At 35.6% G+C, this 72,089-nt stretch overlaps 3 protein-coding genes across 4 annotated transcripts; all 3 read right to left on the reverse strand.

Annotated features, from left to right (window-relative positions):
• Positions 1-2,182: 2,182 nt before the first annotated feature.
• LOC143565438 (putative 2-oxoglutarate-dependent dioxygenase SLC1) lies at positions 2,183-4,594 on the reverse strand. The gene is made up of 4 exons (XM_077052406.1): positions 4,006-4,594; positions 3,552-3,799; positions 2,638-2,953; positions 2,183-2,428 (listed from the first exon to the last, which is right to left on the reverse strand). The coding sequence occupies exons 1-4, from the start codon at positions 4,255-4,257 to the stop codon at positions 2,183-2,185; spliced, it is 1,062 nt and encodes a 353-aa protein (XP_076908521.1). The 5' UTR covers positions 4,258-4,594.
• A 12,516-nt stretch (positions 4,595-17,110) lies between these two features.
• LOC143565450 (uncharacterized) lies at positions 17,111-35,139 on the reverse strand. The gene is made up of 4 exons (XM_077052416.1): positions 34,543-35,139; positions 34,015-34,437; positions 33,810-33,918; positions 17,111-17,763 (listed from the first exon to the last, which is right to left on the reverse strand). The coding sequence occupies exons 1-4, from the start codon at positions 35,137-35,139 to the stop codon at positions 17,111-17,113; spliced, it is 1,782 nt and encodes a 593-aa protein (XP_076908531.1).
• Positions 35,140-48,489: 13,350 nt separating this feature from the next.
• LOC143565439 (protein BTR1-like) lies at positions 48,490-53,810 on the reverse strand. 2 transcript variants are annotated; one of them, XM_077052408.1, is made up of 8 exons: positions 53,721-53,810; positions 50,850-51,085; positions 50,663-50,769; positions 50,371-50,564; positions 49,968-50,032; positions 49,072-49,167; positions 48,938-48,999; positions 48,490-48,854 (listed from the first exon to the last, which is right to left on the reverse strand). In XM_077052408.1, the coding sequence occupies exons 1-8, from the start codon at positions 53,806-53,808 to the stop codon at positions 48,716-48,718; spliced, it is 987 nt and encodes a 328-aa protein (XP_076908523.1). In that variant the 5' UTR covers positions 53,809-53,810; the 3' UTR covers positions 48,490-48,715. The 2 variants fall into 2 exon arrangements, with proteins under 2 accessions (XP_076908523.1, XP_076908522.1); XM_077052407.1 differs by having other exon boundaries at positions 50,850-51,088.
• Between the last annotated feature and the right edge of the window lie 18,279 nt (positions 53,811-72,089).

The following is a 72,089-nucleotide window of genomic DNA, read 5'->3' on the forward strand; positions in this document are numbered from 1 at the left end:
ACCCGCATCATACCCAAAGATCAAGCAGGAAACTCGGGGATTTCTGCAAGTGACAAGGACTTCCGCGGGAAGAATCCCCATGGAAAACCTTAAAAAACCCTTTTCAAAACCCTTTGCTTAAGTCCAAAAGTTCACCTCACTTTATTAAACACTCATGAGAAGAACATTGGACTGGGGGGACTTGAAGAGGTAGGTCCCAGCAGAGCCCAGTTGGACCCGCAAGACTCACCTTGAAGAGGGACGTCTGCGCAGAAACCAACTGGATCCGCAGGACCCACCATGCTCAGAGACGTGACGTCCTTACGCGCAGTACGCAAGCTGTTCCCGCAGGAAATGCCTCCCAATGGTGAAGGACTCCGCCTGTTCCCGCAGCTTCGGATACAAGCCATCAGGGAAGGCCACCCGCACAGCAAGGCTACACGCACAAGGCACTTAGCTCTCAATCACTCAGTGTCACCTGAAGGAATGAGCAAAGCCGGGGACAATCCCGCACAAAGGCGGGAGGGGGAATACTCCCGCCCATAAGCCAGTCCGTACGATACGGGAAGATCTTCTGTACTGTACCTGACGAGGTATGGGCAAAAGATCTGACTAAAGATACGACAGCTTATTGACAACAGTATGGCGAGCAGCATGCTCCTGTACTGTATGTCACTATTAGCCGCTGCCTACTCACCAACTCCTGTCATACCACGTGCATAGCCGGCAGTTGGTGGAAAAGGAATAGTGCACAGTAGGCCTGGTCACTATCAGCCGCTGCCTACCCACCAACTACCAGCAGGGCACGTGCGTAGGCCACAGTTGGTGGAACAGGAATACTATTCAGCAGGCCACACCTCCTTGGAAACCTACCTTCGGCTATAAATACCACAAATGGTATGACCATCTCATCTCATCATATCTTATCATATTATCATCATATTATCATCTGATATCTCATCATATCTAGCAATCTCTTAATATACACTTATATTCAGAGCAATCTAGTCTGATTCTCACGCCGGAGGGTGGTCACAAGGAGGAACCCCCCCTTCTCAGTGACGAGCTTACGGTGTCTGTTTTGCAGGTCATCTGAAGAACAATCTTCTCTGCTGAACCTCATCCTCGTGGGAAACATTACTTAACCCCCAGATTATCTATAATCTGCCCAGGGTTCACTTAGTGTTTCTTCAAATATTGATTTGGTTTTATTGTCTAAATTGGACTGAACAATTTAAACGAAGTCAGGTAATTGTGATTTCCTAATTGTGTAATTACATCAATTGGTTTTCTATTGAATTTGAAATCCAGAGTGATTACTTCGTTCTTAATTATTTTTGCAAACAAAATCTATTTTGCTTGTTTCTAAAATTAGTTTTTATAATCAATTAGAGCAACAACCTCAAATCTTCTTTTCGATCACAACTAGTAGTAATGGCAACTGTTTACTAATTAGCATTTTCAATTAATTTTAGTGGATACGATAACATACCCTACTTCTTATACTACACTCAAAAGTAGCTAAGAACAAGGATTTTATTATATGATTGACCTTAAAACACCTCGATCAAATGTTGATATCCGAATAAATCGGATGGATAATCTTTACTTAGGTCATCACTGATAATGTTAGTCGTTGGCCATTGTTGATGGTTGAGACGAAGAATAGGATAGACTGGGATGGTAACAGCGTCTGTGATTAACCACGTTTGATATTTATGGCTCTGATGCAATGACTATTTTAAGGTTGTTATTGATGAATAAACATTATAAAGAAATGAAGAATCCCTCTATATACAGGAGAAAAACCCACAAACAAACCTAGAATTATGGTCAATATCAAATGCTGAAAAACTAAAAATAACACAATTATACTCCAATTATAATTCTTCAAATATACTCTAAATACAATCTCTAATAATATGTAAATACAAATAAAAAGCCGGTGATCGAAGGCATTTTCTCACATACCATGGATTTGCGTTGACATTTTGTAGTTTTGGATTGTTGCAAAGACGGGTTCTTGTATAATACTTCTATGCAAACAATTGTCAAATGATAACGTACGTCTGACTTTAGCTGTAAACAGTTTTCTTTTCCAAAGTCAACTCTAACAACATAAGACTCGCTTAACAAGTTACCAATAAATGTTTGACTTATAGAGTTATACATCCAAAAGAATGTTAATGTCTCTAAACTTGATTTATTGCAGTTTTCTTGACTCCAGGAATCTCTTACACTTAAAATCCGAAGAAGAAAGATAATCTACAAAATCGGCATAGTTTGTGTCTCGATAAAGTCTTGGGTTTGACTCATCAATGAGTATCGGTGATGGTGTAACATTAAAGTTTGCATTTAGACTATGCAATGACGCCACTGATAGTCGAGATCTCATGGAGTTAACCACCGCCCTGTGCACCACACTCTTGTACCTTCCGTTGCTAAATATCTGTCACAAAATACAAAATTTAAGATTATGTAAATCGTAGTTTATGCTAGATGAGTAGTCTTCAATAAGTTATTATAGAAAACAACAAAAGTAAGATTCAAACATGAGACTTCCGCTAGAGGAGACTCTGGTTGTGGAACAAATGTAAAGTGTATTGAGTATATATGTATTTTATGTTAAAAATTAGGGTTTAACAAGAAGAGACTGACCTCAAATTGGTCGCCAATATTGACAACAAATGAATTAGGGATGGGTTTAACAGTAACCCATTTGCCTTTGTGTTGTATTTGAAGACCTTCAACTTGATCTTGAAGGAGAAGAGTGAGCAAGCCATAATCCGAATGAGGTGGGAGACCTAGTGTGAGTTGAGGTTGTGGACATGCTGGGTAACAATTCACGACCATAAGTTGGTTTCCTTGTTCGTAAAGTGTTGTCTCGTGTGTCACTCCAAGGCTTTCGAGTACCGCCTCCATCACCCTCTCGTATAAATGTTGGATATTTGTTGAGTACGCACCCATGGATTCCCTGTTAAAAAGATAACAAACATAAGATATCGTTACAAACTTACATTACAACAAAATAAGTGATTTCTTCACGATTCGCTCAAACACTAAAAATAATTAACAAAATGATGTCACACATAAAAGTACTTAGAAGAAGATTTACAAACTTATAAATAAGTAGAGAAAACAAAACTATTTGTACAGAACCAAATTAAGTATAAAACCGTAAGAGATGCGTAACATGCGTGTTGGTAAGGCATCGTAGCAAGTTTACGGGATAACGTGTCAGGACGATTTTAGGTGTCAACAACGCATCATGGGTGTATCTATTGTTTTTACTTTATTGTTACTTTGATACATATGGAGGTTGATTAATCACGTAACCATTGATCTCTTTCTTTCTCTACTATATTTCGTTGACAATATGTACAAATGCTTATATGGTTCTCTACTTAAATCTGGTTATGTATTACACAAATCCTTATATATGTGTGTTTTTTTTTGGGTGGGGGGTTGGTGGTTGGGGTTGAAAGATCAAATTAAGGAGACGTTTATTATAGATAATGCATATTGACATGAGCATACAATAAAACTGTGACTAATTATTGATTAGGGTTTACCTCAAATCAAGAGGAGAAGAAGGCCAGAAGGAAGCATAATCTTGCATGGGATGACAACTTAGCTTCAAGAAGTCTCTCCAGCAAAAAACCTTATCATTGTTCTGGTTAAAACTGGTGCCGTATCGAACCGGTGCATGCAAATCTGATGACATGTACCGTTGCCTCTCCTCAAACGGTAGCTCGAAAAATCGTTTACTCACATCTATCATCTTCCCGATTGTCTCATCACCAATCCCGTGGTTTATCAACTGCATCAACACCAATTACTCTTAACAATATTACTTCATGTGTGAACTTTTAATCATAAAACTACTAATAATTGATAAAACGTGAATAACTATCTTAATATTCGAACTACAAAACAATAAAAATTAATCAATAAGCAAACTTAAGGATAAGCGATGAATAAAACAATACTAGTTATAACAGATAATAAACTCGCTGCCATAATTACCTGAAAAAACCCGAACTCCTGACAAGCTTTTGAGAGTGATGCAAGCACACGAGGTCGGTCTGAACCTTGAAGCTGCGCAAAATTAATTATTGGCAAACTGATGCAGCCATCAGCAACTAGATTATGTGGCCTTTCGGGTTCGGGTAAAATGTATTTGTTCGGAACTTGTGTGAGCCCTTTGTCACACATATGTTTTACACCTTTTTGGTACATGTGTTGTTGATGGACGTTGGGTTGAGCTTGCAAAGGCATTATTCGAACTTGCAAATCGATGAGAATATTGTGTGGAACTAAAGGAAGATTGTGTGATTTATATAATATTGATAATTAGGGGACGTAGACTGATTCTTTTAAATTATAATAGGGGTTCATGAAGACTTGGGTTGACTTGGTTTTCGGTCAATGTAGGGGATATGTAGCGCGGTTTTGGGAGTTAACTCGTTTGGACCTTGTATGCATGCATGAATAGTTTACTTGCCAAATCATCAAGACTTTTGAACCAAATCTAGAACTTAATCAAGCGCGCAGATCGTTTTTGAAAAGTGGGATCTAATAAATATGCATAGGAAGTAAAATGTAGGATGTAAATGGCATTATTGTTTCTTAGTCTTTTAATAGTCATTAAGAGGTTGGCTTTTAACGATTCATAACCTCTTAACCAGTGGTGGATCCAGAAAATTTTGTCAGTGGGTGCCAAAAGCGGTCAAGCTAGAACGGGTCAAGTCAAACTAAAACGAATCAAACCAAAATGGGTCAGGTCCAACGAAATTACATTAGATAAACCACGTATAGAAATGTAAGCAATAAATTTTCCCAAAACGCAATAAACAAAATGTATATTACAATTGATAAAAACCTTTGCATAATTGTCACGACACAAAACTCTTATGTACATATAAAAAAAATTAAAGTTAAATAGTGTAGAATTATAAAAAAGAAATGATACTCTGAATACTATTATATTTTGGTCTAATTTTTTTAATAGTCCGATTAAACTAACAAACTATATCACTATATTAATAACTAATTGATGAAGTTGTCAGACAATTAAACAATCTAAGCTTAATTGTTATTTTGTGAAAGAAAAAACTAAACTTGTGTTTGAAAAGTTGGCTCGGAAAGATGAGCTTGGGGCACTAAAAGAAACACTGATTGGGCAGTTGGGGTCTTTGAACCTAATATATTAGAAGTTTATAAAAGAAAATACGAATTTGATGAGATGCCTACGCTCCCCCTGGCTCAATACTGAATCCGCCCCTGCTCTTAACCATTAAGAGAGGTCATGCACCATTAAGAGGTAACATCTTAATGACAATTAAACGGCTACCAAACACCCCCTAAATAAAGTCGATGATTTAGAGAGAGATCGACCTGACTTATTTCGAATTCTATGTATAATTCTATATTTAAAGCTGGAGTATAACTTGTGAATTTAAGCTTGACTGGGAATCATGTGGTTTATGATTTATTCGTTAGTTAATTTATTGAATGTATTTAAAATCATTTTTCACTATTTAAAGTTGTAGCTTTTGTACATTACATGATGATGTATATATTATTTAATTACTTTTATCATTCTTTTATAATATTATATATTACAGGGTTATTTTACATTTTTTGTTTCTCATATTTATATATTTTTTTTGGATTTTAATTTTATTTATTGCAGGGAAGTTTATAATATACTTAAGATTTGATTATGAAAGAGTTTCATAAATAAATGAGATGTTATAACCCGTTTTAAAAAGCAACCTGAGTTTGGTGAGACCCATGACATGCTTATTTTTTATACTATAAAATTATTTTTTAATTATAAATAATATCTTTTTTTTAAAAAGTCAGATATTGACTTTTAGTATATCGCTATTTCATAAGATTTTCATATCAAATATTTGCTGAGATTAATTTTTAATTTAATGAGATGTTATAACCCGTTTAAGGGCTATCCGGGTTTGGTGAGACCTATACCCATGAATTCGGGTCAAATGCATGAGAAGCCTACATTTACAAATAAAGTTATCTAGTGACTTGAGAGAATGTAGGAAGCAAACATAGAGCTTTTAAAGGTTTTGTTTATATATATATATATATATATATATATATATATATATATATGGGAGGATAATTTGATAACCTTGTTGAGTTTTAAGAACTTAAAAACTTTATTCCTGAACACACATTTAATTAAATAAATTAGATTATGTGACTGAGATTAATTGTGATTAATAATTAAGTATGTGAGAGAATAAAGATTTACAGTGATTACACTAATTTAAACGTCCATTACACATATGTAAAATGTCGACTCGGTGAGTAAAAAATCTGTAATTTTTACGTATATACAACCTACATATATTACGTATGGATAAAAAAATTGAAAAAAATTTTGTTATGTTGAGTTCTTTCAAGTTCTTAAAACTCAAAATGGTTCTCATTTGAAATCTTCCTTATATATATATATATATATATATATATATATATATGAGTATCATTACAGAACTTCTAAATTATTTAAGAACTTGAAGGAACTTTTAATAACTAACATTTTTTATAAAATTTTTTGTATGTTAATGTTATTTTAGTATAGTCTTATCATTCTTTATATCTATATTTACGATTACAATTATGAAAATGAGTTTTTACATATATCTATTTTTTTAAATATATGTAAATTTGCTATTACATAAATTTTACACATATGTAAACTTGTGATTTATATATGTGATTAAATATTTATATATAAAATATGGTAAAACTAGTCTTAAACAATGTTAGTATATGAAAAAGAATTAAAAAAAATGTTTGGTTATTATGAGTTTCTAGAAGTTCTGAAAGGATACCAAACTTAAATATAGTATATTAAATAAAAATTATATAAGGAATAGGTTCGTTTAGACTTACAATCCTACTCGAGCTAAAAAAAAGTTTGATCCGAGTTAGTTTACTTAATGAGTTACAATAAAGAGTTGAGCTCATTTATAATCAGTTCGGTTCTTTCTTATTATAGAGTCGATCTTGAATTAACTTACGAGTGACGAATCCTTTACATTCAAATGAAAACATGGAGTTACATAATATATGCGAAGGTTAAAGGGTTGCAAACCCTAATAATATCTGCGAAGGTTATAGGGTGAAAGTCTCTTTAAAATGTAGAGATAATTATGTATTTATTAGTAACTTAAAGCAATAAATAATGAAAGTATGAAATTATGAAAGTGATAAAGTATGAATGCATGTAAGTATGTATGAATGAAAGGTAAACAGGTTAAGCATGTAATATGTATCTTCGGATGCGTATATGTAAGTATGTGAATGTAATGTATGTTGCCTGATTAACTAGAACTCACTCAGCGTAGTTGACTTTTAGTATGCACGCAGGCAAATTGAATAAAGCAGTTGGCTTGAGGGAGACAAGGCATTGGACTGAAGATGTTGGCATCTTGAGAAAAAATGTTATGATGTTTTATGTTATGTTTAAAATGAGTTTGAATTATGTTAAGGCAATATTTAACATTTATGTAATATATGATTGAATGTTAAGTCTTCCGCGCAAAGTTTTAATTCACTCTGATATTTAGAACTATGTAATGAGTAAATCCAATACCTAATGTAGGGCGCTAGGATTGGGGCCTTACACAAAAGGGAATACTAAGTTGCAAATGAGAATTCTATTTGCAAATGGAAATACTAAGTTGCAAATGAGAATACAAATTTGCAAATGGGAATATTGTTTGTAAATGGGAATTGTGTTTGCAAATGAGACTGGTTTTTGTAAATAAGACTACTAACTTGCAAATTGGAATACTGCAAATGGAAATTATGTTTGCAAATGGGAATGGTCTTTGCAAACGGGAATGCTCTTTGTAAATGAACCTTGGAAATACTCATTGCTAGATATTTAACCATTTTAGAGAGCTCAGTTATGCTAATAATGATAGTATGATTAGTTAAGTTAATGGAATTTTAACCCGTTAGCTTCGCTAACTTAATTAAGTATAATTAAGTTTTAGAATCATTAAGTAACGACTAATATTTAGCAGTTAAGCATGCTGATTTAAGGAAGGGAATTACTATTAGTTCAGAACGTAAAAGGATCCACGTGAGTTCTAGCCCCCTTTTACCTTTAAATGTTTTTGGGTTGTATGTATACTCAAGAAAGAATTTAAAAAGATGAATGTGACATGTTTATATAAGAAAGTAAATGAGTAAATTAGTAGCAAATGTACATACGTAACTCTTTTATGTTAAAGATGTATGAAGAATGTGGGTAAGTCATGACGTGGACATCAGGCGGGTCTTAGTACCTTAAACATGTCCACATCATAACTGATTATGGGCAGAATGCCAATGTTTATATGATAGACAGACCTTCTTTTTGTGGATATGAATGGATGTTTCTTTATGGAAGTTATAGTGTGTTGTTATGGAAAGGAAAGCATGGGCATGAACAGAATAAAGGACTAAAAGCTTATACTGTGTTCAGGGCACGTGTTGCTACGATAATGTGGTCTAGTTATAAATACAAGGTACTAAATGTGGATACAATATACATATATGTGGTCTAGTTATAGATACAGGGTATTGACTAATAGAATAATATGTGTGTAGCATGGTCCAATTATAAATACTATTGTAAGGTGGTCCAGTTATGGATACAAAGGATGATGTGGTCTAGTTATGGATGCAAAGGATAATGTGGTTCAGTTATGGATACAATGAATAGGTGGTTCAATTAGGGATACTAAGGTAGTGTTTGGTATGCCGGAATGGATGACAGAATGGAATGACCTATTATGAAAGAATGGAGAAAAGTGTGTTTGGTTGATCAAAGGAATGGAATAACCTATTACCTAGTCCATTTCATTTCTCCACAACACCTCAATTTCATTCTATCCATACCCCATGTTTTTTTTTTCATTCCATCTCCCCTTTCACCCAACATCACCTCCACCACCCTCCCACCATCCACACCACCACCAGCCACCGCCACCAACCATCGCTATCAATGCAAGCCACCCACCATCGCCAACCGCCGCCGCCATCAACCGTCGCCACCGCCCATCACCAACCGTCTCCGCTGCCCACCACCACCACCTGCCACCTCCACCGTTACCCCATCACCCACCTCCAATCACCATTATCTCTCGTCGCCCACCACACTCGCCACCATTAACCACCATTACCGTCCATCACTGTCATTACCATGACCGCTACTACCTCCCACCACCGTCAACGCCAATCACCACCATTTTAATTTATTTTTGTTTTTTTCCTGCTTACCAACAACGCAAAGTAATGATTCATTTCATTCCCATGTGGTACCAAACATCCCATTAGAATGCCCATTCCATTCCTTTGTACATTCTATTACCACGTTCATTTCATTCATTCGCGTATTTCATTACCTCATACCAAACAGACTCTAAGTGTGGTAGTTAACAAATATGTGTATATATATGGTACGATTGGATGGTATGATAGTTAATGAATACATAGATATACGTTGTGTAATTGTATGGTCCAGCTATGTATACTAATATTAGGGAGAGTGTGTATGAGGCATGCTCCGATATGGATGAAGAAGACAAGGGTAAGAGTGTAATGAATGTGCAAGAGTTATAGGTTATGCTCAATGTATCTTCGGATATGAAAGAGTTATGTGTTAGTTGTTTTAAATTGATCATTTGTAAAAAGAAAGAAATGTTAGAACTCACTCAACGCGTAGTTACTTTTAGTATGCATGCAGGTATTGTTAACGACGTGGCAAGCTTGAGGTGCGTCCAAAGCAATCCATATTGAAGATTAGTTAGAGAAAGAAGTGTTTATGTAGAAGTTTTTATTTCCGCTGCAAATTGTATGTGCTTTCGCCGTATTAAATTGAGTTAATGTATAAATCCAACGCTAAATTAGTAGGGCACCGGGTTCGGGGCCTTACAAACATTGTTGATTCTCCTTTGGGTATCTCTTTTAAAGTTTCCCCCCCCGTATATGAACATATCAATCGTCAACCGTTAAAGTTAAACCCGTCTTGATTTCCATGTGCACAACACAAAATTATCTGTGTATGGTCCTTATCTTTGGAATCTGTATTAACAACATGCATGTATCCACGCGTCAATATGATTAAATAGAAATTATCCATAGGTAGTTAATATTTAATAATCTTTGTCAACTAATAATCAGATTTATTTACTTGCTTATTTTTAATTATCAATTTTGTTAATTTTTCTTAAAACAATTGGTATAATAATAATCGCAATCAAAAGTATTCACAAAAATAAAAACAAAAAAAAAATCTTTATTTGCATAATAATGCTATGGAGGGTCTCTAACATACATAAGCATTAGAATATATTCCAAATTAGAGTCCGTTCAGAAAATATAGTAAACCATGTCTTACGTCCAATACAATATTATTGAAAAATAGTTACGTGTATACAAAGTTAAGTGATACAATATTGAACTTCTTAGGATTAGAATGACAACTACTAGGATATGAGCCATCGGTGCCTAACAAATATCACCCTAGTCAGATATTTGTTCTCGTACATTGCATCTCTTTTTGGCATCATCTATGCTATTAATGCTAGTGTATGTGTTAATGGAAGCATGTTATAATTATATTTATACTATACTTTCATAAACCAAGTTAACATCAAAAGGTGACCAGTACGTAACTACAAAAGGAAAAGAAGAAAACTATGTCCGGAGAACACTCACGCTCATTTTTGAATACCGACCATGCTCTTTATAAGAGTGTTTACATGCTTCAGATTGTACAAGTAACAAGTCATATGTATATAGTCACTCACATGCATTAACAATCAAGGGTAAAACGATTATAGAATTGATGATAAGAGTGTGCAAATTTCTTAAAATTATTTTTATATAACCTGTTTTAATAAAACCGATCAAGTTTTTAATAATATCTTCTATAATTGTCTGATTAAACAAGGAGTTTGCCATTTAATTAGGAGTAAGCCGAATGCATATATCCTCTATATCCTCTCTGTGTTAAAAAAAAAAAAGGACTTTGAACAAAGTGAAAAAAACATATTTTAAATTGGAAAAAACATTAAGCACGTTTTCTTCCATTGTCAAAAACCTACTTTCTATTGCTTTCAAATTCAAACAAATCTGCTTCTTTTATAATAAAAAAGTAACTCTTTCCCAAGTGTATTAAATTCACGTTCTAACATGGAGTGTTTGAATGCTATTTTCTTAGGAACAAATAGGTCATTTTTATTTACAAAATAAAAAAAGTTAGTTACAGGTATAGTTCATATTCGTAGGACGCTATTCATATTTGAGAAAAAAGGCATGTTTGGTGAAGTGATTATCATTTTATAACAAGTTTGAGTTTTGACACTAATTTTCGTAACAAGTTCGTATAATATGAAAACAAAATGACCACATATAGAAAAAAACAAAAAGAGTTATTATACTTTTAATATTAGAAACCAACTGGTTCATTCCGGCACGACAACTTAATACGTACCAAATCAAATTAAACATCAAAATCCTAACATGATTACCGAACATCATAAATAAATCAATCTACGATTATTATTAAAAGACTAAAACCAAGCAGCATCCATCACCACTGAATAGAGATTTGCAAAAATACAATCATTGAAACATGGGTTTACAATATGATGGGTGGTTGTTCCAATGATGTGGTTGATGTGGGGTTGATGATTTCAGTACACAATTTGAAATTCTCTGAGCGAGAAAGAAGAGTAGAAGACAGGTGAAAGGCTTACAATTTTAACAACGTTAACTTGTATATTTAACAAATATTACATTTAAACTCAAAAAGGCATTAACTGTTTGACAATTCAACAAGTACGATGAACTACTCCCACTTTCACATCTAAAGTGTCATAAACCATGTGACTTCGTTGCGTGCATTTAACGGGTCACAAACCATGTAATTACTCCATTAAATACAACAAATGATTCACAAAGTGGCTCCATTATACACCAATATTTGAATCGTTTTTTCTGTGACTCAATACGCAACAAGTGTCAATCATCATGCCATAAAGAGCTCAAATGGAACTCAATCGATTACAATGCAACAAACATACATACGTTTTAAGCTACAAATCACTCATCTATTTGTGTAGAATTTTTTTGTTGACTTCCAAATCTTCTACTTTACTAGGAATTGGTTGTATGATCCCTTGATTTCTAGTCTTAATTTGCTAGAGTACTTTGATGTCTTTGATCTCTTCCTTTGTCATTTTCTTCTGGAGGTCTTCACACACACACCATTTTTTTTACCGGGAAAAATGACCAAATGTTGATATATTTAATCCCGATTCGTTAAAGATAAAACCGAGGGGTGGCTAGGTCGATCTCAAGGGGAGGATAAGGAGGAGATCAAATTCAAATATATTAAGTTTTATTTATGTTTATCTTTTATTAGTTTCTTAGTTGTAGTCAAATTGTTTTTCTAGTTTCCTATTTCTAGTCAAGTTATGATTGTTAGACTATAAATAGTTCGAAGTTTTTATTAATGAGAAGAGAAGTTGAACTTTAGTTTTTGGAGTTAAAAAGCCTTCTCTGCTTTCGATCTCATTATTAAAGGCCATCACCACAAAATACTTTATTTAATATTCTTCACATATACCCACTGATCGATCTAATAATTGGTGACGTCAACTTCGATTATGTATTTCCGTTTGTGTACAGAACTCAATTTAGAGTTCTAAATCCAAATTGATTTTCCAACAATTGGTATCAGAGCGTAGGCGATCTACGATCTTTGGGAATTCAAGAACGGTGTGGGCGACTAACCACATCAAATCGGAAACTCGAAGACCGGGTATTATGGCGGATGAAAGACCGGTTGTGCAAGCAAGGGAACCAAGTTCAACTTCGTTGCAGTGTCTAAAGTTAACAAAAACAAACTACAACACGTGGGTTGTAATTATGGAATCAATTCTTGATGCTCAAGGATTATGGGAGGTGGTGAACGGAGAAGCCGTAGATGACAGAAAGAACAAGATGGCTAGGGCTATTATTTTACAAGCCTTACCGGAAAATGTGTTGATACAAGTTGCAAGAACCCGTGATGCTCAGGAGATTTGGGAATCACTACGGGTAAGATTCCTTGGGGATGATCGTGTGCAACAAGCTCGCTTACGATCATTAAAGCGAGATTTTAATCAATTAAAGATGGGTGAAAAAGAATCGTTGAAGACTTTGCCGGGAAGATAACGGAATACGCCTCGCAATTTGATAGTTTGGGTAGTCCGATGGAAGATCATGAACTTGTAAAAAAACTGCTCGATAACGTTCCAGACCATTTTATTGCTATTGTAGCAACTATCGAACAGTGGCCGATCATAACACTATGGTGTTTGAAGATTGTATAGCAAGGTTAAAGGCTTTTGAAGAGAGAATCAAAGGCAAGGAAGCAATGGCCGAGATGGGAAAGTTATTGTATGCCAAAAACGATAATCAAGGTAAAAAGGACACCGATCATGATCGGAAAAATTATGCTCGGGGTCGGGGCTCCTCGGGTTATGACCAACGGGGCCATGGAAGAGGCCATGGTAGAGGTTCAAGTAGAGGACGGGGTTGGTTCAATCAGAACTATGATAACCGAAGAGACGGTCATCAACCGAACACTAACAACCAAGGCAGAGACGGCAATCAAGGTAATAATCAAAATAATCAAAATCAAGGTAGAGATAAAAGCGGTGTTCGGTGTTATAATTGCAATGTTTTGGGGCACTTTGCGTGGGAATGTCCGAGACCACCGACTCAAGAAGCGAATCTTAACCAAGCCGAGGCTAAGCCGCCGACTCTTATGATGGCCTCAGTTGAAGTTGATAAAGAACAAGTTATGTTGAACGAGGAGAAGGTTCATCCAATCCGTTATGCAAACGAATCGGTAAGCGATTCAATTTGGTATTTAGATAATGGCGCGTCTAATCACATGACCGGGTGTGAAGCCCACTTTGCCCAGATTGATTATCGAGTGAGCGGTTTGGTGAAATTTGGAGACGAGTCCAAAGTGAATATTAAAGGGAGAGGTTTCATTATTTTCGATTGTAAGAATGGTGAGCAGCGGGTTATGAATGACGTCTATTACATACTCGACTTCTGTAGCAACATATTGAGCATCGGTCAGTTAACTGAAGAAGGGTGTAAGGTTTGGATAGAAAACGACCACTTGTGGCTATACGAGGAAGGATATTGCTTGCTAATGAGAGTCCCGAGAAGTCCAAACCGTCTTTACAAGATCGAGCTCAGAATTGGAACCCCGGTATGTCTTTTAGCTTCCATTAAAGACCAAGGATGGCTATGGCACGCTAGACTTGGTCATGTTAATTTTGATACATTAACTAATATGAAGTCTAAAAATATGGTGCATGGCGATATTAAAACTTTGCATGGTGAGAATGTTTGCAATGCATGTATGCTTGGCAAACATAGTAAAAACCCGTTTCCTAAAAACACCACGTTCCATGCCACGAGACCATTCAAGTTGGTACCGATTTATGTGGACCAATCTCACCTCCTACTTTGGGAGGAAATCGGTATTTTATGCTTCTTGTAGATGATCATACGAGGTACATATGGGTTTATACTATTAAAAATAAGAATGATGCTTTGGGTATTTTCAAAAAGTTTTAACAGGAAGTAGAGTTAGAGCATTCGCTAAAGGTAAAAGCTCTAAGAAGCGATCGAGGAGGCGAGTTTCTCAACAAACTTTTCACCAAATACTGTGATCAAGAAGGAGTAAAAAGAATGTTTACGGCTCCTTACTCTCCTCAACAAAACGGTGTAGTCGAAAGGCGAAATCGAACGGTCCTAAATGCAACAAGAAGTAAGCATATCAATATTAGATTTTACTTCATTCGGGAATGTATTGAACGTGGTGAAGTCCAAGTTGAGCATATTAGTGGAGAGAACAAAAGGGATATTCTTACAAAAGCGCTACCCAAGTAAAAGTTTGAAGAGATGAGGAAATTGCTCGAGATTGAAGATCTGAAAGGAACAAATCAAGATTAAGGGGGTGAATGATATATTTAACCCGATTTGTTAAAAATAAAACTGAGGGGTGGCTAGGTCGATCTCAAGGGGAGGATAAGGAGGAGATCAAATTCAAATATATTAAGTTTTATTTATGTTTATCTTTTATTAGTTTCTTAGTTGTAGTCAAATTGTTTTACTAGTTTCCTATTTCTAGTCAAGTTATGATTGTTAGTCTATAAATAGTTTGAAGTTTTTATTAATGAGAAGAGAAGTTGAACTTTAGTTTTTGGAGTTAAAAATCCTTCTATGCTTTCGATCTCATTATTAAAGGCCACCACCACAAAATACTTTATTTATACATATACCCACTGATCGATCCAATAATTGGTGACGTCAACTTCGATTCCGTATTTCCGTTTGTGTGTACAGAACTCAATTTAGAGTTCTTAATCCAAATTGATTTTCCAACAAATGTGTGTTTCCTTCAAATTTGGGTAACACGTATTAAGTTCACCTTTTTTCCAAAACTAGTCCCTCTAGTATCTACATGTGTTAATTGTTAACTCGACTTTAATGCCCATCATTAAACACAAAAGAGTAACATACAGTAAAGTTAAATAAAACACTTCACGTCAATATAAATTTATTTTCCTAGAATATGAACCCTTTGGTTCATGTTTTTACCCTTTAGAAACACTTAAACTTGTATATTTCATTTAGTTTACCAGATTTCTAAGTTCTAATGCTTGAAATGCATCAAATTTGATATATATACATTTATTCACTAAACAAGATTGTTAAAACCAAATAGAAATTTTTTTACATGGGGGTTTAACACTAATTTTAAGGGGGGTGATCGTGATTTTTACAATCGTATAACAACCCCCAACCACCAACACACACAGACACAAGAAAGAAATAAAGAGGGGGAGGGGGCTTGGTCTGTCTGTGAATGTTACATAGAACACATCTTTTAACTAACCACCAATATTTCATATTTAAATTCAAGTATTTGTTCCTAATAACACTTACATGATGATATTTGTTATTTTTTGTAATCGTATAAACGATAACACGAAAGAAAAGAAAGAAATGCAGAGAAGAGAGAAAATGTATTGCTCTGGAATCAAAAGTTACATACAAATGAAAACAAACAAACTATATATACACTAACATATGTGGCGCATATGTTGGGCACATAACATATGCGCTCACACCCCCCCCCCTCAAGTTAGAGGTTGAGAAAACCCCAACTTGTGCAAAAGCTCATGAAAATGAGGCCCTGGTAAGCTCTTGGTGAATAAATCTGCAAGCTGGTCATATGTATCAAATTGATGAGACCCTCTTGTAATTTCTCTCGAACAAAATGGCAATCAATTTCGATATGCTTTGTTCGTTCATGAAAGACCAGATTCTTGGCGATGTAAATTGCATCTTGGCTGTCACACTTAAGATTAACCGGAGAAACGTTAAGAACATTAAACTCAGTAAGGAGTCTAGTTAACCATGCAAGCTCAGCTGTAACACGACGAAGTGAACGATACTCAGCCTCAGCAGAACTTAAGGAAATAGTGGACTGTTTCTTAGACTTCCAAGAAATTGGAGAACCTCCAAGAGAAACATAAAACCCACTGACTGATCTTCTTGTATTAGGACATGCCGCCCAATCTGAATCACAGAAAGTCTGTAATACAAAAGATGAATTGTTGTTGAAAAATAACCCCTGAGATAAAGTTCCCTTCACATAAGAAAGAGTATGAAGAGCCGCATTCCAATGAGGAAGCCTCGGATCTTGCATGAATTGACTTAAGAAATGAACAGCAAATGCAATATCAGGTCTTGTGTGGGTAAGATAATTGAGTTTACCAACAAGTTTTCTGTATTGTAAAGGTTCAGTAATAACAAGACCGTCATGAACTTGTAGCCGTAAATGATGAGGTAAAGGAGAATCGGTGATAGGAAGATTAGAAGTGTCAAATTTTGCAAGCATGTCTTTGGCAAATTTACATTGACACATGATGACACCTTTAGAGGTATAAAGAACCTCCATCCCCATAAAATAATTGAGTGTCCCCAGATCTTTAATCTTGAAGGAAAAATCCAAAAAATGTCTTCATCCCATGCGGTGGTAGCATATAAATGTCTTCATCCAAATCCCCATGAAGAAAGCATTATTTACATCAAGCTGAAAAAGAGGCCAACTTCGTTTGGTAGCCACAGCAACTAGACTTCGAATGTTGGTCATCTTAATAACAGGAGAAAAAGTCTCATTATAATCAATCCCTTCGTTTTGAGTATCTCCTCTGACCACTAAACGTGCTTTACAACGTTCAACAGTGCCATCTGCTTGTTGTTTAATTTTAAACACCAATTTGCTCTTAATAGCCTTCTTTCCAGAAGGAAGATCAACAACAACCCAAGTATTAGTATTCTCAAGAGCTTGAAACTGTGCTTTCATGGCATCTTGCCATGCAGGAATAGTTGCAGCTTCTTTGTACGAAGTAGGCTCATGTAATTTAGAGATAGCTGTGATGAGAGTTTGACTAGAAGGAAAGAGTTGAGAAGAAGAACAAGACACAGAAGAGGAGCACGAATTAGTGACAGTGTGAAAGCAATGATAAGAAGAATCAGAATGATTATAGACATGATCATTCAAATAAGAAGGAGGAACATAAATTCTGGAAGACCTTCTAACGGTCGAATCATTAGAAGAAGGAACATGAATATTAGAAGCAGCAGAAGAATTAGGAATTGTCACACCCCAACCTAAGGCGGAATGTCGGGGCATGATCCGATTGCTCACAGCTTGAAGATACTATCATAATATAAATGTGACAATATCTAATTAATTATTTTATTTCAATTATACACACAATATCCAAATACAATAAACAATTTAAATATACAAATATAAACTCAAATAAAGGTTAACTTTATTATCTCCTAAGGTCTTGTCTACATGTCCAAAACTTCAATCTTCAATACAAGCAACCTGCATGTGCATATAAAATGGATTTTTGCCAACATAAATTTGAGTGAAAATATCACCGGTTTCGACACAACAATATAAATAAGCATGACATGATAAGTGCGGTAAATATAATTAAAACACAAACAAGTATGTGGACCGTTGCCAAGCGAATCAGGCATTGGTCACCAACAGGAACACCCGCTATATGATTGATTGAATAGTAATCATAATATACAATTGATTGAATGGTAACACAAGTAAGTAAGTAGCACGTATGTTTGATTAAATCACTCGCAATAACACGTATGCATTTGTTTGAATATATATATATATAGTATGAAATACGAATACGTACGCATATGTCCCCAAAACATTTAGAAAAATGAGTAAAATAGGGGAATGATAAACTCACCTTAGATTAACGACAAGTGAGTATAATTAAGAATAAACGAGTCAACGAATAAGCGAGTTGTCCAATACGCGTCAAACGAGATAACCTATCAGAACCTGAATCTTTGAGATATGATAATATAAGTAAAAAAGGAACTCGTGGCCGCTGGAATCAATCCAAACGGGCATTTAGAACTCAAGTTATGTTTGTTTTAAGATTTAAGCGTGCTGGTACTGACCAGAATCCGAACAGCGAGTCGGAAGTCGGGTTTTGTTCAGTAGCCTTAAAATTTTGTTACGAGAATAAAAGTCTTCTGGACCGAACGTTGAATCCGACCAGAAGTATGAGAAAATGTTAAGTCAAACTTGTTGACTATTATGCCCTTAAACGGGTTTGAGTCCAACTGACCACCGAGACTCCCTCAATCGGCAAAATTGATTGAGGGCTTTTGTTCTACAGATAAAAATCTACAATATTGAAGAAGACAACTTACTCTAACTATGAATGAAACAAGAGATAATCGAGGTCAAAGGGTCTTAAAGCTTAAAAGTCAACGAAGGCTTGAAGAACTGGAAGAAATTAAAGAAACCGACAATGGTGAAAGGTAAATTTCGTGGATTTTAGATGTGTTGGCTGGTATTGAAGTAATGCCTTGTTTTATGATATGTCTTGTTTACATATTAAGGGTTAAGGCTTGTTTATTAGGAAATAGTTATTTTAGGAAGTCGAATAATTAAATAAATGACAAAATCAGGTATAATAACTTAAAAGATTCGGTTTGGACAGCAATAAAACAAAATTTGAATATTTTATATAATTAGTTGGCATATCTTGAAGCTTAAGTTTCGTTAATTTAATCGAAAATATGAAAGAATTGACAAAACTAGTCCCTGTAGTTCCCAAAAATGCGATTTTTAGCCGTTTTAAGCGATTTGAAAGGTTTCTAAGGATTATTTGGCATAATTGAAAGTTATGAAATTATAAAATAAGTTAAACCAAGTTAAATACTAATAAATAAAAGTTTTAAATAGTTCGAAAGATCCGAATTACGTTTCCGAATCGGTTTAAACAAATACGAAAAATCCGAGATGTTACAGGAATGGAATCGGGAATCGAATTAGAAGCGAAGCAGAGGAAGGATCATCAAAGAATTGATTGATGATATCAATGGATGGAAAAATAAATCTTTCTTTGGAGTTTGTGATTGAAGGGAATAAGGCTTCAAAGAAAACGACATCTCTTGATATGATGATCTTATTTGTGTCAAGATCATAAATACGATAAGCCTTTTTACCAAGAGGATATCACAGGAAAATACAAGGAACAGATCGTGATTTGAATTTGTCTCTTCTATGACTCAAAGTAGAAGCGTAAGTAAGGCAACCAAAAGACTTCATGTGAACATAGGAAGGAAGTTTTCTTGTTAAAACCTCATATGGGGTTTTATTGTTAAGGATCTTAGTGGGAAATCGATTGATTAAATGTGTAGCTGTTAAAACACAGTCACCCCAAAACTGAACAAGAAGTATAGATTGAAACATTAAGGCTCTCGATGTTTCAAGCAAATGTTTATGCTTTCGTTCAACAACACCATTTTGTTGAGGAACAGCAACACAAGTCGTCTGATGAATAATGCCTTTACGTAATAAGTAAGCACGTTGAACTAGTCCAGTCCCTAGTCAAAAGCATTATCAGATCGAATGTATTTGACAGTGGTGCCAAATTTATTGCTAGCCATTTCAATGAAAGATTGAAGAATAGGAAAAGCATTGCTTTTAGTGGAAAGTAAATTTGTCCAAGTGGTTCTTGTGACATCTGCCCTGATCCGACCCGACCCAGGTACCCGTTTCTCTGACCCGATCTCTTTCTTTTATGATTTAGTATTTATACTTTATTTTTAATGTATTTTCCTTCCCGCCTTTCGTTTCCTTCCCGCTGTCCCGTCCCTCTCCTCTCTTTCCGCCTTCTTTTCCCTCTTGTCGCCGTCCCGCCCTTACGCCTTGTTTCCCTCTTTCTTCTAACTCTTTGCTTGTCCTTTGTTCCTTCCCGCCTAAGGTTGTCTGCGCAGCTTCACGCGCCAGACTCCTTACAAGGAAGCCTGCGTGAAGACCATCTGTTCCTGCGATACGCGAGACGAACGCTTCCCGCGACGCGCTAAGGATTTGTAGTTCCCTCGACGCGCGAAGAATTATAGTTCTTCCCGCAGCGCGCTAGGAATCTTAGTTCCTCCCGCGGCGCGCTAAGAAATGTGGTTCTTCCCGCAGTGCGCATGGAAATATAGTTCTTTCCGCGACGCGTTAAGGTTGTTTTTGTCTGCCTTCGCGCTCGCGCTCTCTTGACCTTCTGTGTCTGCCTTCGCGCCTTAGCCTTCTCGCGTTAAACCCTTTGAGTTTTCTTCTGTTTAAGCTAGCCGTTGCTTTTGAGTTGTCTTATCTTTTGAGCTGTTGACCTAATCTGCTTTATGTCTGAAAAGTTACTTTCGGCGCAGCATGCGTACCAACCCCATTGGTTGACAGATAAAGTGACTGACATAATCTTTTGAGATCTGCTTTTGCCATGCTTGACCAGTACCTTTATCTGACCCGCCCATGCTTTTTACTGTTCCCTGACAGCTTTATCTTGCCTCTGCAGCTGCCATATCTTCCATATCTTTTGCTTTTTGGATTCTTATGCTTTTTGATATCTTTTGCTTGATCCTGTTAAAGATCTTTTCCCCTTTTTCTGGATTTGTGTCTCCTAGGGTTTTCCTATAAATAATAATAATATTTTCATAACACATCACACACAAACACTTAATCTCTCCTGTTCTCTTGCTCCTTGCTCTCTCTGCCGTCTTCCTCTCCTGCCTCCGTCTTCCTCCCTGTTCTTCCCTGCTTTTCCGGTAATATATATATATTATATAATAATTTACTTATTAATTATGCTAACTTATAATCAAGACTTAAAACAGATCATTAAAACAATAATCTTATTTATAGGTTAACTTGTGCTTGTTTAAAGTTGGTTCTTGCTTTATCTTACACCGCATCGTTTATCAAGTGAGTTATCTCGTATCTAATCCCTTTTTATTTTAAATGCTTTGGGATGTTCATGTGTTCATACAAAACTTGAGTCTTAAACTTTTTATGAACTTTAGTCGCGCAGTATCCCATGTGTTGAGGACGTAGACTTGGCTGTTTATTTGTATGTGTGGATCATTAACCGTATGGACGGTCTATTCCGCAGTTTTCATGGTACCATTAGATGAACACGGGAGAACATTCGTTTATGATTTTCTCTTTTGTTTACACATGCACAGTTAGTCTTGTTTGTGAGCTCAATTGTGAGCACTGGCAGTCTTGTCTCTTAGAGTTGGTCCCGATCAGATTACACCCTTGTTGAAAACCAGACATACACATGTTGCGCGCAGATTTATTGTTATCTATGTATTGTATTAAACTTGATTTCTCACCAACACGCAAGTGTTTGACGTTTATTTTAACACATGTTCAGGTTTGCAGTAGCTGTTTTGGAGCTTGTGGACACGTAGGACGTTTTTACTTTTGGACCTAGAATTAAAATGTATCAGGACAAGTTAATGATGTTTGAATGTTATAATTTATAATATATTGATTTATGTTTGATTTATGTTCTTTATTTTCCCCGCTGCGCGTGCGCGATAAAATGTGTATTAATAAATATTGACACCAATAGTGTCACGAGTAATGAAACAATATGTGGCGCCCCGATGTATAATCCGCCTTTGGTCGGGGTGTTACAGATTGGTATCAGAGCTCGTTGACTTTAGGATAGGTGGTTAGACGTAACGGCCTAGAATACCTAAGAGTCCCTTCTCGCGCATGAGAGAAATCTCATGTTTGCGCGCTTATTGTTAATTACTCGTTATTTATGAATATGCTCGCACTTGCGCAGTATATGATTTTATGTTTTATTTCGCGATATTTCGATTTTGGTTGAATTTCGATTTTTATTGATTTTACTTACATATTCGTTTGTGGGATTTGAAAATCCGAAAAGTCATGGTGATACATGAATAGTTGATTTTCAATTTCCATTTACGATTATGTTCTGAGGTTGGAGACTTGAAAAGTCATGGTGATACATGAATTGTCAACCTCCAATACTCATTTTCTTGTATATTTTATATTGAAGATTGGAAAGTCATGGTGATACATGAATCGTCAATCTCCAATACTCGTTTACTCGTACATTTTAAATTGGGAATTCGGAAAGTCATGGTGATGCATGAATTGTCGATTTCTGATTCGAATTTGTTACCTTTATTAAGTCTGCATTTTGGGTCATTTATTTTACTTTAACTTTTGATAGCATCTAACTCCGTGAAACCAAGCTTTATAAAGTTATACTTTGCGATAAAACCAAGATATTAACTAAAATTAAAACTTTTATAGAATGCCTCCGCTATCTCGCCGATTTCAGAGAAGAGAAGCCTCGCGCATGCGTAGACAGCAACGTTCCCAGGAAATGGCCGCCGCAATAGCCCAAGCTTTGAGCCAAAACAATACCAATACCTCGAGTTATAACATTAAGTCCTTTAACGCGGGTAACCCTCCAAAGTTCACAGGTCTTGAAGGAGCCACCGTGATGCTCCAATGGCTCGAAAAGATTGAAAACACTTTCCTCCATACCCAATGCCCCTCAGACAGACGAACCCTATATGCTTCCAGTGTCCTGGAATCCAGAGCGCTTACATGGTGGAATGGAGTAGCTCATGCGCGTGGCGCAGAGGCTGCTTCTAGCATGACATGGGAGGAATTCAAGGAAATTCTTACGCGAGAATTCTGCCCTCCCAACGAAGTTAAGCGCCTGGAGGAAGAATTCTGGAACTTGAAGCAATACAGTGGCGAAGCGCGCGAGTACGCGACGCGCTTCCACGAGCTAAGCTTACTGGTCCCTCACCTTGTTACCCCTTCACGCCGAGCAATCGAGAAATTCCTTGGGGGTCTCCCCATGGAAATTCAAGATTCTGTATGGGCCAGAAACCCAGTTACCCTCTCTGACGCCATCGAGTTGGCCGCTGTGCTCAGCGACAACCATGTCAGAGCAGGAACCCTGTTCCTGCGGGGAACTGAGAAGACCAAACTCACCAAGACTGCCCCTGAACCAACAGAAACCAAACCAGAACCCTCAAACCGTAACAACCTCAAGCGCAGGCGCAAGGCCTATGCGCTTACCAACCCGCCCATTGTCCAGCAACCCGCATACCAACCCCCAGTTTACGCGCCTAACCCACTGTCAACCTACCCAGCACCTCCTGCAGTCCATAACTATGCCTTAACCAATCCAGCACTCCCTGCCCCGCCTCCTAAGAAACCTTACACAGGAAACCATCCCTTTTGCCCAACCTGTAGATTTCACCACCCAACCCAAACCCCGTGTCGACTTTGTACCCGATGTGGCCGTACTGGTCACACTGCTGAGAACTGTAGAGTCCTTCCCGCCAATCCAATTGCGCCAACACCACCAGTCTACCCGCAGAACCCACAACCAACCTACCAAAACCCACGACCCAGATCGTGCTTTAACTGCGGTGATCCCAGTCATTTCCGGAACGCGTGCCCGAGACTACAAGTGCAAATCACACAGGCGAATCCGGTGAACCAGATTTCAAACCAAGTGACGCGTGGACGAGCTTTTAATATAACCGCGCACCAAGCGCAAGCGAATAATGACGTAGTTAATGGTACATTTTTGCTTAACGGATTTTATGCTTCGGTACTTTTTGATACTGGCGCCGATCGAAGTTTTATTTCTCGCGCCTTCGAGCAGAAGCTTGCGCGACCGCGCAACGATTTAAAAGAAGATTTTTCAGTTGAATTGGCTAATGGTGAAATTATTTTAATTAACTCAGTGATTAAAGATTGTACGCTTAATCTTAACGAAAACGATTTTCTGATCGACCTCATCCCTATGCCTCTTGGAAGCTTTGATGTTATTATTGGTATGGACTGGCTCTCGCATAATCGCGCCGAAGTTATTTGCGCCAAGAAATTGATTCGCCTACCTCGAGAAAATGGTGATCTTTACATTTACGGCGAAAAACCCTCCAGTGGTCTTAAACTTATGTCTTGCGCCGAAGCCCAAAGGCTCATGCGGAAGAAGTATATTGCATTCCTAGCCCATGTGGTTAAGCCTGCTGAAGAGAAGAAGCTTCGCGATATCCCTGTTGTGCGTGATTTCCCTGAAGTTTTTCCTGATGATCTTCCTGGTATCCCTCCCGCTCGTGAAGTCGAGTTCCGTATTGATCTTGTCCCTGGTGCTTCCCCCGTAGCTAAATCTCCTTATCGTCTTGCACCCGCTGAGATGCAAGAATTGGCCAGCCAACTTCAAGAGTTGACTGCTAAAGGATTCATTCGCCCTAGCTCTTCGCCCTGGGGTGCTCCGGTGTTGTTCGTTAAAAAGAAAGATGGATCGTTTCGCATGTGTATTGATTACCGCGAGTTGAACAAACTCACCATTAAAAACCGGTATCCCTTACCGCGTATTGACGACCTCTTTGATCAACTCCAAGGTGCCTCTTGTTTCTCGAAGATTGATCTCCGCTCTGGCTATCATCAGTTGCGCATCCGCGATGAAGATGTTCCGAAAACTGCTTTTCGAACTCGTTATGGCCATTTTGAATTCTTGGTCATGTCCTTCGGTTTAACCAACGCACCCGCCGTTTTCATGGATCTAATGAATCGGGTGTGTAGGCCTTTCTTGGATAAATTCGTGATTGTGTTTATCGATGATGTTCTGGTGTATTCTAAGACCAAGGCCGAGCATGAGCAACATCTTCGGTTGGTGTTGCAAAAGCTTAAAGCTGAGCAACTCTATGCTAAGCTTTCCAAGTGTGAATTCTGGTCTGATGAAGTACAGTTTCTTGGTCATGTTGTTAACAAGGTGGGTATTCATGTCGACCCATCCAAGATTGAAGCAATCAAGAACTGGATTACGCCATCCTCTCCTTCTGAGATCCGTTCCTTTCTGGGCTTAGCTGGTTATTACCGGCGCTTCATTTCGAACTTCTCGAAGATCGCTTTGCCTTTAACAGCTCTGACGCACAAAGGTAAACCGTATATTTGGGGCTCGAAGCAAGAAGAAGCCTTTCTGACGCTCAAGCGTCTGTTGTGTGAAGCTCCTGTTCTTGCGCTACCTGAGGGTAATGATGATTTTGTCGTGTATTGCGATGCATCCAACCAAGGTCTCGGTTGTGTTCTTATGCAACGAGGCAAGGTTATCGCTTACGCATCAAGGCAACTTAAGGTTCACGAAAAGAATTATACAACTCACGACCTCGAACTTGGTGCAGTTGTTTTTGCCTTGAAGATCTGGAGACACTACCTTTATGGTACTAAGTGTATCCTCTACACTGACCATAAAAGCCTTCAGCATATCTTTGATCAGAAGGAACTTAACATGAGACAACGCCGATGGAACGAACTCATCAGCGATTACGATTGTGAGATCCGGTATCATCCTGGTAAGGCTAATGTGGTAGCCGATGCGCTCAGCCGAAAACCCTGCCAACTTAACTGTATCTTGCCGCGCACCCAGCTTCACTTCGCGCCGATTCAAAGCAACCTTGAATCGCGTATTCGTGACGCGCAGCGCGCATCCATCAGTAATGGTAACCTTCGCGCCGAGTTAGCGTGTGGCGCGGAAGCGCATTTTGTCCCTAATCTGAGTGGAATTCTCTGCTATCTCAATCGCATCTGGATTCCCTTTGATGAGAATCTTCGCGCTGATATCCTGAGTGAAGCGCATAAATCTCGATATTCTATTCATCCTGGCGCTGATAAGATGTACAAGGATTTGCGCATTACTTATTGGTGGCCCGGTATGAAAAAGGATATTGCTGTGTTCGTAGCTAAATGTCTGACTTGTTCTAAAGTAAAAGCTGAACACCAACGCCCATCTGGTTTGCTCGAACAACCAGAAATTCCTACGTGGAAATGGGAATGTGTAGCGATGGACTTTATTACCAAGTTACCTTTGACAGCAAGCAAACATGATAGCATTTGGGTAATAGTGGATCGATTGACTAAGTCTGCTCACTTTCTGCCCATTCGTGAAAACTACCGTGTTGAGCAACTCGCGCAGCTTTATGTCAAGGAAATTGTCTGCCGCCATGGTACTCCTTTGAGCATCATATCCGATCGCGATGGCCGTTTTATATCTCGCTTTTGGAAATCCCTCCAATCTGCGCTAGGAACTCGCTTGGACATGAGTACGGCGTATCATCCTCAGACTGACGGTCAGTCTGAGCGAACTATTCAAACTCTTGAGGATATGCTCCGATCTTGTGTTCTTGATTTTGGAGGTAATTGGGATTCGCACCTGCCTTTGATCGAGTTCTCTTATAATAACAGCTATCATTCCAGTATCGGTATGGCCCCATTTGAAGCACTTTACGGTCGTAAGTGCCGCTCCCCGATTTGTTGGAGCGAAGTGGGTGAAGCTCAAATCACAGGACCCGAACTTGTTCAAGAGACAACCGATAAAATCGCCAAGATCCGTGATCATCTGCTGACTGCCAGAAGCCGACAGAAGAGTTACGCAGATCGTAGGCGAAAGCCTCTCGAATTTCAAGTTGGTGATCTTGTTCTCCTCAAAGTGTCGCCTTGGAAAGGTGTTGTCCGCTTTGGGAAGAAGGGTAAGCTTGCTCCTCGATATGTTGGTCCATTCAAGATTCTCGCGCGTGTGGGAAAAGTAGCCTACAGACTTGACCTGCCGCCCGCGCTCAGTAATGTGCATCCAACATTCCATGTATCCAATCTCAAGAAGTGTTTAGCTGACGAGAACCTTCACATTCCACTTGATGAAGTTCAAGTTGATGAAACTATGCATTTTATTGAGAAGCCTGTTGAGGTTATGGATCGCGAGGTTAAGCAAACCAAGCGCAGTCGTATCCCTATCGTGAAAGTTCGCTGGGAGTCCAAGCGCGGAGCCGAGTTTACATGGGAAAGGGAAGATCAAATGAAGATCAAGTACCCGCACCTGTTCTCTGCGCAACCTACTTCGAGATAAATTTCGGGACGAAATTTCTTAAAGTAGGGGAGACTGTGACATCTGCCCTGATCCGACCCGACCCAGGTACCCGTTTCTCTGACCCGATCTCTTTCTTTTATGATTTAGTATTTATACTTTATTTTTAATGTATTTTCCTTCCCGCCTTTCGTTTCCTTCCCGCTGTCCCGTCCCTCTCCTCTCTTTCCGCCTTCTTTTCCCTCTTGTCGCCGTCCCGCCCTTACGCCTTGTTTCCCTCTTTCTTCTAACTCTTTGCTTGTCCTTTGTTCCTTCCCGCCTAAGGTTGTCTGCGCAGCTTCACGCGCCAGACTCCTTACAAGGAAGCCTGCGTGAAGACCATCTGTTCCTGCGATACGCGAGACGAACGCTTCCCGCGACGCGCTAAGGATTTGTAGTTCCCTCGACGCGCGAAGAATTATAGTTCTTCCCGCAGCGCGCTAGGAATCTTAGTTCCTCCCGCGGCGCGCTAAGAAATGTGGTTCTTCCCGCAGTGCGCATGGAAATATAGTTCTTTCCGCGACGCGTTAAGGTTGTTTTTGTCTGCCTTCGCGCTCGCGCTCTCTTGACCTTCTGTGTCTGCCTTCGCGCCTTAGCCTTCTCGCGTTAAACCCTTTGAGTTTTCTTCTGTTTAAGCTAGCCGTTGCTTTTGAGTTGTCTTATCTTTTGAGCTGTTGACCTAATCTGCTTTATGTCTGAAAAGTTACTTTCGGCGCAGCATGCGTACCAACCCCATTGGTTGACAGATAAAGTGACTGACATAATCTTTTGAGATCTGCTTTTGCCATGCTTGACCAGTACCTTTATCTGACCCGCCCATGCTTTTTACTGTTCCCTGACAGCTTTATCTTGCCTCTGCAGCTGCCATATCTTCCATATCTTTTGCTTTTTGGATTCTTATGCTTTTTGATATCTTTTGCTTGATCCTGTTAAAGATCTTTTCCCCTTTTTCTGGATTTGTGTCTCCTAGGGTTTTCCTATAAATAATAATAATATTTTCATAACACATCACACACAAACACTTAATCTCTCCTGTTCTCTTGCTCCTTGCTCTCTCTGCCGTCTTCCTCTCCTGCCTCCGTCTTCCTCCCTGTTCTTCCCTGCTTTTCCGGTAATATATATATATTATATAATAATTTACTTATTAATTATGCTAACTTATAATCAAGACTTAAAACAGATCATTAAAACAATAATCTTATTTATAGGTTAACTTGTGCTTGTTTAAAGTTGGTTCTTGCTTTATCTTACACCGCATCGTTTATCAAGTGAGTTATCTCGTATCTAATCCCTTTTTATTTTAAATGCTTTGGGATGTTCATGTGTTCATACAAAACTTGAGTCTTAAACTGTTTATGAACTTTAGTCGCGCAGTATCCCATGTGTTGAGGACGTAGACTTGGCTGTTTATTTGTATGTGTGGATCATTAACCGTATGGACGGTCTATTCCGCAGTTTTCATGGTACCATTAGATGAACACGGGAGAACATTCGTTTATGATTTTCTCTTTTGTTTACACATGCACAGTTAGTCTTGTTTGTGAGCTCAATTGTGAGCACTGGCAGTCTTGTCTCTTAGAGTTGGTCCCGATCAGATTACACCCTTGTTGAAAACCAGACATACACATGTTGCGCGCAGATTTATTGTTATCTATGTATTGTATTAAACTTGATTTCTCACCAACACGCAAGTGTTTGACGTTTATTTTAACACATGTTCAGGTTTGCAGTAGCTGTTTTGGAGCTTGTGGACACGTAGGACGTTTTTACTTTTGGACCTAGAATTAAAATGTATCAGGACAAGTTAATGATGTTTGAATGTTATAATTTATAATATATTGATTTATGTTTGATTTATGTTCTTTATTTTCCCCGCTGCGCGTGCGCGATAAAATGTGTATTAATAAATATTGACACCAATAGTGTCACGAGTAATGAAACAATATGTGGCGCCCCGATGTATAATCCGCCTTTGGTCGGGGTGTTACAGTTCTGCTATAATCATCCACAATGGTTAAAAAATATCTTAAGCCATTATAAGTAGCTATATGATAAGGCCCCCAAACATCAATATGAATTAGCTCAAAAATTTTGCTAGTAGATGTAGAGTGTCACACCCCGACTTAGGGCCTAGGCGTCTCACCACTAGTTGGTACCTGTTTTGTAAATATATCAGAGTTATGTTCTTTTGCTGGAAGTCTTTTCGAATAAAATATCATTATTTTGAAATCTCGCGAATTGAATACCCGTTTTGATATTTCAAATACCTATCATTTTAAAATATGATTCTTCACAATATTTTAATTAAAATATATGAGCCATCAGATCACCTCTAATGACTATGTCCCCAATCTTCTAATCCGTCTTGCTTGTCTATAACACCCCGGCTAATGCGGAAATGCCTGAGTGTGACGTACAGATTGCTCAAACACACGTGACACTATTAAGGTACCATAAAAGCATTATTTCATTTAAATCATCATGTAACACAAGTTTATCAAATAATACAAGTTGAAACAATAAAATGATAAGTTGTTCTTTGAATATCCTATAGGCATGCTATGTGTCTTATGTGTCTTCTAACTTTCATCTTCGTATCTTTACACCTGTAACATATGTATAAAATAAAGTAAGCTATGAACATAGCTGGTGAGTTCCCACAGTTTTCTATACATACATAAAAACCATACAATTCATAAACATGTAATAAACGAGCAAGTAAGCCATTTCCAGTTGGTAACAACCAACGTACTTGGGTAATCGCGCAAGTAATGTCCTTTCCAATTGGTAACAACCAACGTACTTGGATAATGAGACCCTTTTCCACTCGATGCAAATGGACCGGAGTGCAAAGGGGGGCGTATGATCATAGTTAATGAGGCTTCCCAACGTGCAAGTAATATTCGTGCAAGTAATACAAGTAACACACAAGTCCATATACGAATTGTAGTTTTGTAATAGAAGAAATCAATACTTGAATTTTAATTTGGATACATATGCTACCCCAAAACAATAAAACATTAAAAAGGGGTGGTGAAAAACTCACCTTAGAGATTGATGATAAAACTTGTAATAAAACCGTAAGCATGATAACAAGACCGAAGCAACTGAACTTCTCGAACTATAATTGAAACAAAACGAAATCTAACTAACGGAATTGATAAAGTTATAATTAAATTTTAGGATTAAGCATTATTCGCATTTTATGGCATTTTTAACTTAAACGGGTTTTAACGATTAATATTATAACTTCAACATTAATATGAAAGTCACGATAATTTCGAGGTACGGATTTTAAATAGGGATTTTATCTCGAATAACTATTATTGGATTAAAGCTAAAGAATTATAGTTAACGAATTTAAAGCTAACGAGTTAATGTTTTACGAATTATAAGTTTAACGGTTTAAGCTTACGAATTGAATCTAAGTGATTTATTGTAAAGTATCGGAATAAACTTATTTTAGCGGTGTAACGAATTATGATCAAATTATTAAAGTAACGGAAACATAAATTAGTTTTAATGATTCTAACGAAATATATTATTTAAATATTATTTAATTAATAACTTAATTATTAATATGCGAACTTTAATATTTATGAAATACGAATTTTAAGGGTACAAGTTTTATCTCGAAACTTTACGTAGTTGTATTATAAAGATTAACGAATGATATAATAATATTATATTAACGGGTTTAGAGTTAATTGGGTTAAAACGCGTGATACGGATGCTAATATACAATTAATTAGTTGATTGACATTTAATATCGATGACTAAAGCCGTTTGGAGGATTAATTGGGTTAAAACGCGTGGAATACGGCTAGAAATGAGGTCGCCGAAGCCGTCGGTTTCCGTCGCCGGAAAGACTGGGGTTGGGAGGGTGGTTTGGGTTAAATAATATAATTTAAATACTTATTTACACTTTATACCCCTCAAGTATTAGATTCTTTTTAAACTTAAGTTAAATTACAAATTACAGAAATGAACCCTAAACTTTGAGGATGTTATATTTTAAGTTAAATAATCATGATTTTGGATATTTATGCGTTTAACCCGAGAAGTTCGTTTTAACGATCAAACTTGAAGTTTTATAAATAAATCCAAGATAGAAAATAAATGAACGAGTATTGAACATCAAACGTCGGGAAAATCACATAATAATAAATGATAATATATCGAAATGAAACTTGAGAATATATATTTATATATATCCTTTATAAACAAAAACCGAAAAATTCGAAATGGGTCGGGTTTTCGGGTTTGAAAATAACGAATGTTACATTGTCTGTTCTAACCTTTACTGTTTCACTAAAATGTGGGGGAAAATACGTCAGCTATGTGCTGGTGAATAACGCTGACTCAATAAAAGTTTTTTTTACAATTTATCATAACATTACCATATCCATTAATACAAAGTTACCTTCATTATGATACAACACCAATAGCGTTCAACGACTCAGTGGGTCTCAATCCCATCTCATCGGAACTAAAAATACCCATAGACCACATAATTGGACTTCACTCGCCCTAGAGACAGTCACTTGCCTCATGGTCATGTCTGTAGTGTGCCCACTACAGATATGTAAGGATCCAGACACATGTATTTTAGCCTGAGTGTTTAGTACTACCTTGTATCAAAATGTTTTTAGAGGATTTGAACCAACCCTCATGCAAATACTTTCATAACTCTTTACATATGGATAACAGTCCATAGTTTATAAGAGTAAACATTTCATAAATATAGAGGATTCGTACAAATCCTTATATAAAATCTTTTCTGGCTCTTTTACCTATTGATAACAGCCCATAGTTTACAAGAGTAAATATCTTTCAAAAAGACAGTACATACACGTATTCACGTCATAAAACATTTCACACTATAAAAGGATTGGACGTATTCACCTTTGTTCTTGATCAGTATATCTTACTGATTTATGCATTCTTTCTATCTCGGACCTATAGTACGAGAACAACCTTTGTATAAATATCTAGATCAACGATCTAGCTTCAGACCTATAGTCTGTTTCGTATAGCTTTAACCTTGACAATCATTTCTTCTATAAAACATTTGGACCTTTAGTCCATTTGTCTATTCATTAATCATATACTATGTTTCTTCTTCAGGAAGAAACATCTATATTGGGTTTCTTCTTCAAGAAGAAACTTTAATTTAACTATAACCTTTGCATATATTTCTTAATCATAAAGAAATATTATTTTATTTCTTACATTTCTTAATCACAAAGAAAACAACTTTGACTATCACCTTTACTTATGAAAAGATATATTATGCTTATCAGTAATCAAGGTTCAGGCTATACCCCCAACTATGGTCTAAGCTATTATAATAATAATAAAATAATAATTTAATCAGAACCCCTACCTCGCACGGGTATTTGAAATTAAATGCCTATGACTGATCGAGCAGCACTTCTACTCTATATCACGAACTAGAGCTTAAACTGTCAAAGCTTCAGAGCTTGGCACGTTCCACGAGACCGGCATGCAAACCGAGGCTAAGTGTGTGTAAAAGTGTGTGATTTGTGGTGTGAGATGAAATGCCGTGAACCCTCACTTTTATAGCTGAGTTTGGGTACCATCACGTAGCGCGATGGCCCCTTCACCTTGGGCATCGCGTAGCGCGATGTCAGGGGCATGACACGTGGCTGCTGACTCAGCCCTAGCGTCTGCCACGTGTCTCCCTGTCGCGACACGTGTTTGATGAGTCATAAGACTCCATCGCGTAGCGCAATGGTCATGTTTCTGGGCTCATCGCGTAGCGCGATGGGTTCCTGGAATCAATTTTTCATTTTTAGCCCCTAGTCTTTGATAGCTTGTCACTTCTTGACCATACTTCCATTTTCCAAAAATACTAAAGCGGCCCTTATGCGGCTCGCGGCGATGCGAGCATGCGAAGTGCAAAGGGAGCCATCAAAACGCCACATTACGCCCATCGCCCGAGTCCGAGTCCGTGTCCGTGTCCGTGCGCGTCGGGTGCTTCGCACCCTCCGCCAGGACTAGTGAGAGTGGTTAGCCATACAAGAACATTATCAAGGAAAACTCCTTCCTTATAAAGTGCTTTCATTTCTTTCCCACTTTTCATGTGGGATGGAGTTTCCTTCCTTATTCCTTTAACATATAATGCTTTCTTTTCTTTCTCTCATTTCTTCCTATTACTTATTTTATAAATATTTTTCATCCTTTAACTTTATAAATTTATCAAATTTAAATGAAATTTTTGTGGGTGTTACATCGAGCTAACAGGAAAAGGCAATTTATGTTGTCTTGCCTTAGGACAAATATCACAATGCTCAATAGACTTGAAAGATGAATTAGAAATGAAAGATAATTGTTTCAATTTGTAAACTAGCAAATGTCCTAGACAATTATGCCAAGTTTCAATGGTTACAGCAGAGTTACAAGATTTATTGAAAATAAAAGAATTAGTAGCAAAAGTTTTGGTGGCTTCAAGAAGATAAAGTTCATTGAGCATTTCATCAAGAACCAGATGGCTCTTCAGAAAAGAGGCCTGTAAAACACAATTGTGTTTAGAGAAAAGAACAGTACCATCAGTATCAGAACATAATCTTGAAACAGAAAGAAGATTATTTTTAAAATGTGGTACCAAAAGAACTTTGGACAAAGAAAGTTTATCAGTTAAAGGAACAATCCCATACTGATGAACAGTAACACTGGTGCCATTAGGAAGAGTTATGCAAATTGGATTTTGTATAAAGAAAATGCTTGAAAACAAATTTTGATCATGACACATATGATCATTTGCACCAGTTTCAATAATCCATTTCGAAGAAGATTTAGAAGAATTACAAGACATGATACCTCGGAAAGAATCATAATTGATGGTTGTAGCGTTGTTAGCAGCAAAAGCATTAGAAATCCCAGGTTGGAGTTTGTTTTGTTGCAACAAAACCATCAAGTCATGATACTGTTGTTGAGTTATTCCTTGCTGATCAGAATGTTTTTGATCACTTTGTCCTTGTTCTTCAGCAAGGTTAGCAAACTTCTTTCCTTTAGCAAATTTATAGTTCTTTGGAAAACCGATCAACTTATAGTATTTTGCTCATCGAATGCCCATTCCTTTACAGTGAATACACACCAGAGTTCTTCTATTTTCTCTAGTTCCACCACTGACCGGTCCTCCAGTATTAACATGCATAGAAGCAGAGGATGCGATGAAATCAATGGTGGTGGTGTGAATTTCTCTCTGTTTTTCATCTTGTATCACGATTCCATAAGCACGATCGATAGAGGGAAGAGGCTGCATCATCAAAATATTGCTTCTGATCATGTCATAATTTGGATTCAGTCCAACAAGAAACTGAATTAACCTTTGATCTTCCTCTCTTTTGGCAAAAGTATGAGCAGCCCCACATGTGCAAGAAGGAATGGAATTGACAGCATTCAACTCGTCCCAATGGTACTTCATCTTAGCAAAATAAGTAGCAATGTCACTACTTCCTTGGGAGATTTGACAAAGATTCTTTTGAAGTTGATAGACTCTAGCACCACTTGCTTGTCCATATCTAGAGTTAAGCTCGTTCCAAAGAGTTTGAGCTGTTTCAGCATACAGAACACTATCACGAATATTGTGATTAAGAGTGTTGAGAATCCAAGATATCACCATATCATTACACCTTTGCCAAAGGGCAAGATGTGCTTGATTAGCCGGCATAGGGACGGTGTTATTAATGAACTCAAGTTTGTTCTTAGCGGAAAGAGCAATAGACATTGCTCGTTTCCAGGCTCCATAATCATTCCCATCAAAACTTTCGAGACCAGAATCATGCCAGGATGATCGAATGGATGAAGATAAAGGGGATTAGACGAATCAATCCCGAGATTTTGAGCAAAAGAAGTGTTAGGGACTTCCATAAAGGAGACTTATGCGCTGAGTATCAAGAACGAACAAAAGACAAAGAACAAAGAGACTTATGCGTTAAGTATCAAGACAAAGAGACTTATGCACCGCATAACATATGCGGCGCATATGTTGGATATGTAGACATATGCTGGAATGAATAGAAACAAATATTGACATTTTGGATTGGATTTTGAGGATGAAACTTTGTAGGGTTTAACACGAAAGTATAAGGAACAATTGGTGAAAGTTTAAAGAAATTTTGACGGTTGAAAACCCGAGAAAGAGACAAAAGAGATGAAAAAGAAGGAATTTACGGAAGAAAAGAGAAGAAAACCAGCTAAAAAAGAGTAACAACCTGAATATTGATCAAAAGATCAAGAATCCAGAGAAAACAGCTAACAAAGAAAGAAAACCAGAAAAATGAAAATCTGGTTTAATTTGAAGAGCAGGCCTTAATAATCATGCTCTGATACATGTAATCGTATAAACGATAACACGAAAGAAAAGAAAGAAATGCAGAGAAGAGAGAAAATTTATTGCTCTGGAATCAAAAGTTACATACAAATGAAAACAAACTATATATACACTAACATATGCGGCGCATATGTTGGGCACATAACATATGCACCGCATATGTTGATGATTTCAACGTATGCGCTCACATTTTTCAAGTGGCAATTATGATCAAAACAACATTTTATAGAATATTCCTCTTTGGATCAAGATTCACCCAAAAAAAATGGCAAGAACATTCATATACCTAAGTTCCAATTTTTGGCACTATGATCATGCTTTAAGTTACGAACATTTATACCCAAATCCCATATATATTAAGATTTCCATAATTTGAGCTTTCAAGCTTTACCAAAGAAAAGTTTGTGACCAGGTGTGTAGCTTTAAAGGGGGCGGGGTATTCCCGGTCATCACCATTTTTTTCGCTTCGTAGGGTAAACCCGATTTCTTCCGAAAATTTTTATGGGTATAATCCCAATCACCCCTCAGTAGTTTCGGTCACCCCTATGACTTAGTCCAAGCTTCATCACTATTTGTGACACCAAACAGGCAACACCTAAAAGAGATGGTAAGATGAAAAGGGACTGAGTTTAGTTTCAATTTTATGAATTTCTTGAAGATTTTTCATGGTTTCATTCCTGCTCTTTGTTACCCCTTCAGGAACACACAAAGGCTTGTAATTAATATGATGTGATATACGTGCCTTGCAAAGAGGATGACCAACTCTTTAAATTGAGGTTTAGCTTGACCAAGTTTGGTCCCTCAAGTAACAAGGTTGGCCAAAGTTCCACCAGACTTGATAATTCTAGTTTTAGGCCTATAAATTAATTGTTTGGACACTTTAGTTTCACTTATAATCTTGTTAAGAAATATCTTCAACGACATGTTGTCAGTTGTCACGTCATAGAGATGATTCATTAATGAGGTTAAGTATTCTGATTTATACAATAAAAAATTGGACTTATAGTTATGCATAATCTTTAATTGTTTTAAACTAATAGGGACCTTTTATATACATAACACAAAGTTTACTAACTTTATAATTGAAGTTATTTGTTATAAAATAGCAAACAAACAAATTATTTGTGCAATTAACTCTGAATAAATTATAGACTTTGAAGATGTCACTAACTATTTGTGTAATTAACTGTAAATATATTATTTGTAGGAAGTAATATAGTAAAATACCTTTCAGAAAAGAGAAAATATAACATAATAGTAATCAAGTTTCAAAAGTGTTTCAATTAGGTTATTTATGTATTTTTTTTCTCAAATTTAGTCGATCACTAAATCTTCAAATTGAGCCTCATCCGAGTTTTTGTGTGTCAGGAAAGGAATGGAGGAGAAGATGTGGGGTCGGGATTTGCAATATATGTAGTTATATTCACTCAACATCAGAAAGGAAAATAAAAGATAAAAAGATTTCTTTATTGAAAAAAAAACATGTTAAAACCTATAATTTAAATAAAAAGGAAATTTAAGTGATTTAATTAAAATACTTTTTGAACTTGAGTGAATTAATTAGGGGTGTTCATCGAATCGAATAACGAATTTTCAAGTTAAATCGAATCGAATAATCCGAATAATTGTTTTTTTTTGCTGGTATTCGTATTCGATTAAAAGTTGAACTATTCGATTCGTATTCATATTCATATTATATGCCCAATTCGAAATTCGATTCGAATTCGTATTTGAAATTCGAATTCGAATCGAATTCGAATAAATTCGATTTTAATTCAAATAAATACAATCTAACTCAACTTTACCTATGCCAAAAATTCGAAAACCATAATCATAGTTGTAAAAGAAACATATAAATTTAAATTAACTACAATACCACATGATAATAAATTCAAAACTAAACTACAAATAGTATAAATTCAAAATATTCAAAACGAGAAGTAAATAACACTCATATTAGTATAGGCTAGGAAACAATAATATGACATATTGGGTTTAATAATTTGTAATAGACATTTATTATTTATGGATTTGACACAATAAAAAAAGTATTATATGTATACATATATGTATATATAATTTGAATTCGAATTTCGAATCGAATAATAAATCATAAATTCGTATTCGATTAATATACTCGAATACGAATCAAATCGAATTCGAATTTTTTAAAACCGAATTCGAATCTTAATAATCGAATTCAAATCAAATCGAATCGAATTTCTAATGTTTCGAATGCGAATCGAAATCTGAACACCCCTAGAATTAATTGAAACATTTTTAAAATTTTATTATTATTCTATAAAGTTAACCCAAAAAATAAGTTATAAGAGAGTTACACATTAAATACATTTGTAAGACTTTTAACTAGTATCTTCCATGATATCATATTCTGTTGCAAGAATAGAACGAACTAAAACCTAGTGTAAAACATTAGGTCACTCAAAACAATTTCCCATCCAATTTCTTTAACATATTATCCAATAGATAAAAATCACTTTGTCGGTGCCATCAAAAGAAATTGAAAGCTAATTATCCTATAGATAAAAATCACTTTGTCGGTGCCATCAAAAGAAATTGAAAGCTAATTGTCTATGCGTATATTTGAAATGTTTGGGTTACAAAATAATAGAAATTGAAAGCTAATTGTCTATGCGTATATTTGAAATGTTTGGGTTACAAAATAATTTGACTGTTATAGTCCAATGGATGTTATAATAATTTAAAAGGCTTTGGGTTTTCTTAACGCATGCGCATGCTCGAGCCCTTGCTCTATCATTTTTTAAGTTAAGTTTTCTATATATTTGTGTGCCAACATAGACCACCAAGTCCAGCAATTTGTTTACGCTTATGACACATAATTTTTCTTAGTTTTTCTCAGTTTTTCTCATTGTATTTATGTATCAATTGGTTAGCCACTCTTTTGTTTTCGATATGTTTTTTTTTTCGATTTTAAATATTTTAATTTGTTGTATTTTGGCATTAACGAATTTTAATTTCAGTACCGTAATAAACGTAACCGGTACTGTCTAATTCACATCGACTCGCCGCATTGCTGCGGCGAGGTTTATACCTAGTTTTCATATCAAACACACAATTTTAAGCATGAAATCTCACTTATCTTATTTTTATTTTGGACACGTCTTAGCTCGTTATGAATGTCTCACAAATCCATTATTAAATAATTATATAATACTAATTGCATAAGTTTCTATTTATCTCCAAAGTCAACTATGTTATTTACCAAAACCAAATTTTCCGAGGGTTTTTTAGTATATGCAATTGGTTTATTTGAAAAGAATATAAAGAGCATCATGTGGAATGATTTGCCAAATTATAGCTAAAATAATGAAAAAGATTATATAACTTTTCAACAAATTAAGGCGAAATAAATTAACATAAAATTGTGTAGGGTTGAAGGAACCGTATGAAAGAAAAGAAAAAAAAAAACTAGAGGCTAGAAACCACCGGAGACTGTGTGTTTGAATTCAGAAGATTGTAGGGTTCTTGTTTGGTCAACTGCAGTTAACCAAACACAATCGTCCCTTGACCAAGCCCTAAAGTCTTTGGTTTTCAAAATAATATGATTCTAAAATTCAAAACCAGTGAGCTGAAATGTTGGTTGGGTTAAAACCATGGAATAGTTATACAAGTTTTTCCATGGAATAATAGTTAGAAAAGCCTTATGTATGAATATGTTAGATACCTGTGACTCGATTGCTGAAATAGTATCTCTCCCCTAAAAAGCATGTTTTTTTTACCGACGCACAAAGAAAATATTTTGTTGCGAATGAACAAGATATTGAGGAATTGTCCATACGTAAAATCATAATTATTGATACGGGCCTTTTCCACATAAAAGGGGAATCTTTTGTTACAATAGAAGCAGAAGTGATGTGGATTATTCAAGAATCGAAGTTTATTTCCTTTATAAAAAGAAGATCTCAATGAACTTCTATGAAATGATTTCACGGGATTCAGCCAATTGTATTGATCGTGGAATATCATTGAGAAATAGGAATCCGTGTTATCAAAGGATTTCCTGCGATTCTTTCTAGTATGGAATGAGTCAATCATCCACTTTGGTATCTTATTGAACAAAAATGGTGATATTGTTCCTCCATTGATCAAGAATTTCGATTTTTGGCATGTTTCACGATCATCCAATAAGAAGGGTTTCAATTTTTTCAAATGATATAAAGATGGCGACTAGGGTTGCTGTTTCCATTATTATATAATTTCAAGACCACAATGGATCTATGATAAGATCGTTTATTTACAATGGGATGGTATACAAAGTCAACATATTTCAATGAATAAAATAGGATTTATGGCTACACAAACTGATGAGAACGATTCTAAATCTGGTCCAAGACGAACTACTGTAGGGGTTTTATTAAAACCCTTGAATTCTGAATATGGTAAAGTAGCTCCTGGGTGGGGAACGACCCCTTTGATGGGCGTCGCAATGGCTCTATTTGCGGTATTTCTATCTATTATTTGAGAGAATTATAATTCTTCCGTTTTATTGGATGGAATTTCAATGAATTAGATTTATAAGAACCCCCAAGTCCTAGCTTTTAAATAAAAAATGAATCCTTTAGAGCTCGGATTTCTAGCTAATTTGATTTTGGTAGTTCGATCGTGGAATTTCTTTGTTTCTGTATTTCTGGAATATGAGTGTGTGACTTGTTATAATTGATCCTATTGATAGTACATAGAATGGGTCTGTCATCTTGATAGAGATGGTTCTCCTTCGTCGGATATTTATTCTAGTATCTGGAACACGGAATATATGAAATAGATTACGAAATATTTAAACTATGATTCATACTTAATATTCAAACCTCGCGGCCGGACTCCAAAAAATTTCCAAGAATTAGAATTTAGAAATATAAATCGAAATTTTTTCTTCTTTCAAATTTCAAAAGCCTTTTTATACTTATTTTGACGCAAAGATAAATCTTTCTTCGGATTTTTGGTTATTATCTATTCGTGGAATAAGCGATGATCCGATGGTTCTTACTCAGGGAATCTTTGGGCTTAACTTAGTATTTTTATTGAATCATCGTGGTTCTAGTATGAATCTGAGGTTTGAATCGATTCATAGGGTCTTAACAAGAGAATTCCTATAAATAATAAATAAAACAAATATAATAAAAATGATAGACAAAAACAAATCAAATAAAAAAAATAGGGAAGAGATAATTCAAGAGGCCCGTAAGGATCAAGATAAAGACAACTGAGCCAACTTGATATTTTGATATTATCGCCACAAAGAAGAAGAAGAACTTTCAGATTTTTTTTATTCTTATCTTCATAGCAGATTGAATCGGAAAGTAAGAAGTTTCAAACTTTCTATTAAATATCCGTTCCAACCAGTATTTGGGTGTTTTTGCTTGAGCTGTACGAGATGAAAGTCTCATATACAGTTCTCGGAGGGGGGATCGCACCTATCTCAATAAAGTTTATGATTGGTTTGAAGAGCGTCTCGAGATTCAGGCGATTGCGGATGATATAACTAGTAAATATGTTCCTCCTCATGTAAACATATTTTATTGTCTAGGGGGGATTACGCTTACTTGTTTTTTAGTACAAGTGGCTACAGGATTTGCTATGACCTTTTACTACCGTCCAACCGTTACTGATGCTTTTGCTTCTGTTCAATACATAATGACTGAAGCTAATTTTGGTTGGTTAATCCGATCAGTTCATCGATGGTCGGCAAGTATGATGGTCCTAATGATGATCCTACATGTATTTCGTGTATATCTCACCGGTGGATTTAAAAAACCGCGCGAATTAACTTGGGTTACAGGTGTGGTTCTGGCTGTATTGACTGCATCTTTTGGTGTAACTGGTTATTCTTTACCTTGGGACCAAATTGGTTATTGGGCCGTGAAAATTGTAACGGGTGTACCTGACGCTATCCCTGTAATAGGATCACCTTTGGTAGAATTATTGCGCGGAAGTGCTAGTATTGGACAGTTCACTTTGACTCGTTTTTATAGTTTACATACTTTTGTATTGCCACTTCTTACTGCCGTATTTATGTTAATGCACTTCCCAATGATACGTAAACAAGGTATTTCTGGTCCTTTATAGATACATAGAAGATATACAAATACAAGTCTTTTCATGAACCAATGACAAGCCGCTATAAGGTGTGAAACGATTAATGCAAGACAATCCGTTAAAAATTTATAGTTGATATATAGATATTTTTCCAATAAAGAAAAGTATGCAAATGCGCAATTACACTATATTCAAATGAGATGTTTGGTTTGAGAGAGAGATGAGGAATTTCGTATCGAACCGCTACCAATCGAACATGATCGGAATCAGTATCAGTATTTGTATTTTATGTTTTATAGTAATCCCATTTGTTTTCGGGAGTTTAAATGATACCTATACCGAATCGATAAAATCAAATAGTATTCGGTTTATAGTTTCACCTATTTTCGATTCAATATTTTTCGATTTCTTCCCTTGTTTAGTTTAAAAAAACACAACATTCAAGCATGATACTTGTTTTGTGTTACAATGTAGTGGATGCATTTTTTTATCTGAAAACATGCCTAATCGTTTAATATATCACTCTTTTAAGAATTTTATCAACATACTAGCTTTAAAGCCTGTGTAACACACCGAATGATCCTAATTATAAAGTAACAAAGTAAAACAAATAATTACATAACATATATAGAAAAATGTATTACATCTATACTATGTGTACATAAATTAATTTTATTTATTCATAATTTTTTTTTTAAATTGAACTTAATAAAGAAAAACAAAAAAAAATATGTGCGCGCAAAAACACATCCGAGAACGCTCCTATTGGCAATTTCATTCTCGGAATTATATATATATATATAAGGGAGGGTTAACGTACAATTGAAATTAACGTGCTAAACATGAGAATCAAGTAGAGTAATTAAATATACAAGTAGAGTAATTATGTAATTACACCATAGAGTAATTACGTAATTACTCTATGATTTAATTACATAATTACTCTACTTGTATATATAATTACTCTACTTGATTCTCACGTTTAGCACATCAATTTCATTTGTGTTTGATCCAAACCATATATATATATATATATAGGGTTATGTTAGAATAAAAAACTACTTGAGTTGTGAAAACTCTAGAAACTCATTCTCAACCACATGTTTTTAATTAAAGATTAAATATTGTGGTCCACAATTAAAGTTAATAAAAAATGTTAAAGTTTATTTACATTTTCTCTTTCCTGAAAACATATATAAAAATTTAAAAAAATATATAAAAAAAATAGCAAAACGTTTTTTTTATGTTTAGATATTTTGTATTAAATGTAACAACATATATTACATGTAACAAAAAAAAACAAAAAAAAAACGATGTTACATAGGGTTTTCACGGGTTTTCTCAACTCAAGAGGGTTTTCAAACTATACTTCTCCTATATATATATAAAGGTTAGGTTAAAATAAAAACCCACTTGAGTTGTGAAAACTCTAGAAACTCATTCTCAACCACATGTTTTTAATTAAAATTTATTGTGGTCCATAATTAAAGTTAATAAAAACTGTAAGCATGAATATAACTTTTTCTCTCTCCTGAAAACATATATAAAAATTAATAAAAAAATGTTAAAAAATAGCAAAACAATTTTTTTTATTTTTCAATGTTTTGTATTAAATATAACATATATTACATGTGAAAAAAATAAAAACAAAAACGATGTTACATAGGGTTTTCATTCTATACTTTCCCCATATATGTATATATATGAGGAGGATATTTTGAGAACCATTTTGAGTTATAAGAACTTTAAGAACTAATTCTTGACCATGCATTTGTTAAATTTTATGTTTTTTTTTGTTGTAATTAAACCACAATAAAAAAATAGAAGAGAAAAGAGATAAACAACATTATCAAATTAGAAAATGGTATTTTTAGGTAAAAGTTCAACACCACAAACTACCATTTTCTTTTTTAATTTTAAATGACAAATAAAAAAGTTTGATTTTTATAAATAAAATCAGATATCTAGTTTTTATAAATAATAGAAAAACCGATTTACCTGATTACACATATGCAACATGATAGAAAAATGAACTCAAATATAATATAAAAAATTAAATAAAAAAAGTTTAATACAAATTACGAAAAGTACCCCCATTACACAAATTACCAAACTAACCGCACAGTACACAAGTTACATAAATTACCCAAATAACATTTACGTCAACTACCTAAATTACATTAACTGCTCAACCATTAAATACACAAAATTACATAAATTACCAATTACATATACTATACAAGGCACATAAAATACACAATACAAAATACATATATTACATAAAGTACATAAATTAATAAAATCAACCAAATTACAGAAATATACAAGTTACATAAAATACAAAATGACACAAATAAATATTTTTGTGACTAATATTAAGTCAAATACATCTGTACTGATAATAAGAATTTATGTTACTCGATATTAAAAGTTATGGCTGAAAATTAAACACATTATTGACATTAGAAATTAGTAAAATTAATTTTTTTTGGCTAAGAGGTAAAAATATTAAGAAATAAAAATATAAAAATAACCGAAACTTACAACTTGATGTCTTCATATTTTACCAAATCTAACAAGTTTGAATCTGAAGAAATTAAAAAGAAATATAAGAAAAAAATAATCAAAGAGAGAGAAAAATAAATGACTTAAAAAGAATGATAATGTTAGGTTTTGTTTTCATGAATAGGAGAGAGAAAAAACAATTTCCAATACTTCATTTTTTATTTTTAAGTAAAGTGTTATTTTTGTTCTTGTGATTTGACAAATAATGTGAATTTAGTCTAAAAAGTTTATTTTTTTGCATATGGACCCTCCACGTTTCTCAATTCTTGCCAATTACATACAAATCACTAACCTCGTTAAATTTAGTCGTTAAGTCAGGGATAGACATGTCTTTTCACTATTTCTTTATTATATGAGTAAAATGCCAAAATCGTCCCTGAGGTTTGGTCATATTTGCGAATTTCGTCCAAAAATTTTTTTTTCGCAAGTAGACCCTCGATTTTCCCAATCGTTGCCAATTTCGTCCAAATTGTTAATTCGATCAAAATTCAACGTTAACTTATGAGTGTTACTTTCCTTTTACATGTCCGTTTACATTATTATTATTATTATTATTATTATTATTATTATTATTATTCTTATTATTATTATGTGTTTGTTCGATGACATATATAACACTTCACGATTCTTATGTTTGAATCCAATATAGTATGCGTTTGTTTATTTTTCTTTAGTTTTAGTCATATAAGGGGTTTAGCTCAGCGTAATAATAATAACAATGTAAACAAATATATAAAAGGACAGTAACACCCTTGAGTTAACGTTGAATTTAGACCGAGTTGACAAATTGGATGAAATTGACAACAGTTGGGAAACATTGAGGGCCTATTTGCGAAAAAAAATATTGTTGGACGAAATTCGCAAATGTGACCAAACTTCAGGGACGATTTGGTACTGTACTCATATAATAAAGAAATAGTTAAAAGACATGTATACCCCTTACTTAACGACTAAATTTAACGAGGTTAGTGATTTGGATGTAATTGGCAAGAATTGAGAAACGTGGATGGTCCATATGCAAAAAATAAACATTTTGAACTAAATTCGCATTATTTGCCAAACAAAAATGACGAAAACGGCACTTTACTCTTTATTTTTTAATGAAACAATGGTATGGCTTAATTACATCCACACAATTAGTTCTAAAGTTCTCATAACTAGAAAGGGTTCTCAAAAGAAATATTTTGGGTATGAACCAATTTTGGGAAGAAGACTTCTCATACATTATTAGTATAAACCACTCAGTCTAAATATAGATGGAGCGTTACCTATTGATATATTTATCTATTTACCACTCATAGAAGGAAATGAGAATATTAAATTGTAACGACGGGTACTCTTCAAGAACCATGTTTGTCTAAACTGCGCCATAAAAATGATTTGATAAGTTTGAGAAGGCTTCTCGACTTTGTCATAATGGCAACATAGTCGATAGAAAATTAGTCAATTTGTTCAAATCCTGAACCTTTTTATTATTTTCAAAAATGCCCTTGAAAATAAACTTAAAACCCCAATCATGTTTAAAATTCTAACTGTTATCCGTTTGACATTTTCGAGTCAACACTTTGAACCCGTAACAAATTTGACGATAAATCTATTTGGATTCTCAGACTTTTAAAAATACTCAAATAACTCATTTTTGACTCATAACAAATTTTGAGCTAAATGTAGGTAACTTGTACAAAACAATCTATTTATCAACTTTTGACCCGTAATAATCAAATTTAGGTTCCACAAAAAACCCAAAACAATCCTTGATAAAAAAATTAAGAAATTAAATATGATAAAACTTTTTATATATGAAAGTGATTGGTATATATTATCCTTACATTTTAACATATATATAGTTTACTAAATTAACCGAAAAATAAATAAATAGATTTAAAGCATATATCTACAATTTATAAATTTATATGACAGTATACAAAATAATAATATTAATAATAATAATAAATAAATATATAAATAAATAAATAAATGGATTGATTTTAGAAAAGTGGGTCGAATTTTTAAGCATATATTTTTTCTTTAATGATTAAAATTGTTTCATAAAATAAAAACATATCAAGTTTTGTTTTTCTTTACAACTTCAACAATATAAACGCTGTTTATATTTTTTTCAATCTTTAACAAACATGGTTCGTTGTTTATTTTTGGATTTCACAAAATATATTTTGAAATTTATAGTAATATAATATGCTAATATTTATTTTTATAAAAAATGTATAGATTTAGGGGGGTGTTTGGGATTCCTTATTTTACCTCCTTATAACTTTTCATTAAGTTAATGAATTACAAAAGGGTAACTTACTAATTTTTCCCTCTCACATCAAAAGCAATCCCAAACACCTTCTTTTTCAAAAAGTTAATAAGTTATAAGTTGATGAAAATTAGACGAGTGCCCGCGTGATGCAGCAGGTGTTTGAACCTGGACCTTGTTAATCACGTAACAATTATGAGTGTTCATAGTTCAGTTTAAAACCTTGAATTAAACCAACCATCAGTTTGGTTTCATGGCTGGGTTTTTTTACTTTCAGTCGGTTTGTCGGTTTCAAAATTTTCAAACCGTAGCAAACGGTTTGATTCGCGTCTTATACCGAAAACCGACCATATGAAACCATACAAGACTACAAACATTGAATGCATTTTAATTTTTTTTATTATATAGTATTAGATATGTTTTGTTATATATAGTTGGGTGTCTGTGCGATGCAGCGGAGTATGTACGCAAACATGAGATCGAACACGTAACATGTGTAATCGTTCCAGTAAGTGCGTGACTTCACAACACTACGCGCGCAACCTGGTGAGAGTATGCTCGTAATGCGACATTGGAAGCTTAACCGGCGTTAGTAAACACGTCACACATCAACTGTAGCGCGCAATCAGGTGTCGATGCACACCTAACGCTACATTGAACGCGTCTTAACTCGCAACCTTGAACGCGTATTGACCCGCAACCTGTTCTGCCTAACACTGTTCTAACATGAAATTCGTTCTGACTTGACCCCTTTCGACCCGAACCCGTCCCGACCCAAACCAGATTAACATTTTTTGTATCGACCCATTCCAACCTTAACTTAAAAGACTCATGACCCGAACGGCCGAACCCGCCCAACCCATTTGTCGGTCCTTAATGGTAATCATGTAACACATTAAGTTTTTAACATGAAAAAAGTATAGCAATACCATACTCTAATTAAAGAGAATAAAATACTCGTTTTTATGGTAGAATGTTTTTTTTTAAATATTAACGTCTAAAAAAGTTATAAGCGTTTAAACGTTGTGAGTGTAGTTGGTTTAAAATAAGGTGTGTATATGTAACTATTTTATAAATTAACAAAATGTGATTAAAATTAAAGGACCAAACTTGTAATTATTTTTTAATAAATTAAAATCAATTATACATGATTTGCTAAAAGACAAAATTGTCAAAAGACAAAATTGCCCTAAAATGTTTTAATTTTATGCATTATGATTTGTACTTAAAACAATAAGTTTGATACCTCTTAAAATTTAAAAGGTCCCTCACTAATTAAATAGAGTGTATAAGGAAAATGAATAATTAGTAATATATGACATATTAGGATTAATTAAGATTTTTGTTTATATGAGAAAAGAGTTGTGAGATTTTTAACTAAAAAGCGACACGCGACATAATTCGACACAATTATTTTCTTTTATTAGAAGAATAGGATTGACTCATTATTCTTTCATCACTACCTTTACATTATTCATAATTTAATTATCTATTACAATAAACTAAGTTTTCATATAAACTTTTTATTAGTTGTAAAACTCTTGAAAACAATCTTATATTTTGTTCAAACTTAGCAAAATATCTTAAATTTTACAGAGTTTATTATATACCTAAGAATATTAGAGAGTTTTAATATAATTAAAACATAAACAAAATTAATGATATAGAAATTATAAAAAAAAAAGGAAAATGAAACAAAATGAAAACTAAACAGACCATGAAATCGTTTGTGACCTTGTCCGTCCCACCAAACATCCCTTAAAACACCTATAGACGGACCTATAATATTCAACTTTTCAACTTCAAAGGAAAGAATAACGAACATGATAATCGAACATAGAATATCCACTTATAAGTTATAACATAACATAAATGGTTTCGATAACATTAAACCTTCTACAACAGCCTCTTGCAAAAACCTATGTTTCTTCTTGTGTACTCCTTTTTATAAGACGGCTCGCTCGTATGTTAATTCGACTTCACTCTCTACTCCATTACATATGATATAATAAAGATTTATAAAATTAAATAAAAACACTAGACGAAATGTGACAACCAGTTATCACAGTTTTAGTTGATCGACAGATTCTCGACCGGCAGATCCTCGGGAGCTACATCCGGAGGCGGAGCCGAAGCTGAAGAAACCTTATGCATTATCATCGCTTCAGCCACACGGATCGCTCTTTGTGAACCCGTGATTGTTACTCTCCTAAAAAAAATATAAAACCATATAAATTGCATTATTTATCTGATCAAAAAGTATACAATTATTTATTTGAAAATACTGCATACCTGTCACATGTCCCGGGTATGAAATCACCTCTTTCAGAAATCTTGATCCTACCTCCGCTAACCTGCAAGGAGAGAAATTAATAAGATGAAAAAATGCATGTGATGAATTCAATTGGCATATTACTACTACTCACCTGGCTGATTTCCATGATATTCCGACCACCACGGCCCACAACGAGCCCTATATGCTCATCTGCAACTCTTATAGTCACCGAGTTACTCGCATCTTCCTGCAAATGAATGAATTTCAAGATACATGATTAAATAATTAGTTATACAGATGAGCATTATAAAATCGTTGCTTCCAAGTAACTGTTAGGCCATTTTTTAAAAGTTTGGCCATCTAATACTTCTAGTGATAAGTCACAAGTACCATATATTAGCACTAGGACTGTAAACGAACCGTACGCTCAGCGAACAAGTAATTCTGTTTGATTAATTAAATGAACGAACATGAAGAGAGGTTCAGTAGTTCAATAGTATTCGTGAACATTCAGTAATGTCAAATGTGTTCATGAACGTTTACTCATTTACATTCGTTTGTTTATCTTTGTTTGTTTACATTCGTTCATGTTCATTAAAGATTTTTTTTTATATTTTTAGTTTCTAATTATCACTTTTAAGTCGGTAACATATAAACTTTTTTATATTTTTAAATTTTAATTTTTAATACTTTACTTTATTATCCTACTTTTAAACTAGTAATTATCTTGGTTTGTGTTAGTTTGCCTTATGTATATTTGTCTGTTTCTGTTTATGTTCGTTTGTTTTTATTTGCGTTTCTTTGTTTGTTTGCGTTCATCTATTAAATTAACGGACATGCACGAACAAATTCATTTCCTTAATGAACGGACATGACGAAAAACTTCGTTCAGTTGTGTGCTCATGAATCGTTCGTTTGTCCTGTAAATTCTTAACGAACGAGCACAAACAAGGTCTCGTTCAGTTCGGTTCATATACAGCCCTAATTAGCATGAATGCATGATTGGAGGAATGTGAAACAAAGCAAAGTTATTAGAAATGCAATAACCTTATTGTTATGAAAGCGGTTGTTTTGAAACTTTGGTGGTCCATAATTAGGGACATTGTAAGGTGCTGCACAACAGACAAATGGAAACAAAATAAGCAAACTGAAAAACTATTAACATAAAGAGAACTAGGCTTCTAAGCAAACTAAATGAACACGAATGGAGCATATTCGTGTTCGTTTGTTTAACTTTAACCTAGGGGTGGGTGGGTGGTAAATGTGACCCATTAGGGTTGATATGGGTTTATGTAAAATGTATGATGGGTCAGAATGGGTCAGACTAAAAGAAGAAAAAGGTTGAAATGAGAATATTAAGATTGTGCTCAACAGCCTATAGCCACAAATCAGAAATGCCTCTCAAAGGTATAAAAAAATAAAAATAGATATAAGTAACATGAAAGAATACCAGCATATGGAAATGTGGGGCCAATGGACTGCACATAGTAGCCATCCTCAGACAATTTCAATAGGATCAAATTAATGGCTTGTCCCAGCTGTTGTAAGGTACCAATTACGGTTACCAGCCTATCATTTAATCCAACATAACCGTTATCCTGAGCCGAGATCTTAATGTTAGCTCCAGATTCTTCAATGAAGGACCTGTAATACAAAAAGATGGAAACTTGAAGTTGTAAAACACTAAAACCTTAATAAACACATGACATTAAACACATCAAATGTGGTGAGCAGCATCTTACCTTATCATGGATCCACCCTTTCCAATGATTCCGCCACAAGAGCTATTGGGGACTATAAGTCTAACTTTTGATCTTGGTTCAGCCTCCTCACCATCATCAGCATAAAACTGATAAACAATATACAATACTCTGTAAGTTTAGTAACACGGGGAGGGGGGACCAGATGCAAATGTTTATCAAGGTTTACCTCATTAACCAACTTAGTTAGGATAAGTTCAACAGCCTCAAGAACCTCTTCAATTGTTCCAGACACCATTATAACCCTATCAGATGTTCCTGGAAAATACTCGTAATTGCGCGACAGCTGGATTCGTGCATTAGATCGTGACTGAAAGTCAGAAATTGTCGTCCCACCCTTTCCGATGATTGAACCAGCTTCAGCATTTGATGCAAGAAACCTCAGATATGTGATCTCTGCAGTCTCTTCTACATAAAATTAAATGTTATTACTAACAGATCCCATAATAAGATAAGATGACTCATGTTTATGTAAGCACCTTGAACATGAAGACAAAGATTTATGAAAGAAAAAGAAACATGAATTGCACCACAATTTCTATTATTTAATGTTTAAAACTTTAAATCTTATTGCTTTGCATGCTTATTACGTAATGAATCTGCTCAGATTTATGTTCTCCAAAAACAAATGCCAAATTTTCAACTTCCTATCCCATCTTATATTACTATTGTAGCGTGCACCTGCTGAAATTTTATGTATAAGGACTTTACAGGACGACCAAAGCTTAAAACTTTGTTTGTCAAACAACCTGTAGTTTGCATGATTGGCCGAATAGCTTAAATTACTGGCATTAAATCACAGGTATTATCCAGTATGAAGTATCATTTAGCTGCTAAATTCAGTGTAAATTTTAACTCAAAATCTATCTTATATTACTATTGTAGCAGACACCTGCTGAATTCGTGTATCATGATTTTGCAGGACGATCAAAGCACAGACTTTGTTTTTAAACCAATTTGTGATTTGTAGCTTTGTATAATTAGTCAAGTAGCTTGAACTACCAGTAATACATAATAGAGCAATCCAGTATCCAATTAGCTCAAATCTATAGAATATACACAACTACAAGCACAAAAGGTTAATCAAGTTAACTGTGTATTTTAACAAACATAGCGGTTACCAATTCATCAAGTGCCAAACTTTCAGCTTCCTAACCTATCTTATATTACTATTGTAGCATACACCTGCTTAAATTTTGTGTATAAGAACTTTGCAGGACAACCAAAGCTTGAAACTTTGTTTGTCAAACAATCTGTGGTTTGCATAGTTAGCCAAGTAGCTTGAACTACTAGTATTACACAATAGAACAATTCAGCATCCTTTAGCTGCTAAACTTAATGTATAACATTTAGCATAAAATGAAAAACCAGAACCACCTAACTATTAGCTAGGAAGTAGGAACCACAATAACCTTGTAATTTGTTCATGATCTTTTTATAGTGATTACATTGAAACAAAAGGCATGCAGGCAACAAGCTGTGCCGCTACCCAAAAAATCTAGAGAATATAAACAACTACAATCACAAAAAATTAAGCAGGTTGATTGCGTATATGTGCAAAAGAAATGAAACTTTTGAAGATCAAAGGCCTGATTGATCCAGTAATTCAAAAACTATCCTATAGGACCTAAACATAAAAACGAATCTGAGAAGCAATCAAGCAATCATTTGAATTGAAAGTTTCAAACTAACTTAACATTTAACTTCATCAGCATATCATGTATAATACTTAGCTCTACATTTAATTTCAGAAGGCTCCGGAGTCGGAGATCGAGTTAAAGGAATTGGAGGAGTTGATGGAGATGATTCGACAGGTCTCGCTAATCAAGTGTGTAGATGATTGGATATGAAATGGGGATAAAAACGAGTTCTTTTCAGTTACTGCTGTTAGAAGGTGGTTAACCGGAACTAATGTGGATAATGGAGATGTAGTGTTCGAGTGGTGTAAGTGGTTACCAGATAAATGTAATATCTTTATGTGGAGAGCTTTGTTGGATCGCCTTCCTACAAAGTTGGCGCTAAGGAGAAGGAGTATTCACTCGGATAATGCATTATGTGTTCTGTGTGAAGACGGTGAGGAATCGGTGGATCATGTGTTTAGCAGGAGTGGATTCTCAACGGGGGTGTGGGAAGGTATATTAAGATGGTGTGGTCTACCCAATTTTTTTGCTTTTAGCTTAAAGGATGTGATGGAGATACATAATATGGATGGTTTGTCTACTTTTCGGAAGGAGATTGTGAGAGGGGTGGTCATTGCATGTTGTTGGAGGATTTGGAAAGCTAGAAACGAGCAAAATTTTGAGAACAAACAAGGCAAGGTGGTAGAGATTGTAGCGGATGTAAAGGCGCTTAATTACTTTCTTATGGTTTAGTAATATGCACAATAGTAACGATAAGGATTGGAAGTCGTGGTGTAATTTGTATTTGATGTAATGTTGTAGGCGGCCCCTTCTCTCCGTCTTGGAGATTAGGTGGTTTTCGCATGTGGTTTTGATGAAGTTCACTTTTCAAAAAAAAAAAATGATTTCAGAAAGTTTCAAAAACTTTCTTCAGATAGCACCTCTACATTTATAGACAATCCAGTATCCTTTATCTGCTAAACTTAATGTATAATATTTAGCTCAAAATCAATAAAATATTAAAATATATACAACTACAATCACAAAAAATAATCAGGTTGACTGTATATTTGTGCAGGAGACATGAAATTTATAAAGCTCAAGGCCTGATTAATCCAGTAACTCAATCAAAATTCAAAACTATCCTATACACTATACAAAAAACAAATCTGAGAAGCAATCATTTGATTTAAAGGTATTAAAGCTAACCTAACATTTAATTTCATCAACAAATCATGCCTCAATTAAACACACACTTCCTTCAAATAGCATCTCTACATTTATATCAAGCCTAATTAACCTACATCTCATCAAATCATCAAAACCTAACAAACACAACGGTTACCGATTCATCAAGTTAACGATAGATTAGGTCAAATATAAAACAAACAATAATAATAATAATATAATAATAATAATACCAGAAGGCGGAATCAGATCTGGCTTGTGAGGTGGAGATTTCGTCTCCTCGTTCGACGAAGCGTAACCAGAATCATCCGGAGATCCCATAGCTCTCTAAACACCACACAGAGATTATTATTATTATTATTAGAGATTATTAATATAACGGATATGAAGAATGAAAGTAATATTGTATTGTATTGTATTGTATTGTATTGTATCGTACCTGAGTGAGTGATTGATTGAGTTCAGGCTGTCGATGCAGTTGCAGTTGCGTCCACAACAAACTCCATTTCCTCCGCCTCTGTCCTTCTTCACGCTTAGTTTTCCTTACTTACAACAATGGTCCCTATGTTATTGCCTCTATTTCATTTTTGTTCGATGGTGGTTTATTTAACGGAAGTTAACTATCTATCAGACGACGTCGTGATTTTCCACGTTAAATTGTTGTGTAGGTTCAAATTCAGATATTCGTAGCTTCGAATATGAATTTCAGTATCTGAATTTGTATCCGAAATTTCATATTCGAAATATATGAAAATTATCAGAAATACATGAAACTTATAACTAATGCTTATTATTTAACATGTAAAAAATTGCATCTTCAATAATTTTTAAAATGACTATCCTAATTTGAAATTTGGGATATTTGACTTGTTTCAATTGTATAGGGGGTGAGACTTTATGACATGGTACAAACCTAAAATTAAATTTGTGGGTCGAGGTCTAGTCTAAATGGGTCCAGATCAATTTCGGGCTGAATCCGTAAAACTTGTAGCATTTTATTAGAAAGTATAATTATATTATATTACATTACACTACGCTATACTATATTGCATTACATTACGTCATACTATACTATATTATGTCATGTCATGCTAAATATATTGCATTACAATACACTACATTACATTACACTTATATTATGTTATATTACATCTTATCACATGATTTCAACTACATTATACCATATTATATTAAATCACGCTATATCATACCATATTATATTTAACATCAAGGTGGGCATGGGTTGACATTATAATCACATTAATATTAACAAGAATTATAAAAAAAATATTCTCATTATTGTTATAAAATTATTATTATTTTATATTTAATGTTTTAATTACTCTCATCAATACAATATAATGTTTAACAAGCAATGAAAAAAAATAAAGCATATCTTAATTCCTAACATAGAATTTTGTTTTCTAACATTTCTAATGGCCACAAAATGTTATGTTTTCAAGTTATGATTAGTATACAACTAGTAGTATACCCGCGCGATGCTCCGGTGATAATAATATGTTTAAACATATTTTTAGTAGTTGCAACCTTTTAAACATATAGGAGGATATGGTTTTTTCAAAAAATGAAAGTTTATTTTTGTATGTTATAACTATTATGCGAATCCTAAAACCCTAGTTTTATACTTATGGCTTGGTAGTTTAAAAAAAGTGATCGAAACTCATTTTGACCTGAACCAAATCTATTATGGTAGTAACGGTTATTTGAAAAGTCTTTTGAAACCTTCATAAACGACCAAAGATTTAATGTTCACGCAGAGCCAACATTGATATTTTCTTTAAATGGCCTAAATACATTTTGCATATAATTGTTTTGAAGCAAACCAATACCTAATTTTTTTAAAGATGATTCGAACTCGTTATGCTTATAACATGTATTAACAAGAACCAAAGTTGATAGTTTTTTTTTAATGTCCCAAGCTCATTTTACACATTACCTGTCTTGATCTTGATCTGAATAAAACTTTAAACTTTTTTTATAATGACCTATACCCATTTGGCTTACATCCCTTTCTAACTCGAACATGTTTTGACCTATCAAAGTCCTCAATCGTTAACCTGAAAAGGTAAAAATATTACAAAAATGATCGAAACTCATTTTGTTGGGAATTTTGATTTTAACCAAATCTACTATGGTAGTCACGATTATTTGGGAAGTCTTTTGAAACATTCATAAACGGCTAAGGATTTAATGTCCGCCCGAGCCAAAATCGATACGTTTTTAAATGACCTAAATTCATTTTTCATATAATTGTTTAGACGTAAACCAATACCTAATTTTTTTTAAAGATAATTCGAACTCATTATGCTTATAACATGTTTAACCAGAACCAAAATTGACAAAAAAAAATTTTAAACGAGTTAAACTCATTTTTGTTACTGCCTGTTTTGACCTGAACAAAATTTTAAACTTTATAATGACATAAACTCATTTCGCTTACATCATGTTATAACCCGAGCGCGTTTTGACCTGCCAAAGTCCTCAATCGTTGACCCAAAACAATAAAAGTATTTTAAAAAAATGATCAAAACTCATTTTGATGGCAATTTGACTTGAACCAAAATTGACACTTTTTTTTAAATGACACGGAATCATTTTGGTTATAACATGCGCATCAATATTCTTACATCGTAGCATCGACAAAAACAAACACGTCGTGATTCTATGTTTGAAATTTATTAAAACTTATTATATTCAAAGATATATATGAAAAACAAAGAAAAAGAATATAGATGAATATATGGGTAAACTTAAGGGATGGAAGGATAATTATTAATTAAGTTTACAAAAGTTAAGTATAGTTGAAGGGTTAATAAACACCTCAAAATAAAAAAATAATTACATTGAAACGTCAACAAAAATAAGCACTTTGCAATGGTAAATTTGGTTGTTTTTTAAACACAATATTTACAAGATATAGAAGAAATAAAAATTTTAAATGAATTTGTCAAATAAATAGGTAAAGATAGAGGGTTTATGTGTAACTACTCTAAAAATAAAAAAAAGTTTTGTAGGAGTTGAAGGATCATTTTTGTAACTATTTTCTAAAGTAAACATTATTAACTGTACAAGATGTCAAAAATACTATATTACCCATAAATTTTTAAAATTTGATGCTTTAGTGATTGTACTTTATACAATGGTGACTGGACCTCTTAAAATTTAAGGAGGTACTTCACTCATGCATTAAATACAGTATAAATATAGATATAGCATTTAATTACAATTTAATGGCCACAATCTCATACCATGCCACTTAATTACTAAAAACATGTACAGTTATGTCATCGGTATTATGTTTAGAGTAACTGTTGATTGGTCCCTATGTTTTGTGAATCATGTATGTTGGCTCTTAACGTTTAATAATTACATAGTTAATCTCGATGGATGGAAAAATGTTCACCAATGTGCCCAATATTTGCATATTCATAGCATGGATGATCCTTAGAAACTAACGTCGATAAAATTCCCATTTAAGTCCAACTAATTACACAGTTGATCCTGATGGTTGGAAAAATTTGTCCGTGACTTTCAATTATATTGCATACTTACAACAACATATTTTTCTAAGGAAAAAACTATTATACTCATGTCTTAAGAATAATAAAAAGAATTAAAGAAATATTTGGAGATTTATGAATAATAAATGTAACTTTTCGTTATACATTATTATATGTAATACGTAATTTCAATCATAAGAAGTGTTTATAGATTTAGAAATTTTAGCATTTTAATGTCCCATCCCGTGTAATACACGAGTTTCTAATCTAGTAAGAGATAAAGCAACAAAAACAATTAAAATGATTTGGGAATGGCTAAGCTCGACCCAAACCCAACCCATTGTCATCCCTAGGCCTCGGAGGAAAATGGCTATAAAATGGTAAAATAAAGACAAAGGGGATTCCGGTCGCACATAAACGAATCGCATCGCACGAGCATGTGATGCGATTACTTAATCCATGTGATGCGATTCGTTTTGCTCCATGCGATGAGATTCATTTCGTTCCATGCGATGCGATTCGTTTTGCTCCATGCGATGTGATTCGTCTTGCTCCATGTGATGCGAATCGTTTTCCCATGTGATGCGATTGGGTTTTACATGCGACCCGAAATGTTGTAAAGCTTAACCCTATGCGATTTTTTCTAATGAAATTTTAATAAAGGCTTGTTAATAAAAATAAATTTTTTCCAAGTTGACCTGACAGCTCGACTCCAACCAGGGGCTCTGCCCCTTGGACCCTGCTAGGGGCTGCCGCCCCTAGATCCCGCTACCAGGGGTGCTGCCCCCGGACCCTCGTCCATTAGGGACATACCGAAATATGAGTTGGTTAGAAATAGTTAATTGACACTTGTAATTATTACACAGTTAGCCGAGCTCAAATAAGGAAGGGAATTACGATAAACTCGGAGAGGAATCGTCTTCAGGTGAGTTTTTAGCCCCATTTCTATGTTGTGTATTCGGGGCTGTGTGCATACTCCAATGTGATTAGTTAACACACTTACCTTGGGTATGTTTGGCAAAACTAGCTGGTGGTTGGAAGCTTGAAGATGGTGGCTAGTAGCTGGAAGCTGGTAGCTTTTTAGATATATTTAGGTGTTTGGCAGAGTAACTGGAGCTTTTAATAAAGCTAGTGAGTGCGCACGCAACTTGACATCAACCGCATAATCAGTGTCAGTATATGATTCACTTGATAATAGTGCACACATTACCTGGATGCAGACGCTTAATTCGTGCAAAGGCAGTAAGCGTGTAACCGATGGTGAAAATTAAGAAACAAAACTGAAATATACAGTAATTTCAAATAGATAATTTTTTAAACCAACCTCTTTTGATCTGAAACCCTTTCCGACCCGGCACCGTTTTAATCTAAAACATGTTATGACCTGGCCCCTTTCGACTCAAAACCGTACCGAAACGAACAGAACCGAACTAAATCAACCCTTTTTGTGTCGACTCTTTCCGACCCTAATTTGGTCTTACACATGACCCGAGCTCGTCTGTCTCGACTTGTTGTCAATCATAACCGGTAATTACGTAGTATACTAATTTTTTAAAGTTAAAAAAGTATAGCAATATGATACTCAAATTAAAAAGAATAAAATGCTCTTTTTTATGATGTAATTTGTTCAAAAAAATATTAACGTGTGAAAAAGTTATAGTCTTTTAAAGAGTCATTGGGGTAGTTCGTTTTGAATAAGGGTAAAATATGTAACTATTATAAAAATTAATAAAAGTTCAAGTACCAAATTTGTAAATTCAATTGTAAAAGCTTCTAGCTTTTCTCAAACGCTGCTACTAGTAGTGTTTAAACATGGAGTTTTTTCTCTAAAGTTAAAAGCAGCTTCTTCCACCAAACAAAGCTTTTTATTGAATATGAGTTTTTTATTAAAAGCTTGAAGCTAGAAGCTCCTAAAAGCTCTTTGCCAAACATACCCCTTAAGTGGTAAGTGTATGCCATATGAATGTTTATAAATGATACTTGTTTGGTATAGAAAGAGTTGAAGGTATGTACAGAAATGTATAAGAATATATATATAACTAACAAAATGTATGGCGTGTATGATAGTAGAGCAAGTATGTATGATTTGTATGGTTGAATGGTTAAAGGGTTGCGGACCCTCATAATATTTGCGAAGAGTAAAAGGGTTGCAGACCCTAATAATATCTGCGAAGAGTAAAGAGTTGCTGTAACATCCGGCCCATCGCACCACCAATATTGTCCGCTTTGCCCACGAAGAGCTCACGGTTTGTTTTTGGTTGCCCAAGTGGAGACTTCCCAGGAGGTCACCCATCCTACTATTACTCCCACCTGAGCACGCCTAACTGTGGAGCTCTCATCTCGTCCACTACCATTAAGCCTAAAACGCGTTGGTGATTAAGAGGCGGGGCATTTACTTATGAACCAAGGATCTCTCATATCCACGGCCGATGTGGGATTTGCCTAGGGTGTTACAGTTGCAGACGCTAATAATATCTACCAAGAATGAAGGGTTGTAGACCCTAATAATATCTGCGAAGAATGAAGGGTTGCATACCCTAATCTTATCTGCGAAGGTTATAGGACGAAAGGCTCTTTAAAACGTTGAACGAATATGTATGTATAAAATAATAAAGGTAAGTTAAAGTACGAATGTATGGAAGTATAAAAGTAAGAACGAACGCAATATATATGTGTAAGAATGTGAATGTAATGTATGTTACCTGCTTAACTAGAACTCACTCAGCGTAGCTGACTTTTAATATGCACGCAGGTAAATAGGTTAAAGGAACCGGCTTGAGGATGGCACATGGTAGAGACTGGAAGACTGGCATCTTGAGAAGATATATTATGACACTTTTATGTTATGTTTAACTGTTTAAGACAATATAACTTTTGTTAAGACAAGGTTTTATGTTTTGTAATGGAATGCTTGAAGTTTTAATTATTCCGCGAAAGTTTCAACTAACTCTGATATTTAGAACTGTGTTTATGAGTAAATCTCCAAAGTGATATTTACAATTGTGTAATGTAATGCTTGAACTGTGTTTATGAGTAAAAGTTTGTTAATATGATGTTTTGTATTGAATCACCATTTCTAAATAAGTTTTACATCAGGCGACTCATATCGTTCTTCCGATCAAAAGCCCTAAAACATCGGTTTGAAGCTAGGGAAAAAACATAACGACGTTAAGTATTTTTTTTAACGGAGGACTAGTGAGACAAAAGTAGTTAAAAGGTGAGACCATTGCTAGTGATTTTTAAAGGTGGGATTATTATTCCAATACACAAAAGGTGGGATTATTTATTTCCAATTTTCCAAAATAAAAAAGAAAAAAACACACGCACACACTTTTTTGATGAAAGTGTCAATTGTGATCAAACCTTATGGACGGTTTTAGCAGTTTATTCTAAGTTAGCGACAATGTAATTTAGAAACTAAACTACCCTTTTTGTATAGATATAGAATCTAAAATATATAAAATTTGGTATTTTTTCGTTACATCTACTTAATTTTGATGTAACCAAGTTGTATGTATTACTACATAATGAAATGGCTTTATTTAGTTTCATTAAAAGGGTTTCTTACAATATCCATGAACATAAACTGAAAATTAATATATCTAATACTTATTAAAGCTCTCTAACGCAACGGTGCCTTAATGGACAGCATGCTTAGCCAATTTCCCAGGGAATACTAGTTTCATAGCCGATTCAATATCTCTAGAAGATATTATACTTTTCTTGTTGTGCCTTGACAATTCAGCAGCTTCAAGGCAGAGTTTCTCTTTTATATCATTGATAAATGAATTCATTATATCAATTGCCTTATTGGAGATCTCTATGTCATGGTGTATGCTCTTAAGTACATTAAAAATGTACGGCTTGTATGACTTATACGATTTCTTTCCTTTCCCCTTCTTTTCCTTTGTCTTCATTACTGATTTTCCTTTCTAGGAAGCCTCCCCATCTTTAGAGATCAAAGTTTTAGGTCCCAATTTCAATGGCATAACGAAAAAAAGAAAGTTTAGATGAATGTAGATGGTTGAAGTCAAGCTATAACACATACGTATATATAGGCAGTGTGAGCGTTTCTTATTGGTTGTTGGGAAAGACATGGATCATGAACTTAGTCGTCTTAATGGTAGATCATGAAATTTTATTACTTAAATCTTAGCCGTTGAATAATGCAGGTGAGATATAAATGACATATTAAATGGCCAATGTTTATGACGAATAATATCACACCCCGATCTATGGTGGAATTTTGCTGGGCGTAACGTTGATTGTTCAGCAGCTCAAAAGACACTATTATAAAGTGACAATATAACTATTTAATTTATTAACAATATTCAAGTACACACTTACACTATATAAAATCAAACAATTATACAATAATATTTTTTATTAATGATATAACCTAAAGCCAAACTATCTAGTCTTTTCAAACTTCCAAATCTTCAACTAGCAAACCTGTAGCATGCGTAAATATAGATATATCGGTCAACAATATATTTTGAGTGAGTAAAACACAAGATTTAATAATAGTTAAAAGATAATTCTTATACATATACGATATTAACAACAATTAATTAAACATAAATGTCTTTTCACCATGACACGAGATCTGTCCAAGTTACTCGGACGACGTATGATCATACTAATACGGAGAGGATGAGGATGAGGCCACCAAACAACATATAAATAAACACCTTGACAATTAAGCGTGTAACAATCAATTGTGCAATACACATAAATGCATGCAATAGAATTGTGGTTGAGGAAATCATTTATCATAAATCATGAGGTTGTGGCATGTATGCTACCTCCAATACAAAATAGAAAACAGGGTGTGAATTGCTCACCTGAAAGAGCATGCAAGAAAATGTAATTATAAGAAAAAGAAGAACTTGACTTAAACGAGCTGACCAAACCGAACTTGACGAAAATATTTCCTAACAATTAACAATACTAGAATGAGTAAAAGAAAATAATAAACAAGAATTAAAATAAATATGACGAAGGTTCGGTTAATATTTGGGGTTTAATTATAGAGTATGTAAAATTATATATTTGAGTTTAAAAATAATGTTTTATCCTTAAAGAATAATAATTAATTACTTTACTTTATCAAGATTAGTTAATATGTTTGGTTCATCTAGAATAAGCAAACCGATACGAGAAAACGAGCAAAAATCAGTTTAAGCGAGTGTTCGGATTGGGACTAGGAGAATCGGAGGACAAGAAGAAGGTTGACTTTTGAAAGTCAAAGAAGGAAGAACTCTTGAATTAGAGCACCCATTCGCGATTGCAAGTGAAATTGAGGAGTAGTAACGAATGCGCAGAGCTAGGGTCGTTTATAAAGACTATGTAACAACTCGGTTTTTCCACGTATAACTTTATATCTATTACCCGACCCGTTTTACGTTCGGGAAATTTTAACACTGAAAAGTATCGCATTTATCGAGTAATTATTATACAATTTATATTTGTTTATTTTATGTATTTAATATATATTTAACTTTGAAAAATATACGTTTTTAACCCAAATATGAACTTTAATCCTTTATTGTTTCCATCATAAATCTCCAAGGACTAAAATGCAATTTTTGCATATTACCTTTATAACCCATTAACCAGATCCGTGACCCATGCCCGTTACCCTTAACCGTGACCCGTTTATCTTGCTTGAGCCACAATATTCGTTCTAAACTAGGAATTGATTCGTGTTTATGATTGCTATTACCATTATCGGCTTAACCGTCATAACTAATTAGGAAACCAGATCAAATATTATGTGTATTGATATATTTTAAGAACCGACTCAACCTAAGATCAATTATATATCTTAAGACTGAATATAATTCAATTGCTCTCATCTGCACCTCCTCTTTAACCCGGTGACTTAAACTAACCTTAAATGCTTTGAGATGGGCCGTAACCCTCTGTTCGGTTCTCATTCTTGCCGCGACTTTGGGAATCGTTGTTCTCCTTGATTTCGTTGTCATTCAAGGTAATTAAAACATGTCTTTTGCTCGTATGTCATCAGTGAACAAAATCCCTAACATTAATTTATCAAACATTCAACGGATTGATCGATTGATAATCTAGGGTTCATGATTAAATTGGTTTTAACTAATTTCTGTATATAATAAATCGTTTACGGACCTTAACCAACTGACACACCAACGCGTATGGCTGTTGTGTGTGTGTGTTAACTTCTTAAGCCGGCCACAAGCGCGGGTTCGAGTCCCGGCCAGCCGATTTTTTTTGGTTATTTTTATTTCTTTATTGTTTTAATTCGTTTTAATGGTATATAATAATATATTACTATTAATATTAAATATTAAATAAACAATATTTTATTTAACCGACATCATAAAGTTAAATGTTTCGTATCAATTAGTCTCGTTACAAGTTTTCGTGTGTGTGTATATATATATATATTATTAATAATAAACCATCATTATTTTATTAAAACCCGACACTAATATTGAGGCTTCTTGTTGTTAAAATGTCTTTATGAAATTTCTCATATTTATTGCATATATATATGTATTATTCTTTGTAAACGAAGCTATAATAAATGTATTAAACGTGTTAAAAAGTGTTAATATATTTTTTTTACCATCGGATTTCGTTAAAAATTCCAAGATATAAATTTTATAATAATTATATATTTAAACGTTTATTATTAAAGTAGGTCTCAACTCATATTTATTTAAACTAATTATTCCTAAACCTGATTTTATGACAAACAATGATTCTTATAATTGAATAATAACAATAATCCTTAGGGAGCAATCGTTCAATCCATAACGTACCAATCATAATTGTAACTCAATCCACATCGAAATCCTAAATTCATTATACGTATTATATCATTTATAATTCATTCATAATATTATATTATTTAATTAGGATCCTTGTCGGTAATTCTTGAAGAGTGTGATTTTCACTTTCTTGTTGTAATCATTACCGTTTGACTTATTCAATCAGGTGAGTCTATCATTCCCCTATTTTACTGACTTTTCTAAACGTTTTGGGGTCATATGCGTACCTATCTGTATTTCTTACTATATGTTTTGGTCAAAAATTAACAACAGTGATTTCGTAACCAAATTAGTAATCGGGACTAGGTGCTTGTGTAAAATGAAAGTAAAAGTGCTTGAACACAAGGATTTGTTGCGAGGAAAAAACCCGTTATCCTTAGGATAATAAGCAAAAAACCCCGGGCGGTGAAAACTATCACCACCGGTTTATTAATAACAAAGGTGATTACAATGGTGGAGCTCAAACTTGATCGTGGTTACAGAGAATGCGAGTACTAGTAAGTCTCGTGTGTCTAGAGTGTGTGTTATGATCCGGTTTTGAGCTCTATTTATACAAAAATAAAAAGTTAACAATATGACCTATATTTAAGGACACTACGGAATTATTCCAATTAGCCGTTAGCCCTTCAATCAGCACGTTTCCTTTCTTGTCACGCTTTATTAACTGAAAGTGCGAGTCTTTGGGAAATCACAATAACGATCTTTGACCTGGTAAACATAGAAAGAAGCAAAAATCGTGTTATATATATAATGTAATTAGGATACCGGTTATCTCTGAGGATACCACATCCTGGAGTAGTTCTGAATAATCTTTGCTGAGGATACTGAAAAATCTGTGCCCTAACAATTGTCCCTAAATTTTAACAACTGTGGATATGCATTACAGCTGTAAAATTTTTAAATTTTGAATTTCAAATTTCTGCGTGTACGGCGGATTGCTGTTACACGTGTCACTCATCCGTTCTTTGGGTCTAGGTCGGCTTTATAATTACCTGGATAAATAATATCTCCATCCATCTTCTTCCATTGTCCAGGTAACTTTCCTCTATTCCCTCTTCTCAAATCATGAGTCCGAAGCTCCGCCCTTCCAGTATTGAGGATTTTGTATCACAGAATCTCCTTGCTAGTCCAGCAAGTGAAATATGCATTTTTGGTGATGCAGACATCGCCAACTTGAGGTCTCGAGGATGTTTTCCTCCGCGAACAGTTTTTAGGCCTTTTGACGCCATCCTATCTTCTGACCATGTTTCAAAAACCTGGATCTGTTTTCCTTTTTTGTCATTCAAAATTGGTTTTTCCTATCCATTTCTTGTCTTTACCACCGAGTTCTTTTCAAGAACTGGTCTTAGCTATGCCCAAACCATGCCCATGGTTTGGAGGACTTTGCTTCTTTTGGAGAGACTAATTGCCGACCACGCTCTTGACTTTACTCTCTCGGAGCTTGCTTCTGTATACGACCTTCGTAGCCATGGGTCTTCAAGGTATCTCCTTAAGATCAAATTTGGTCATCTTGAAAAACACCCAAAACAATGACCACTGGAAGAGACAATTTTTCTTTGTTAGGAGAGATTCTCTTCCACAGCCCAATACTCTTCCTTATCTCTGGGTTGCCAAAAGTAGGATACTGTATCTTGAATATATACTGATATCTTTTGTGACTGATGTATTTTTCTTTATTTTTGCAGCTTTGAAGTTCTTTGAGATCGCTCCTCCCACAAAAGAAACTGAGGACAGGCTTGCATCCTTCTTTCTTATTGACGAGGAAGAAAGGACATTTCATCTTCAGTCAAGCTTTCAAGAGCCATCTCTATCCTCGAGTTCCGTTATGTCTGGTAAGAAACATTTGAGATGTTAGTATCAACATTTTAAGGATTAGGGATACTAACCTGCGTATTTGTAGGCAAGTCTGCTTCTGATTTTGCCCTTAAAGATATAGAAAGCATGGTATCCACTCGAAGCGCTATCAAGAAAGAACCCATATCCAGCTTTATCCCACATCCATAAGGCAGCCGAGCGAAAGGCTCTAAGAAACGGAAGAGCCAGGAGACCAGCGAATCCGTTCTCATGCACGATGTTGATTTCCATGATGCCATGAATAAGACTCAGCAGGTATCTTCTTCATTTGTCATGATTTCTCATATCCTGAGATGTAACATCCTAAAAATTTTAATGATGAATAAAGGAAGTTATGTTTAGTGATTTCGCGTAATTAATTAATATCGGGTAGGGGGCGGGCCTTGGACGTGGATTAATTGAGATGGGTTAAATGAGAATGGGATTTCAGGGATATAAATACCCCTAAAATCCCAAAATATCTTCATTTTCACCAAACTCCCTAACACCCCAAAACACACACACACCACACACATACCGCCGCCGGCCGGCCGAGCCAAGGGAAGAGTCGGGCAGGTCCGAGAGAGAGAGATTAGTGTACTAGCAAGTAAACGAGATCCAAACAAGCCCAAAAAGGTATGATTCTTGATCTTTGAAGTTTAAAGATCCAATCTTTTTAGTGTATAAGCGATCGAAAATGGTCGGGAAGCGTAGTGGGTGATATTGAACCATAGCAAGGGTGTTAAAATCGCTCAAAATGCTGGAAAGAAACCGAACAGCGGCTGTCTGGGCAACTTCGCCTGCATCTGGGCAACTTCGCCTTCAAAGCGATGAACTTCGCCTGCAAGCTAAGTTCGCCTGATGAACTTCGCCTGCAAGCTAAGTTCGCCTGATGACAACTTCGCCTGAGGCCAAGTTCGCCTAATTGATAACTTCGATTACGGCCAAGTTCGCCTGATGACAACTTCGCCTAAAGCCAAGTTCGCCTGATGACAACTTCGCCTAAAGCTAAGTTCGCCTAAGGTTTAACTTCGCCTAAAGCTAAGTTCGCCTAAGGTTTAACTTCACCTAAGGTTTAACTTCGCCTAAAGCCAAGTTCGATTAGGATGTAAACTAAAAATCTAATAAAAAAAATGTGTTAAGACAGTTAATGGAAATAAAATTTTTCCAAGCTGACCTGGCAGCTCGACCCCAGCCAGGGGCTCTGCCCCTTGGACCCTGCTAGGGGCTGCCGCCCCTAGACCCCGCTACCAGGGGCGCTGCTGTAACATCTGCCCGATCCGACCTGACCCAGGTACCCGTTTCCCTTATCCGATCTCTTTCTTTTATGATTTAATATTTATTTATACTTATATTTTACTTTTATTAATAATATATAATTTCCTTCCCGCCTCTTTCTCTCTCTTTCTTTCCGCCGTCCCGTCCCTCTTCTTCTCTCTTTCTTTCCGCCGTCCCGTCCCTCTTCTTCTCTCTTTCCGCCTTCTTTTCCCTCTTGTCGCCGTCCCGCCCTTACGCCTTGTTTCCCTCTTTTTCTTCTAACTCTTTGCTTGACCTTTGTTCCTTCCCGCCTAAGGTTGTCTGCGCAGCTCCACGCGCCAGACTCCTTACAAGGAAGCCTGCGTGAAGACCACCTGTTACAGCGATACGCGAGACGAACTCTTCTCGCAGCGCGCTAAGAATTGTAATTCTTCTCGCAGCGCGCTAAGAACGGTAGTTCTTCCCGCGACGCGCTAAGGATTTGTAGTTCTTCTCGCAGCGCGCTAAGAATCGTAGTTCATCCCTCGACGCGCGAAGAATTATAGTTCTTCCCGCGGCGCGCTAGGAATTTTAGTTCCTCCCGCGGCGCGCTAAGAAATGTGATTCTTCCCGCGGCGCGCTTAGAAGTGTAGTTCTATCCGCGACGCGTTAAGGTTAGTTCTGTCTGCCTTCGCGCTCGCGCTCTCTTGACCTTCTGTGTCTGCCTTCGCGCTCGAGCTTTCTCGCGCTAAATCCTTTGAGTTTTCTTCTGTTTAATCTAGCCGTTTGCTTTTGTGTTGTCTTATCTTTTGTGCTGTTGACCTAATCTGCTTTATGTCTGAAAAGTTACTTTCGGCGCAGCATGCGCACCAACCCCATTGGTTGGCAGAAAAAGTGACTGACATTATCTTTTGAGATCTGCTTTTTCCATGCCTGACCAGTACCTTTATCTGATCCTCCCATGCTTTTTACTGTTACCTGTCAGCTTTTCCTTGTTCCCTGCAGCTGCCATATCTTTTGATATCTTTTGCTTTTGGAATCTTTTACTTTTTGGAGATCTTTTCCCCTTTTCTAGGGATTGTGTTCCCTAGGGTTTCTCTATAAATAATAATGTTAATTTTCCCTAACACTACACACACAAAGCATTTAAACTCTCCTATTCTCTCTTGCTCCTTGCTCTCTCTGCCGTCTTCCTCTCTGCCTCCGTCTTCCTCCCTGTTCTGCCCTGCTTTTCCGGTAATATATATTATATATAATAATTTACTTATTAATTATGCTAACTTATAATCAAATCATTAAAACAATAATCTTTAATTATAGGTTAACTTGTGCTTGTTTAAAGTTGGTTCTTGCTTTATCTTACACCGCATCGTTTATCAAGTGAGTAATCTCGTACCTAATCCCTTTTTATTTTAATGTTTTGGGATGTTCATGTGTTCGTACAAACTTAGAGTCTTAATCTGTTTATGAACTTTAGTCGCGCAGTATCCTATGTGTTGAGGACGTAGACTTGGCTGTTTATTTGTATGTGTGGATCATTAACCGTCTTGTCGGTCTATTCCGCAGTTCTCATGGTACCATTAGATGAACACGGGAGAACTATCGTTTATGATTTTCTCTTTTGTTTACACATGCACAGTTTGTCTTGTTTGTGAGCTCAATTGTGAGCACTGGCAGTCTATGAATCTTAGAGTTGGTCCCGATCAGATTACACCCTTCTTGAAAACCAGACATACACATGTTGCGCGCAGATTTATTGTTATCTATGTATTGTATTAAACTTGATTTCTCACCAACACGCAAGTGTTTGACGTTTTATTTTAACACATGTTCAGGTTTGCAGTAGCTGTTTTGGAGCTTGTGGACACATAGGAAGTTTTCTTTATTTTGGACCTAGATTAAAATGTATCAAGACAAGTTTTTGCTGTTCGAATATTATGATTTATAATATATTGATTTATGATGATTTATGTTAGTGTGTTTACTTTGCGCGTGCGCGAATGAATGTATTTATTAAATATTGACACCCAATAGTGTCACGAGTAATGAAACAATATGTGGCGCCCCGATGTATAATCCGCCTTTGGTCGGGGTGTTACAGATTGGTATCAGAGCTCGTTGACTTTAGGATAGGTGGTTAGACGTAACGGCCTAGAATACCTAAGAGTCCCTTCTCGCGCATGAGAGAAATCTCATGTTTGCACGCTTATTGTTAATTTCTCGTTATTTATGAATATGCTCGCGCTTGCGCAGTATATGATTTTATGTTTTATTTCGCGATATTTCAATTTTTGTTGAATTTCGATTTTTATTGATTTTTCTTACATATTCGTTTGTTGGATTTGAAAATCCGAAAAGTCATGGTGATACATGAATAGTTGATTTTCAATTTCTATTTACGATTATGTTCTGAGGTTGGAGACTTGAAAAGTCATGGTGATACATGAATTGTCAACCTCCAATACTCATTTTCTTGTATATTTTATATTGAAGATTGAAAAGTCATGGTGATACATGAATCGTCAATCTCCAATACTCGTTTGCCCGTATATTTTAAATTGGGAATTCGGAAAGTCATGGTGATACATGAATTGTCGATTCTTGATTCGAATTTGTTACCTTTATTAAGTCTGCATTTAGGGTCATTTATTTTACTTTAACTTTTGACAGTAACTGACTCCGCGAAACCAAGCTTTATAAGATTATACTTGCGCTAAAACCAAGATATTAACTAAAACTAAAACTTTTATATAATGCCTCCGCTATCTCGCCGCCATCTGAGGAGAGAAGCCTCGCGCAGACGTTCGCTGCAACGTTCCCAGGAAATGGCCGCCGCAATAGCCCAAGCTTTGAGCCAAAACAATACCAACACCTCTGGTTACAACATTAAGTCCTTTAACGCGGGTAACCCTCCAAAGTTCACAGGTCTTGAAGGAGCCACCGTGATGCTCCAGTGGCTTGAGAAAATAGAAAACACTTTCCTCCGCACCCAATGCCCCTCAGACAGACGAACCCTATATGCTTCCAGTGTCCTGGAATCTAGAGCGCTTACATGGTGGAATGGAGTAGCTCATGCGCGTGGCGCAGAAGCTGCTTCCAGCATGCTCTGGGAGGAATTTAAGGATCTCTTGACGCGAGAATTCTGCCCTCCCAACGAAGTTAAGCGCCTGGAGGAAGAATTCTGGAACTTGAAGCAATACAGCGGTGAAGCGCGCGAGTACGCGACGCGCTTCCATGAACTAAGCCTGCTTGTCCCTCACCTTGTTACCCCTTCCCGCCGAGCCATAGAGAAATTCCTTGGAGGTCTCCCCATGGAAATTCAAGATTCTGTATGGGCCAGAAACCCAGTAACCCTCTCTGACGCCATCGAGTTGGCCGCTGTGCTCAGCGACAACCATGTCAGAGCAGGAACCCTGTTCCTGCGGGGATCTGAAAAGACCAAACTCACCAAGACTGCCCCTGAACCAACAGAAACCAAATCAGAACCCTCAAACCGTAACAACCTCAAGCGCAGGCGCAAAGCCTATGCGCTTACCAACCCGCCCATTGTCCAGCAACCCATCTACCAACCTCCAGTTTACGCGCCTAACCCTCTGTCAGCCTACCCAACACCTCCTGTAGCCCACAACTATGCCTTAACCAATCCAGCACTCCCTGCCCCGCCAACTAAGAAACCTTACACAGGAAACCACCCCTTTTGCCCAACTTGTAGACTCCACCACCCACCTCAAGTCCCATGTCGACTTTGTAACCGATGTGGCCGCGCTGGTCACCTTGCAGAAAATTGTAGAGTCCTTCCCGCCAATCCAATTGTGCCAGCACCACCAGTCTACCCGCAGAACCCACAACCAACCTACCAAAACCCACGACCCAGATCGTGCTTTAACTGCGGTGATCCCAGTCATTTCCGGAACGCGTGCCCAAGGCTACAAATTCAGATTACGCAAGCGAATCCGGTGAACCAGATTTCAAACCAAGTGACGCGTGGACGAGCTTTTAACATAACCGCGCACCAAGCGCAAGCGAATAATGACGTAGTTAATGGTACATTTTTGCTTAACGGATTTTATGCTTCTGTACTTTTTGATACTGGCGCCGATCGAAGTTTTATCTCTCGCGCTTTTGAGCAGAAGCTTGCGCGACCGCGCGATAACTTAAAAGAAGATTTTTCAGTTGAATTGGCTAATGGTGAAACTATTTTAATAAACTCCGTGATTAAAGATTGCACGCTTAACCTTAACGAAAACGATTTTCTGATCGATCTCATCCCCATGCCTCTTGGAAGCTTTGATGTTATCATTGGTATGGACTGGCTTTCGCATAATTGCGCCGAAGTTATTTGCGCCAAGAAGATGATTCGCATACCTCGAGAAAATGGTGATCTTCATATCTACGGCAAAAAACCCTCCCGCGGTCTTAAACTTTTGTCTTGCGCCGAAGCCCGAAGGCTCATGCGGAAAAGGTGTATTGCATTCTTAGCCCATGTGGTTAAACCTGCTGAAGAAAAGAAGAAGCTTCGCGATATCCCTGTTGTGCGTGATTTCCCTGAAGTTTTTCCTGATGATCTTCCTGGTATCCCTCCCGCTCGTGAAGTCGAGTTCCGTATTGATCTTGTCCCTGGTGCTTCCCCCGTAGCTAAATCTCCTTACCGTCTTGCGCCCGCTGAGATGCAAGAATTGGCAAGCCAACTTCAAGAGTTGACTGCTAAAGGATTCATTCGCCCTAGCTCTTCGCCCTGGGGTGCTCCGGTGTTGTTCGTTAAAAAGAAAGATGGATCGTTTCGCATGTGTATTGATTACCGCGAGTTGAACAAACTCACCATTAAGAACCGGTATCCCTTACCGCGTATTGACGACCTCTTCGATCAACTCCAAGGTGCCTCTTGTTTCTCGAAGATCGATCTCCGCTCTGGCTATCACCAGTTGCGCATCCGCGATGAAGATGTTCCGAAGACTGCTTTTCGAACTCGTTATGGCCATTTTGAATTCTTGGTCATGTCCTTCGGTTTAACCAACGCACCCGCCGTTTTCATGGATCTAATGAATCGGGTGTGTAGGCCTTTCTTGGATAAATTCGTGATTGTGTTTATCGATGACGTTCTGATTTATTCCAAAACCAAGGCCGAGCATGAGCAACATCTCCGATTGGTATTGCAAAAGCTTAGAGCTGAGCAACTCTATGCTAAGCTTTCCAAGTGTGA

The sequence above is a fragment of the Bidens hawaiensis genome, unplaced genomic scaffold (genome assembly GCF_021521415.1).
Source record: "Bidens hawaiensis isolate Kalapana, Puna unplaced genomic scaffold, B.hawaiensis_p1.1 tig00022340_1, whole genome shotgun sequence".
In the NCBI taxonomy this organism is placed as follows: domain Eukaryota; kingdom Viridiplantae; phylum Streptophyta; class Magnoliopsida; order Asterales; family Asteraceae; genus Bidens; species Bidens hawaiensis.

Excerpts from the sequence above, each read along its gene's own strand:
- LOC143565438 (XM_077052406.1), bottom strand. The coding sequence starts at position 4,257 with ATGCCTTTGCAAGCTCAACCCAACGTCCATCAACAACACATGTACCAA. Across the intron at positions 3,800-4,005 it reads AGGAGTTCGGGTTTTTTCAG|TTGATAAACCACGGGATTGG; the intron begins GTAATTATGGCA and ends GTGTTGATGCAG. Across the intron at positions 2,429-2,637 it reads ATATTGGCGACCAATTTGAG|ATATTTAGCAACGGAAGGTA; the intron begins GTCAGTCTCTTC and ends ATTTTGTGACAG.
- LOC143565450 (XM_077052416.1), bottom strand. The coding sequence starts at position 35,139 with ATGTCTATTGCTCTTTCCGCTAAGAACAAACTTGAGTTCATTAATAAC. Across the intron at positions 34,438-34,542 it reads ATGTTAATACTGGAGGACCG|AACTATAAATTTGCTAAAGG; the intron begins GTCAGTGGTGGA and ends GGTTTTCCAAAG. Across the intron at positions 17,764-33,809 it reads TTTTATTTTCAATAAATCTT|GTTGGGGTGTGACAATTCCT; the intron begins GTAACTCTGCTG and ends ATTCCGCCTTAG.
- LOC143565439 (XM_077052407.1), bottom strand. The coding sequence starts at position 53,808 with ATGGGATCTCCGGATGATTCTGGTTACGCTTCGTCGAACGAGGAGACG. Across the intron at positions 51,089-53,720 it reads AGATCTGATTCCGCCTTCTG|AAGAGACTGCAGAGATCACA; the intron begins GTATTATTATTA and ends AATTTTATGTAG. Across the intron at positions 50,770-50,849 it reads TAACTAAGTTGGTTAATGAG|TTTTATGCTGATGATGGTGA; the intron begins GTAAACCTTGAT and ends ATTGTTTATCAG.